Source organism: Gracilinanus agilis, chromosome 6 (assembly GCF_016433145.1).
Source record: "Gracilinanus agilis isolate LMUSP501 chromosome 6, AgileGrace, whole genome shotgun sequence".
In the NCBI taxonomy this organism is placed as follows: Eukaryota; Metazoa; Chordata; class Mammalia; order Didelphimorphia; family Didelphidae; genus Gracilinanus; species Gracilinanus agilis.
The window spans coordinates 227,930,118-227,991,340 of NC_058135.1; the positions used below are offsets into that span (position 1 = coordinate 227,930,118).

Sequence of the window (61,223 nt, forward strand, 5' to 3'; positions counted from 1 at the left end):
AGAGAGAGAGAGAGAGAGAGAGAGAGAGAGAGAGAGAGAGAGAGAGAGAGAGAGCTAATACCAGGTTGAATGCTAGAAGAGCTCAGGAGCTACATAGTAATATAAAATTTTGAACAGGTGGAAGGACACATGGAAGTAATATGCAGGATGGACTGGTGGCATGAAGTCCTGTAAAGAGGTGAGTGGCAAGTAAGATCTGATTTGGAGTGGTGGCAGTGAGAATAGAGAAGAAGAAAGGTAAGAGATGTTGTAGAGATGAAAGACTTGGGAAATCTGAGAAGGTGTGGTTACAGGCCAACTTATGAAAACGGGAGATAGGTTGAATAGTGATGCATGCCATGGGAAAAAGCTGCTGGGTCAAAAGCAAGAGCAGTCTTAGGGTGGAAGCTGAGGTTGATGGATAGTTTGGGAGGTCAGTGGGCTGCCAGATTTGATGCTAAACAACCGTGGAAGGGTGACAGTGGAGAGAGAGGAAGGACTCCAGACACTTTGGACTGTGCCCTAAACCTGAGCAGACTATCACCCGTTATGGGGTCCTCAGTTTCCTGATCCGTAAAACGGGGAGAAGAGGGGAGCGTTTATACGTACTTAACTAGGATTTCTGAATCTGGCCAAGATCATCAGAGACCTCACGTGCACGGAGTATGCCGCGGGGCCAGTGCCATTGATTAGACCAGCTCTCAGCCAATCAGAGCCTATAATGGGCGGGAAGTGCTTAGTCTCTAAGTCTTCCGGCTTGGCCCGCACGTAGCCGGGAGTTGTAGTCTCTGCTTTAGCAGGACAGGAAATTCGTCACAGCTACTGAGCCCGGAAACCTTGGCGGCCCGAGAGAGCCAGCGAGCCTCAGAGAGAGACGAGCTGAGGGGAAATCTCACAGTCCCAATGCTTTGGCGGTGTCTCCTACCTGCCGCCGCCTGTTCCCGGATGCGGGTCACAAAAATGATGAGAGCGACAAGCAGCACCGCCGCCACCACATAGAGGACCGGGTCCATCATCCCGCCTCCTTCCCAGCAGCACCCGCGTTAGAGGCGTGGCCCACTAACCCTGACTAGACCTCCGCCCTGTCTCCCTGATAGGTCTCCTCACACTGAGCCTTACAGACTACAAAACATAACCCACGTGACTGAAGAGGGCCTTTCACAGAGCCCCTGCCTGCTAGTTCACCTGATTAGCCCGCCTACCGATCCCCTGATAGGTTCTATCGCCAGACAATCCTTGTTCATCCTGGGCAAGGGCTCCGCCCCCTGGTGATTGACATTCCATCTCTCACTCCATTCCGTTGAAGGAAGATGGATCCCTGCCCCTGGTTTCAGCCAAGCGAGTTCCAGGATCTTCCTGCATAGGTCTCCACCCCCCAGTGCTATCAGGGACTTCTTGGAGTCTAACCACACTCCTTCCAGCAGCAGGGCTTTTGACCCTCTATGCTGTGGTCAGGTCTCTCCCCAAGTCAAGGCTTCTTCTCTGGGATTTTCTCCTGGAGGCTTTTGTGAAATCTTTTCCCATATGTCTATGTGTCTAGGGTGTCCAAGGGAAGAATTGGGTTTCTACCTGGAGAAATCCCTGGAGGGACTTGATATAGAATCTCAGCACTGGAAAGGTCAGAGATCTAGTCTGGCCTGTATCTCATCAAGTGGTCATTCAGACCTTTCTTGAGGTTCTTCTCATTTGAGATAGCTATTAGAAAGTTCTATGTCAAGTCAGTTCAAATATATATTTCTTGACTTATTATATACAATATTCTCCAAGACAGTGATAACACAAACCATCCCTGTGATCCTGGGCAAAACACAGCCTCTCATGGCTCTAGGCAAGTCTTTTTTAAGTTGTAAAGAAAGTGTCATTCTATATTGGCAGGGTTCCCTCACCTGGAAGTTCTACATACTGATAAAATCATACATCAGGGCTTTCACTCTAAAGCTAGCATTTAAGAATATTAGGCAGGTGGGGTAGCTAGGTGGCTCAGTGGATTGAGAGCCAGGCCCAGAGAAAGGAAGTCAGGCCTCAGACACTTCCTAGCTGGGTGACCCTGGGCAAGTCACTTAACTCCAACTGCCTAGCCCTTACCACTTTTCTGCCTTGGAACCAATACACAATATTGATTCCAAGGTAAGGTTTTTTTTTTTTTTTTTTTAAGTTAAAAAAATACCAGGTGGTGTAAGAGAGAAATGGGTTTAAAAGCATTCCTGTTGCAATCTCAGTTCCTGCCTATCTTTCTAAGCTTTCAAAATGCTTTAAACCTATTTCCCTCTTGCAATAGGGGACAGCTAGGTGACTCCGTGGATTGAGAGCCAGGCTTAGCAACAGGAGGTCCTAGGTTCAAATGTGACCTCAGATACTTCCTAGCTCTGGGACCCTCAGAAAATCATATAATTCCCATTGGGTAGCCCTAACTGCTCTTCTACCTTGGAACCACATACTGATCCTAAAATGGAATGTAAGTGTTTTTAAGAAAGAATAGCTAACATTTATAATAGTACTTTAAGGTTTGCAATGCACTTTATAGATATTATCTCATTTGATCTTCACCACAACCCTGGGAGGTGAGTGCTATCATTATTCTCATTTTACAGATGAGTAAACTGAGGCAAAGAAAAGTTAAATGACTTGCCCAGAGTCACACAGCTGGTGTTTGAAATTTCTTAATGCCAATGTCTTCCTGATGCCTAGGTTAACCCTATACCCCTGTAATAGTTAGCTGGCTAATCTGTTACTTACTCTAGTATAATCCATTCAAATTGGCTTTCTAGTTATTCCTTAAACTGTTCCTTAGACTTGAAATTCCTTTTTCCCTCCTTCATGACTTTGCACTCCCACCTCTGCCTCATAGAACTCCTAGCTTCCTTTAAAGCTTAGTTAAAACATCTCCTACAAGAGGCACCTCAAGAGATTTCTCTGTTTTTGCTTTCTTGGGATGGGAGAGAGAAGGTCTCAACTCCAGAATAGGCTGGAGCAGTGATGACAATCACAAATAGAAATTGAGTCTAGTAAACTAGTAAAATTGAAACTGCTAAACTAGTAAATGTCCCTATGGGCCCCATATTGCCTTAGAAAGCAACACATAATTTTTTATTAATACATCAACACATTAATATCAGATAGGAACTATATTTTAATCTTGTTTTAGCTATAATCAGTATTGTGGGTTTTCTCTGTCTCTGATACCTTTGGTCTAAAGGACTCCATAGCAGTAGTTCACAAAATGTAGTCCATGGTTCCCTAGATGTTCTAAAAACTATTTCTTGAGGTCTGTGAAGTCCAAACTATTTTCATAATATTACTAAACAGTTATTTGCCTATTAAAATACTCCTCTTTTCCAACTACTTATTGGTGTAAGGTCATAATGATATACCCCTGGGAGATTGAATGTAGAAGCAGATATGGTAATCCAGCTGTCAAATATTAGATTTGCAAATATCTGTAAAATGATGCCACTCTTCTCACTAAATGTTTTTGTTCTAGAAGTTATTTTTCACTAAAAATGGTATCTATGTTAAGATGTGATGAATTAATATTTTAAAGTTTAATCTTTTAATTTCTATTAGGATAAATATTGATGGATATGATCTAGAGAAATAAAAGTTCTTTGGGACCCTCAATAATTTTAAGAGCATAAAGGGGTCCTTAGACTAAAAAGTCTGTGACTAATGCTCTATAGGTTGTCTGTGCACCCATCAGAGAGGGAAAGGAAGTTGTTTTGATTTGTAACTGAAATGTAAGTCTTTTTTTTGTTTTGCATTTTTAAATCAAAGTACATAAAATATCAAGACATATCATGTCTTTCATGATGTTAGTCTGGGTCCTAGCAAAGTAGTTGAGGAAAGTCCTTCATCTTTCCCACTGACTTACACATGAGTCAAATTCTGATGTTCCCACAGGAAATCCTCCATGGAGATATGAGCTTGAAGGAAAACAGTTGTCCCTGGAATACTGAAGTCAAAGGTAAATTTAGAGTCTTTGGTTATTGACTACAGGCTATCATTACAAGAGACTAAAATCTGCCTCTTAGTCCAGTCCTCTGGGGCCAAGCAAAACAAGTCTCTTTCCAATGACAACCATTTAAAAATAATATATAATAATAAATAATAAAGACAGTCTATGGCTTCCCCACAAAAACATCTCTTTTTCAGCCTAAACACTCCCAGCTCCTTCAACAATGTCATTGTGGATTGCCTTCCTTTGGTTGCTCATTCCTCCTAAAATACGGTATCTAGAATTGAAACAATATAATATCCTAAACCGACTAGGGCACTACTATGGAACTATCAACTATCAACATTTCATTTTGGACCCCTTGTTTCTCTTGAAGAAATCTAAAACTGGACTTTTTTGGCAACCCAACATTCATACTGATTTGACCATCTAACAAAAGCTCAAAGCACTTTTTCAGAGGAATTTAAGTCACCTCTTTCACTCACACATAGGAAATTGATTTTCAGGATTAGTCATCAACAAGCATTTATTAAGCACCTACACAATTGCAGACACAAAAAATGCCAAGAAAGGCAAAAAACAGTCTCTGTTCTCAAGCTCACAGTCCAAGTTGGGGGAGACAACATGAAAACAAATATACTCAAAGCAAGTTACATACAGGATAAATAGGAGTTAATTAGGAGAAAGCATTAGAATTACGAGGAGTTAGAGAGAACTTCCTGTAAAAGATAGGATTTTCGTTGGGGCTTAAAAGAAGCCCAAAGATGATAACAGAGACACAGCACCAGCATTAATGAAGGTAGGGAAAGGCTTCTTGTAGGTGGGATTTTAGCTGGAAGAAGGAAGGCAAGGAGGTCCAGATGGAGAAAAGGAAGGATTTTGTGTCCAGGGTTCTGTCCCTTCCATGAAAGGAGAGAAGAGACGACCTCTTTCATTTTGGTGAACAGACCAAGTTTTATCAGGTGTGAGAGAAGCTCGGCAGCTTTTCTCCAGAAGCTTCCTGGAAGAAGCGGTAGCTGCATTTAGCCAGGTTAAACGGAGACAGGGGAGGGAGTAGAGGCACCAACTTCTTAATTCACTGCGCCCGACGGTCTACTACCGGAAGGTGGCCACAGGGATAACAGTCCTAAGGTTCCAAAGCCAGCATACTGGAAGTTAGGGAGAGGCCTTCCAGTTGGTCATCACGTGAACGGAAGAAAGGAACATCTCCGTGAACCGCTGCGAACTTTACGCATCGCGGTTATTGGTCCGTCGGTATGTCTTTAATCCCTCGACTTTGAGGGAGAGGTGACTTGTGACAACGGATGGTCGTGATTGGGTCCCGTTAGACCCGTCTCCCCGCCCCTCCCCCGTCCGTCCGTCATCGCCTGCTTCCTCCCCATTGGTCTAATAGTGCTAGTCGCGGATTGGAGGGAGAGAGCCAGGCCGGATTGTAGGGCTGATGGCGGCGTCGCTGGCGGGAAAGAAGATCGTATTCGTTACTGGAAATGCCAAGAAGCTAGAAGAGGTGAAGGTCTCGGGGAATGGGAGAGGGGATAGGGACACCCTGCCTTCTCCATCATTTCGAGTGACTGCAGAGCGGGGCTGGAGGGGATGAATGTCACGTGCACATGCGGGTATAGGGGGAGGGGTCAACTCGCATCCCGCCTCTTTCCCACTTGGCCCCGCCCCCACGCGGAGCCCCTCTCTCTCCGACCAAATCTCCTTCTTTTTCTTATTCTTGTTTCTGGGACCTAGGCACTGGGCAGCCTAGCGACTTGGAATCAGGAACGCCCTCATTCATTTGGCTCCTGTCTCTGACATTTCTCTGGAGTTCTCATCTGGGAAATGGGCGCGTTGAACTAAATAACATCTAAGATTCCCTCCGACTCACAAATCTGCCCCTTTGAGAAAGACCTGAATTCGATTTAACTTTCTTAGATACCAGCTGAGTGACCTTGGCCAAGTCATTTAACCCCAGTCAGCATTTATCAAGTACCTACTATTCTCCAGGCATTATGCTAACGCCGAGGAGTTTACTACATTCAAATGGAGGAAGCAACATGCAAACAAATATATCCAAAACAAGATATATACAGGATAAGTAGGAGATCATTAAAAGAGGGAAAGCATTAGAATTAAGAGGAGTTGGAAGGGAAGCTAAGTGGCCAATAGAGTGCCAGACCTGGGTTCAAATGGGACCTCAGACACTCCTAGCTGTGTGACCCTGGGCCAGTCACCTAACTGTGATTGCCTAGCCCTTGCCCTTCTGTCTTAGAGTTGTTATTAAGACAAAGTAAGGATTTTTAAAAAAAGTTGGAGAAGGCTTCCTGTAGAAGATTGGATTTTAGCTGGGATTTATTTATTTTAAACCCTTATCTTCTGCCTTAGAAGCAAATAGGCAGAAGAGTAATAAGGGTAGGCAATGGGGGTCAAGTGACTTGCCCAGGGTCACACAGCTGGGAAGTGTCTGAGGCCAGATTTGAACCTAGGATCTCCTTTCTCCAGGCCTGGCTCTCAATCCACTGAGCTACCCAGCTGCCCCCTTTAGCTGGGATTTAAAGAAAGCCAGGGAGATCAGTCAGAAGGGAAGAGGAACATTTCAGGGATGACGGACAACCAGAGAAAATACCCGGAACCAGGGGGTGGAGAATCTTGTCTGTGGAATAGCCAGTCACTGTGGACTTGTGTGTTGGGGAGTCAGGTATGAGGAGTAAGTAAAGGCAGGAGGGGACTAGGTTATGGAGGGCTTTGAAAGCCAAACAGCATTTTGTCAGTCTGTTTCCAAACACTTAAAATGGAGGTGATGATAGGACCTTTCTCACAAGGTTTTGCAGACTTAAAGGGTGATATAGATGTCGTCTGTTAGGGTTATGTTCATAATTACATACTATATACACATGATTATTGAGAGCAGCAGGCACTAACAAATAGAAAAATCAAGAAATTACTCTTAAACAGGGGTCGGCAACCTTTTTGGCCGTGAGAGCCATAAACACCACATTTTTTAAAATGTAATTTCGTGAGAGCCGTACAGTGCTCACAGTGCGGTTCCTGTAACAGTGCCTGAAAAAAAATTGACTTTATGGCTCCTGCAGAAAGAGCCATACGTTGCTGACCCCTGCTCTTGAAGGAGGTGGAATTTGTGCTGAGCCAGGAAAGACCTGGAGAGGCAGAGAAGCCCCGGTGAAGGGTCAGCATCTTCCCAGTTCAAAGTCCTCAAGATGGGAGATAGATTGTTATGGGGGGCTGGAGAATGATAGACTAATTAGCCCAGGGGGAGGCAGTTTTGGAGAGGAGTATCATGTAGCCCAGCCTGGAAAGCCAGACCTCTCCATCCCCTGTCTTGTGCTCTTGCTTGACTCCCCCTCTTCCTCCTGGTGCTCCTCCCACCTTCCAGCCTCCACATCTCTGCTCCCAGGAACATTCAGGGCTGCCCAAAGCTCCCTTTTCCTGCAGCCATTTCACAGTTCTGCTGCTGTCCTTGTTCACTGTCTTGATGATCATTCCTGAATGCCACAAACATGCTTCAAGTATCTGTTATTGATCAGTCCCATGAAAGCAAGGTGAAAAAGCAACAGCCTCTCCCCTCAAGCAACTTCTGGAGGGAGCTGCAGCATGCCCAGGAAGCAACAGAATATGAAGTCATTTTGAAAAGGCAGAGAGGCCAACCAGCTGGAAGCAGACCAGGGGCAGAGGCATCATGAGCAATGAAAAGGAGAGAGTTTACAGTTAACAGTTAACAGATTCTGTTTTCTCAGTTAAAAAGGAGGGAAGGGCACTTTATGAGAGCCTATGGGCAGGAGAATTGAGTTTGGGAAGAGAAGGTTTAGAAGAGGAGCAGCAGGCAGCAGGAGAGAAGCAAGCAGGTAAGATTAAGGATATTGCTGGGGCAGCAAGGTGGTTCAGTGGATAGAGTACCAGACCTGGAGATAGGAGATCCTGAGGCCCAATTTGGCCTCAGACATGTCCCAGCTATGTGACCCTAGTCAAGTCATTTAACCCTCATTGCCTAGCCCTTGAGTTGTTACCAAGATAGAAAGTAAGGGTTAAAAAAATATATTGCTTTACCTGAGAAGACTCATGTGAAGAAAGAGGAATTACAACCAGCAAAACAACATGCATAACAACTTGGGATTGCTTTATTCATCTTGATCCCTTTGAGGTCTTCTCCACAAAGATTCTGTAGTCATTTGGCAAGGTAAACAGAGGTTAAATGATTTGCCCAGGATCATACAACTAGTGAGTATCAGAATCTGTGGATTTGAACTCAGGTCTTTGTGACTCCAGGCCACAAAATTGTAAAGCATGAAAACCTGGAGAGAAGAGGGTGATCAATGCCACAGAGAAGCCAAGGACAAGGCTAATGGTGGGTGTCCCCCAGGGCTCTGTCCTGGGTCCTCTTCTCTTCTCCTTCTAGATTCTTTTTTTGGTGCTCTCATCAACTCCTGTGGATTCAGCGATTGTTACCAAGCAGACGATTCTCCCATCTATTTATCCAGCCCAAATGTTTCTACTGACCTCCACACAGCTGTCTACAGCTGCCCAGATATCTCAAAAGCAAGTGTCTCCTACACATCTTAAACTTAATGTGTCTAAAGTGGAACTTGTCATCATTGCCTGAAGTCCTCTCCACTTTCCAACTTCCCTGTGACTCCTGGGGGCACCCCACTCAATGTATGATCTTAGGCAGATCCCTTCCCACCTTTCTCTCCTAACTGCAGTTTGTCTTCTCAGCTTTCAGAGTCAGCTTCTTCAAGTTCAAAGCTGATCTTGCCACTTCCCTCTTCAGTAAACACCAGTGGCTCCCTACTGCCACTAAGATATCAAACATAAAGTCCTCTGAATGGTATTTCAAGGCTGTCCTTCCCCAGCTTTCCATTTCTTCTGTTTATTATTCTACCTCCTGCCCTCTTCACACTCTTCTGTCTGGCAACACTGGCCTTCCTTGCTGTTCCTCAAATATGAATCTTGTCACTGGCTGTTCCCCAGGCCTAGAATGCTCTCCCTCCCTCCCCTTCTCACTTCCTTCAAGTTCCAGCTGAACTCTTGCCTTCTCCAGGGAGCCCTGTCCAGCCCACTTCGTTTTCTGCCGATATCTCTAATGTGGCTTCTCTGGAGCTTCCTTGACTGGAGCTTTTACATGTGTTGTGACTCCCCATAAAACTGTTCTTTTGCTTTCCTTGTTTCCCCCAGTACTTGACACATAGTAGGTGCTTAATGCTTTTTTTTTTTTTTTATATCCTAACCTTCCATCTTAATATTAAGTATTGATTCCAAGGCAGGAGAACAGTAAGGGCTAGTCAGTTGAGGTTAAGTGACTTGCCCAGGTCATACAACTAGGAAGTGTCTGAGGCCAGATTTGAATCCACAGCCTCCTATCTCTAGGCCTAGCTCTCTATCCACTGAGCCACCTGGCTCTTCCATACTTAATGCCTTTTGAAATGACTTAACTGTGAGTCAAGGGATTTCTGGAGCAGATGAGGCTTGGGTCGATTCTCTCCTTGAAAGAGGAAGACTTGGAAGAGTGGTGAGGAGGGTTGTGGTACTGAAGGCAAGGGGAAGCGATGTTAGCAGAGACGGGGGGCAGAATGAGGCTAGGCGTGATACTTAGAGCATTGATGAGAGTCTAGATTGGGCCAGTTATAAAAACTGGGCAGAGGAATTTGAATGAATAAAGCTGCTGGAGATTTGGGCAGGAGATGAGGAACTAGAGAGCAGGGTTTGCGATTGAGGACTCATCCTCGCCTCTCATTTGAGACAGGTGGTCCAGATCCTTGGAGAGAAGTTCCCTTGTGAATTGATCCCACAGAAGATTGACTGTAAGTCCACATTTTATTTTTCAAAGTTGTGGTGTTTCCCAGGGCCCCAGGACCCACCCAGCAGCTAACTCTTTTTGTGGTGTGTGGATGTGTCTGTCTGTTTGTGTGCGTGTGTTTGTTTTTCCTTAAAGTGCCAGAATACCAGGGGGAACCGGACGAGATTTCCATCCAAAAATGCCAGGAAGCAGCCAGACAGGTGGGGTCCTGCCCTGCCAGGGATAAGGGAGGGTGGGGGAAGGGGATGATATCAGGGAGATCTGGGCCTGGCAACAGGGTTTGGGGCTCACTGCTCTATTCAGATAGATTCTTTACTCCCTTCTGCCTCACTGTATTATAACTGGCCTGTCTGTTGATCGTGTTCTTCTATATTCCAAGGAGCCTCTGAAGACAGATTCTTTGCTCTCCCAGGCCTGGCAGAGCTGGGGGTGGGAGGGGATCCATCATAGAACAGGGGAAAGAGCAATGCACAGGAGACCTAGGTTCAAATCTTCCTCTGCCAGTTTTCCTGTCTTTAAAAGGGAAATCACATTTGTATTGCCTGCCTCCCAAGTTTGTTAAGAGGAGAGGACTCTGGAATCCTCTAATCACTTTAAGCAGGGGGATGACAAGACCTCCCAGAGCCATGTTTGTGGAATCCAGAAACCTGGAGGCTAGTCCTGGCTCCTTCACTTAGGAGCAGTCATTTAACCCCAAGAGCCTTAGGTTTCTCATCAATGAAATGGGATAAGGATAAGAAGTTCACCAACTTCTCACCAGGTTGTGGGGAGGATCAGATGAGATTGTGCCTGGCCAATACTTGGGTTACTACCAAGCATGAGCCAGTGATGACTTCTGCCTCCTGGTTTGACTTGGGGTCTGGGTTCCTCCCTTTCTATGGGCATCACTTTCTTTGTCTGAGGAAATCTGGGAGATGGGTTCTGTGGCCATCAAGTTCTCTCCCAGTTCTCAGTGATTAGTTCTGGGGGTTCTTCTCATTAGAGCAAATTCGGCCAGATTCTTCCTGGGGCTCTTTACCCATGGGATACGCTGAACCCATCTGATATGATATCAGTGCAAGGTATGTATGAAGTTGTCTTTGTGCCATAGGTCCAGGGACCCGTCTTGGTGGAGGACACCTGCCTCTGCTTCAATGCCTTGGGGGGCCTCCCTGGCCCTTACATGTGAGTAGGCAAAAAACTGCTGCCTGGCCTGGCCAGGCCAGTAGACATTCCTTTTAGAGCCAAAGGCTGGCTCTGAATCATTCATCTCCAGGCAGCACCTCTCTTGGGGGACCCCAGGTGGTGGTGGGCTGTCATTTTCTCATGGCTACCCAGGGGTGGCAAGCCCTAGTGTTCATAGCCAAGAGGGATCCTTTAGTCTGACCTCTCAAAGTCCAGAATAGACAAGTGACTTGCCCAAGGTCACAGATAGGAAGAGGCAGGCTAGCCTTTCCATACTGTCTCTTCCTGGATCTTTTGCCCCATCCCTGGGCGTGGGGTTTCCTGACTTACATTTCTGGGGCACTGCCGACATCCTTCTCAAAAAGCAGTTCTACATTTTATGTCCTGGCCTTTCCTCCTTCCCCATTCTTTCTAGTACATGGAAGCATTAGCCCCATTTTGCCACTAGTGAAGCAGAGACTCTGGACTCTGGACAGCAGAAGCAGCAGGAGGATTCCAGCCCAGTTCTCTCTCCTGTGCTCTTTCCCCTTAGGGCAAACGTACCCTCATGGAGGCTTCTTGACACTTGTTTCTTTCATTACCTGCCCAGCTCAGCTGACTTTTCTGTTATAGCCACAAAAAAAAACCTTCACTTGGGACTTTAAACTGTGCAGGGCTGCTTTTCCTTTACACCTTCCTTAGAGCTATGCCTGACAATGTGCATCTCCCCACCCTGCTCAGCTCCATTCAGGAGATGATGTCCAAGAGGCCCTCCCAGAGCCACCCTGCCAGGCCTCTCAAGTCACCACTGGGCTTCAGCACAAATGAACGAGGATCTGGAATTGAACCTGTGGGTCTGCCATTCACGCCTCTGAGACTTTGCATGAGCCACAGACCTCCTCATTTGGGGCCTCAGTTTTCCCATCTGTAAAATGACAAACTTAGACCAAATGGTCTTTAAACTCCTTTTTAGTTTTAAGATCTGTGACTCTAGGATCTTCTGCCCTGGGATCCCAGCGCCCCCTACTTGGAAGGGAATGTCTGAGGCAGCTAGGTAGAGCAATGCACAGCCTACTGGGTCTGGAGTTAAGAAGCCCTGAGTTCAATTCCAACTTCATACACTACTTTCTAGCTCTGTGATCCTGGACTAGTTACTTTAACCTCTATTTACCTCAGGTTCCTCAACTGTAAATTGAGGATAAGAATGGTACCTAAGACCAAATGAGATAATATTTGTAAAAGGGATCCTTGGCATGGGAAAGCCCTCCCTACGTCTAGACTTCCACCCATCTTGCAAATAGCTCATCGAGAGCTGCCCCTATGTGATGGGGCTCGGAGGCAGTGGCTGCCAGCTGTGAGGTGGAGCCCCTAGTTTTGGATGTCATGACACCTGGGCTCTCAGCTCTTCCCCTGGCTCACTCTGTGACCTTAGACAGATCCCTTCCCATGCCTTCTCTGTGACACAGGGAGAGGAACCCTGCCTCAGTGGGCTCCTGGGCTGACAGGACAATCGCCTGAAGCTCTCCATGTGGGCAGGAGGCTTTGGAGCATCGAGCCAGGGAGACAGATCCATACTTAGAGACAGCACAGCTCAGCAATACTTGTGAAATGCCTGCTATGAAAGGCAATGCATCCTGGGGTTACAAAGATGAAATAAGACAAACCTCTGTTTTTAAGGAACTTCCCAGTGAAGTAATCCACGCCTTAAGAAGGATTCCTCCAAAGAGTGATGTCAGGAACCAAAACCCATATTATCTCAGTATCTGCCCATCACAGTGGTGGGACAGAGCCTTCCTCTGGTTTAGAGGAGTCCATGTGCCCCCTGGCCTTCAATATGGCTGCAGGAATCTCCTGAGAGTCACTGGACTCCTTCCCCTTCTGATTTTTCTCTTTGTCTTGCAGAAAATGGTTTCTGGAAAAGTTAAAACCTGAAGGTAGGTGGTTGTTGGAGAGGTGGGAGCCATTCAAAGAGAGAAGAAGGGAAGGTCCCTGTGGGAGCCTTAGGGAAGAACCCAGACCTGGGAGGCAGGGGTTCTGGATTCTAGTCCCTGGTTCTAATGTCCCCCTCACCCCACCAGCTTGCTGTGCGACCCTTGACAAGTCCCTATTCCTCTTTGGGCCTGAGTTTCCTCCTCTGTACAGTGCTGGGTTTGGTAGATGGTCCCTTGGAGCTCTGAGATGGCCTGGCACATTGCTCTGCTGCAGGCCCAGATGGGCTTCCCTACCCTTAGGACAGTGTTCCTGGCCCACCCTGTCTGTAGGCACTCTTCCTGCAAGCTTATGCTGACCTAGAACTCACTTGCTTTCCCATCATTTTGTGTTCCTCGTCTCAGGTCTCTACCGGCTCCTTGCAGGCTTTGAAGACAAGTCAGCTTATGCGCTCTGCACATTTGCACTCAGCACTGGCGGGCCAGAAGATCCCGTACAGCTTTTCAGGGGCCAGACCTTTGTACGTGGCCATACTGCACCCACACTGCCTCAGGCAGCAGTTTCCAAAGGGACCACGAGGTGGAGATGTTCCCCTTAGGCTGGAAACCCAGGAGAGATGGCTTGCCAGCAAGAGTAGATGGCAGAAATAGAGAGAAGGCAGCTGGACTTGGATAGAGGATTGCCAGCAAGGTCGATGGTGATAGACAGAGACAGAGACGGAGGCAGCCTAGGGTGGAGATAATGGGGGAGAGAAGAGGCAGGCAAAGAGAGAGAGAGAGAGAACAGGAAACTGGGACAGACACGGAAGATGAGAACCTGCTTCAGGACTATCTGGGGCACAGCAGAAGCCAAGGCAGAGGAAAAGGGGTCTGAGGAGCAAGGGGCCAAGTCTGGGGAGCTGAAGACCAAAGTGTAGGAGCAGAATTAAGGGAGCTGGGGCCAAGGTAGACGTGTGGGAAGGCTGCATCTCACTTGATTCCTTCCCATTTTCCTGTCTCAGGGCCAGATTGTGGAACCTCGAGGTTGTCGGGACTTTGGATGGGATCCTTGTTTCCAGCCTGATGGCTATGAGCAGACGTGAGGATGAGTGCTCTTGGTTTGGGGGTAGGGTTGGGTGTCGGTGGCCAGTATGGTCTTTGGTGGTCAGGATGACTCCTGGCTTTTCTGTTGGCTCAAAAGGGGGGAGCAGATGGGGAGAGGAGGTGTCCAGATGCAGCCCGGAACATCGAATAATTGCAGTGGGAGTTACAGTCTCCGAATATCCGAATTCAGGAGGGAGCTTGCAGAGTGATCATTTCGTCATTTTTAAATGAGGAAACAGGCTTATTGGAGGTGAAAAACAAAAGCCATCCAAAAGTGATTTTTAAAAAATTATTTTTTCTTTTTCTTCTAAAACTCTTACCTTCTGTCTTAGAATCAATACCGTGTATTGGTTCCAAGGCAGAGGCACAATAAGGGCTAGGCAACAGGGGTTAAGTGACTTGCCCAGGATCACACAGCTAGAAAGTGTATGAGGCCAGATTTGAATCCAGGACCTCCCATTTCTAGGCCTGGCTCTCAATCCATTGGGCCACCCAGCTGCTCCCAAATTATGTTGTTTTTTCCTAGGAGAGGTCACAGAAATCAGGGGTGTATTTTTCCTAAAAGTTGTTCATGACTTTAGTGGGCTTGTCCATTGATTTTGGCCATGATGCTTCTTGAGAGCTAGTGCTGGCGGGGCTGTAAAAGGGAGAAACTAGGGATTGGGCCAGGCCAGGGCAGGCACTGAAGTGGCATGGCAGCTCTGGAGACATCTGAGACTTTGAAAAGCCTTAGGATGGCTGACATCCCTGCTTCACAAAGCAGTTTGGCAGTTTGAATGCTTGTCACTCGTGGTTTCTTCTACTGAAGTCTTGTTTGTAAAGAAGGTCCCTACACGTCTCCTGCCTCCCAGAGATAGCATGAAAAAGTGAGACTAAGGGACTAAGCAGTGTTTACAGGGGACAGAGCTAACGAACCCAAATTTCCATTGAGTCCCAGTGAACCTTGGTGCTAGTGGATTATATTTAGCAAGCTTTGGGTCCCTCCAAATTTACTAAAATGGGGAAAGGAATTTAAAATTGGGTTGTAGAAAATAAAATGAAATTTTTCCTGCTCTAGCTGCACTCCCATGCTAAAAGTATGGTATGGTGAAAAGAGTCTTGGACTTGAAGTCAGGGGATATGAGTTCAAATCCTTCCTCCAATACCAGCTTCATGATCCCAGGCAAGTCACAGTTTCTCTGAGCCTGAGTTTCCTCATTTGTAAAATGAGAAAAAATGATCCTTGCCTTGCCAAACTCATAGGATCATTACAAGGAAGACACTTTGCTAGCCTTAAAGTACTATAGTTAGTAGTGGTAATAAAAGGGAGCCTCCGGGAAGTAGCAGGATCTTTGCATTTCACTGCACCGCCCCCATCTCTGTGCCATAGTGCTGCTCCCTATTCAGGACCTTTTACTCGTCTTTGCTGTCTCCTTTGCCCCCTCTGCAGTTATGCCGAGATGCCCAAAGCTGTAAAGAATACCATCTCTCACCGATTCCGAGCCCTTCATGAGCTCCAGGAGTACTTTGTGCAGCGATGCCCCCAGAGGCTCCAGGAGGGTGTACCGCAGCGAGGAGAAGGAGAGGGGGCAGCATGAAGGCCCCCCTGGATCAGGATGGAGGGACAAGTTGGCATTCCCAGATTAAAGCATTTAATTGGCCTCAGGCTTGTAGTTTCGTATGTCAGACAAATCTCTTCTGAGTCAGATCACATCTATGAATACGGTGTTCAGTTTGGGGATGACATTTGAGATAGGGCACTGACAAACTGTCAGGTGTCCAAAGGAGGCTGTGACACCCTATGAGGATGGAAGGAACTGGGGACATTTGGCCCAGAGAAGGTATATGAAGGATCCAAATATGATTATCTTAAAACGTCCAAAAAGTACAAGAAAAGGGATCATTAGCCCATTTCTGCCTGCTCCCCATAGGCAGGGCTACAGTAAAAGAATCAGAGCCAACTCCAAGGTGGAGGTTTGTCAGGGAAGGTTGGAGAACAGCTGGTCAGGGTTTGGGAGGAGATTCTGGGAGGAGTTGGTGGTGTAGCTGAGACAAGCCCTAGGAATTTCAGTGAAGGAGTGAGGCGTCTTGTTGGGATCATGTACTGTTCCTAGTGTGATAGGTTAGCCAGCCCTTTGCTCATGAACCGGGGAGCGTAATGTTGAGGGCAGCCCCATCCAGTTCTACAGTGGGAAATGCTGAGGTGCCCTTCCTTGGAACTGTGTGAACAGCCCCCCAGTCTGGCTAAGCCTCCAGGAAGCTGTCCTACACCCCCATTTCCCAGAAGTGAAAGGAACAAGGGAGACACCACAGTTAGAAGCATAGAAACAGAAACTTTATTCTCTTCAATGCTCATAGCGAGTTCCTTACACAATCAAGGAAATGATTTCTCTTCCCAAGCAGTGGCTCTCATCAAAAGAAAAGCCACGGTGCTCAGCTCAAGTTCCCCACTCCAGCCCCAGACTCCTGACCGCTGGTTCCTGGAGCCTGCCTGACCTCTTCTCCCTATGTTCCACCTTCCCAGTGCTGTAGGCCAGGGGGTGTGTGAGTGTGTGTCGTGCAATCCTGCTCAGGCTGGAATCGGCATCCCCCTAACCAAGGGGGAGGCTAGGAATGCCCCAGCATCCATCCAGGAGCCTCGAGGGATGGGAGGGTGCCCCCATGCTCCATAACCTGGAGGTGCCAGAGCTGGGGCTGTGGATGGGCCTGCTCTCACCACTGGTGCCACTGGTCTCTGCCACATTTCAACTCTCACCTCCAGGACCTGCTCCAGCACCTCCAAAGGCAGGTGCCTCCCTCCCTGGGGGTGGGGTGGAGCAGAGGCAGAGGAAGGTCATTTCCTTCCCAACAGCCCCCCAGAACAGCCCCGAGTCAGGGAACTGCCAGAGGGCAAAGCCCTTAGATGCAAAGAAAGAAAATCAAAACTGTGAAGAAAGAACCAGAGACATGGAGGTAGAGCCTGGGAGGGCTCGGTGTTGGCTGGGGATGTGGGGGAAGGGGAAGGCAGAAGCAAAGCAGTGTGGATGGCCTCAGCAGATAGCCCAAGGGCAGCAGGAGGCTCGGCTCAGGGATTCCTCAGTCATGGGCATCCAAGATGTCTAAATATTTGGTTTCAATAATTCGGGGCATAAACAGGTACCTGGTGGGGAGGAAGCGAGTTAGTTCGGAGGGCTCAGGCCCGGCCCCTCCTCCCCCCTCCGACACCCCCGCCCCAGACCCAGGCGCACCGGATGGGGATCATGGCAAACATGATGAGGGGGAAGATCATCTTCATGTAGGGCAGGGGCGACATGCCGAAGGCGCACAGCAGCAGCAGCTGGAGGACCTGCAGCCCCGTGAAGTAGTGGATCTTCCTCTGTGGCACCCGGCGAATGTAGTGGGTGGGGGGATACGCCGTCTGTGCGGGAGGGAGGGAGGCACCGGGGCTGACGCTGCCGCCCGGCCCCGCCTGCCTCCCTCCTCGGGCTCCCTGAACCTCAAAGGTAGGGGACCCCATGGGGGCCGGGCCCTACCTGCTCCTTGAGAAGAAGGACGATCCGCTCGCAGAGCTGGCTGCCGTCCAGGGAGGTGAACGCGACGTACAGGAACAGTCCATAAAGAACTGGCTTGGGGATGCTCTGCAACGGGATAGGGAAGAGCAGCAGCGAGAGCCCCACCAAGACGTTGGCTCCCAGGGCCGTCAGGCGCGTCTCCCTCACGCTCACTATCCTGCATGGGCAGCCACAGGGCCAAACGTGGATCTCCTGAGACCCAGCCCCGTCTCCCCTCCCCCCTCCCAGTCTCCGACGCCGCCCGGGGCACTCACGTCTCATAAATGTGGCCGAACTCCACGCGCTCCTCCACGTAGGCGAGGGCCCGCACGTGCAGGGGGGAGTGGGGGTAGGTCGCGTAGATCCAGGGGAGGCCAAACAGAGAGAGGCCCATATTGATGATGGCGATGAGCAGCAGGTCCCAGTGGTACGCCGTGCCCTTCACCAGTCTAGGCACATGCACACACGGGTAACAGCCGTTAGCACAGGGGCAGCCCGAACGCCCCTTTCCCAAAAAGGCAGAGTGGCTCTAGGGACACGGAGGGCTGCTGGGCAGGGGGTAAGGGGGGAGAGGGCTCCCCAGGGGCCAACGAGGGGGAAGCGGGGCGGGGCCGGGGCGCCCGGGGAGCGGAGGAGACACCTGTTCTGTGGATTATTGACCAAGAGAGCCACCAAGTTCTGTTCAATGAAGAAGAGCAAGGACAGGAGGAAGCCCAGGCCCATGGCGCTGCCCACAGCTGCCCAGGACAGGGTCTGGATTTGTGCCAGCTCAAACAGGGTCTCATCGGGGTTATAGTTGAACTGCGACACTAGGATGGGATGGGTGGAGAAAGGGAGGGAGTGAGCGGCGAGGCCCGAAGCCCCCGGGAGAGCCGAGCCCCGCCCCGCCCCGGCCCGCGCGCGCCCGCCCCGAGCGCACTCACTGTGAATATCGGAGAAGAGGTAGTGGTGAATGAGGGAGAAGGTGAGCACCGCGATGGGCAGGGCACAATCGGACAGGACCTCCCGCACGCAGTAGTGAAGGTAGGGGCTGGGAGAGCGGCGGAAGGGGGACACGAAGTTAGCCCCGGCCCGGGTGCCCCCCCCCCCCCCCCCCCCCCCCCCCCCCCCTCGGGCCCCACACCGGCTCACCTCTTCTTGAACTGGTAGAGCGTGTGGCCCAGCCAAACAGTGCCCAGCATGAGCAGCAGGCTCAGGAACGCGGCTTCGGGCTCGGGCTTGGCGTGCTTGGACTCCAAGCGTTGGAATATGGAGCTGGAGGTGTTGAGCAGGACGCTGGCATTGAGGCCCAAGTCTGTCAGCGAGTTACTATGCCCACCCAAGGCGTTTTCCTGATAGAAATAGTTTTTCTTGAAGACTGCAGGGGGCAGACACACACGAACATACGGATGTGAAGTGTCCCTCCGCCACAGCCGCAGACCCCTCAGGCCCAGAGAGGGCTGGCCTGGCCCGGCCACTCAGCCGCCCCAGGAGCCCTTCTAGGCCGGCCTAGGCTCAAAGAGGCCACCTTTCTCTGCGGGCGCCCCTCCGTCCTTTCACCTCCTGACCCCCGGGGAGAACCCCCGCCCTTCCCCCACACGGCAGCCACCAAGTAGAAAAAAGGCCCCCTGAGAATGGGACTCTTCTGATGGCTGTGCACCAGGGAAGGCCTCTCCCACTCTCTTCCCCTGGCCTTCAGCCCCTGCCCTCTGCTCCCCACCTTTCCCATTTCCACTCAGTAATCTTGGCTACACGTGTGTGGCGCCCCCAGGCTAGCTCAGCAGACACACACAGACACCAGATGCTTGGGGAGGGCTTCCTGCAGAACGCAAACAACAGGAAACTCCAGGGGCATCATCGCAGGTGTACATGGCAGGAGGAAGAGCTGATCTGTAGGCTACTGGCGGGGCTAGACCCCTGGATCCACTTCCCTTCTGGACCCTCGTAGGGAGGGAGGGAGGGCTGGAAGTGCTGGTCAGGGTGCCCCATTCCAGTCATCGCCACCAGACCTACCCTCCAGAGCCTCTTCTGTCAGGTCTTGTCCCCACCTCCAACTGCACCCTAAAAATGGGACTTCTCTTTCTCCCCACCCTTCCCCTAAGTTAGCACATAGGGCAGCTCAAACATCCCTTTCTCAAGAAAGGGAAAGTGGCTTCCTTGGGACATGGAGGGCAAAGGTGAGAGAGGAAGCTGGACAGTCAGGGAGGGAGCTCCCCAGGGGAAGGCAGAGGGCTATTAGAAGGCAACGGAAAGAACTGGGACAAGAGCAGGTGGGTTGGGGACTGCCAGATCCTGGGAGTTACAGGTTTATCGCCTTTGAGTAGGAATTGCTTCTAGCACACATTCAAGCTGCCCATGAAGAGCTCACTTTAATCATGGGGAACTTGACCACCTCCTGAGGCAGTCCATTCTGCTTTTAGATCCTTCTGCCAGTAGGAAGTTTCTTTTCCATATACTGAAGCAAAATCAACTTCCTTTCAGCTCCCCACCACTGCTACTTCTGCCCTCTGGGGTCAAGCAGAACAAGTCTAATTTTTCTTTCATATTACAATCCTTTGAATATTTGAAGACATCTTTTTTTCCCCCCTTCAGACTAAGGACCCTCAATTCTTTCAACTGAGCCTCATTATGCAGTCTCCAGGCCCCTCACTGGTGCTAGGCACCTTTTTCTGGACCTATTCAAACCTGCCATGACTTTCCTAAAGTGTGGAATCTAGAACTAATGGCAACAATCCAAATGTGGCCAAAAAGAACCAAGTACAGTGGGACCACCAGCTTCCTTGTTGTGGTCCCTTTTCATGTAAACTTTTCTATCCATCTTGTCACACTATTATCCCATATGAAACTTATGGTCCACTAAAGACCCCAGGCCTCTTTCTCATAATCCTTTGTCAAGGTACAAGTCATCACCCCATACTTGTACGACTGATTTTTTAAAATCCAAAACTGAACTTTCCATTCTTCCTCAATTTGAGCCTTCAAGATCACTGAATTAAACACATCATTCCAGCCTATTGAGGTGATTTTAGATCCTTATTCCATTACACAAGACATAAACCAGCCCTGTTTCCTATGATTTACAACTTTGCTAAGTCTGACATCTCTGCTATTATCTAGGTCACTGATAAAAATATTGAGCAAAAACAGCTCTGGGGATGGAGGTGGGCAACTCGGGATACCCGAGTGGACCTTTATCCGTTCATCACTCAGATCCCTCCATCTTGTCCACAAAGACATCATCAGAGATTTTGTTATTTTTTTTGCTGAGATCCAGAAAATACCCTATTATTGCCGATAGCCCTATACTGGTTTACTTTAATAATCTTGTTCCTGAAAGTCTCTTACAAGTGACCATGCTTAGGCCCTTTTGTTCCCAGCTTCCCTGCATGCTTACAAATCATCCTTTTAATAATCCATTTTGAAACGTGGCCAACATGCCCCTCAAGCTGTCTTCTTGGATGGCCATCAAGTTCACTAGCCTGTAGTCTGAAGAATGAATCTTCTCCTTTTTCAAAATCAGGACATTTACCTAGCTCTCAAGTTTTCTTCTCAGAGATCATCAACAGTGGCTCAAAAGTCATAACTATCATTTCTTTCAGTATTTCAAAAGTGGTTTGCAGAGGAGTCTAATAAGTTGAATTCAATGAAGGCAGAAAGAGACTCTCTTCCCATCCCATTCACTAATATTAGATTTCAACTGCCAGTTATTCATTTTTGTCCTATTCTTTCCAGTCTACAGACTAGAAGAAACAGAAGAAATCTGTCAAGTAGTTTTGCTTTTTCTCTTTTCCATCTCATTGTTTCCCTGTTCTATTTGTCTCTAACATAGGTTAAAAAAAAACAACTCTTTTGTAGGGAGGGTGGGAAGGCCTTAACACTCATTACTCACCCGTTTGTTTTGTTTTGTTTTTCCAACTTTTAGCATTACTAATGTTATTCTCATTGGTTCCCATCCCTTTTTGTATCGAGCCTGGGTTACTTGTTCCAGTTCCATTAGATGTACTTCTTTTTTTAAAACCTGAGCTCATCAGAGAGCTATCTGTTACAGCCATATCAGTCTTTTTAGATCACTCAGCTTAGTTTCCCTTAGCTGTATCCTTTGTGTTTGCATCTTTAGAATTTTGATCTTAAGAATCTCAACTTCCTTTTTTGATACTCAAACAAATGGATTCTAGCCAGGAGTGGGCCGGTAAATATTTAAAAACTGGCTCCCTGAAGAAAAAATTTGTACTTACAACACTTTAAACTTAGTTTGTCTTATTAGCATTTTCCCCCTCACTTTCTTAAGTTTAGAGACAATCAACAAAATAATAAACCAAGCCCTGAATTGTGGCATTTGTTGACTTCCAAGGCTCACACTGAACATTTCACAAGCAGCTCTAGAGGGCCAATTTGAGATGGCTTCAGGATGCTCTTGATTCTACCTATCTTTTTCCTTAACCTCTTAAAATCTATTCTCCAGAAGTGATGGTACAGCATGGGTGCTTGGCATTTATCCTCTTATCTATCATAATCATAGCTCAAATTTCTACAGTTGTTAAAAGGTTTTAAATTCTTTTTCTTCAGGATGGCCCCAAGAATTAGATGGTGAAGGCAATATTGGGCTTATTTTTAAAAAACTGTTACCTTCCATCTTAGAATCAATACTGTGTATTGGTTCTGAGGCAAAAGAGTGGTAAGGGTAGGCAATGGGGGTCAAGCGACTTGCTCAGAGCCACACAGTGAAGAAGTGTCTGAGGCCCAGATATGATTCTAGGACCTCCTGTCTCTAGGCCTGGCTCTCAATCCACTGAGCCACCAAGTAGGCTGCCCCCAATTAGGCCCATTTTTACTGGAAAAAATACTGAAGATGTGACTTTGCCAGGGTCATACAATAAAGGTTGAAGTGAAGAGTCAAATCCACATGTCTTAATCTAAATCCATAGGTCTCATCACTAAAGCATGCTGCCTTTCACTTCTTATCTTCTCTGAGGTGGTGGGATTGCTGCCTCCTAAAGTCTGTCACCTTTACTTCTCTTTCTAATCCTCCTCATTGGTCAGAACCAAGTCTAAAAAAGCAGATCCTTCTCACTGCTTTTTTAAGAAATTAAACTGTGAACAGGGAATGTCAAAAGCTTATCCATTGCTTTATTCTTAGCAGACACAAATGATACAGATAAAGGAAACAAAACTGAGGGATCTAATGAGACTGATATGGCTGCAGTAATCTGATGAGCTCAGATTTTAAAAAGAAAAGTCTGTTCAGCTCAGTGGAGAGAGAGCCAGGCCTGGAGATGGGAAGTCCTGGGTTCCAATCTGGCCTCAGAATCTTCCTAGATGTGTGTCCCTGTGCAAGTCACTTAACATTCATTGTTTAGCCCTTGTCACTCTTCTGCTTTGAAACCAATACACAGTATTGATTCTAAGATGGAAGGTGAGGGTTTAAAAAAAAGTATAGCCAAAAGTAACCCAGGATCAATACAAAGAGGAATGGAGACCTAGGAGAATAATATTAGTGATACTAAATGTTTTTAGTATAGATGGATATAGAAACACACACAAAACATATATAAGCACATATGAATCTTTTTTACCCAGCCTGGTCTTACTATTTATAATGCCTTCCCTAGTGCCATCTTTGCCTGGCTTCCAGACCCAGTTCACGTCCTGGCCCCTTGTGAAACCTTCCCTGCCCACTTGAGTGTGCCCTTCTCCCACTCCTCTAAATGGCAGGCACTCCAGGTGAATGCTCAGCTCTTCTCTGGCTGCTTTCTGTCCGTGGGGCTTGCCCTCTACAGACAGTGAAGGTCTGTGTCTGCTGCTTCTCCAGCTGCCTAGCAGGATGCCCCAAATGGTAGAGGTCAGGGAGAAAGAAAAGTGAGGCTGGGAGGATGGGGAGAAGGAGCATGACCTCAGGACTTACTTTTGACCATGCTCTTGATAGCATCCAGCACAAATGTGATGGAAATGAAGAGGGCGATGGTTTCCTCTATCGATCTAGGAGCAAGAACATCCATCCTGAGCACCAGACCGCTTTTCCCATCATTTCCATGTCACAAACAAGCCTGCCTCTGCCAGGAGTTTTCTAGGACTGACCAAAATCATGAGAGCTGACACTGAGATGATGCCGGATGTCTGGCAAAATGTCTCCCACATCTTGTCTCCCCTGGGGCTCACAGCATCCCTATGGCATCAGTGCTCTGGGCATGCTAACTACATTTGACAGATGAGGAAACTGAGGTTGGGGACCTTTTAAGTGACTTGACCATGTTCACTTGGTGGAGGAGAAAGGATCTGAAGCCAGGCTCTGCCACCTTCTCTCTCCTCCACAGAAGAATAATGCTCTTTATTCTCACTTCTACTGATGCCAGGGTGGAAGGGGGAAAGGGAGGGCACAGAAGTCAGCTCCTTTGGAACAGGAGGCAGAACATGCTTGCCACACTGGCCCCTGAGCTTCAGTGAGGTTATAGACATAGGCTATCACTGCTGCCCTTCACTGGCTTAGTCTGGGGTCCCTTAATGCTGGGCCCCTCTGAGACTCCTTAGAAGTGCTAGGGCCAGAAGAGACACTAATCCCAGAGGGGTTTTCTCCCCCAGTGACCCTGACCACCCCACTGATCCTCCTCCAGACCAGAGGCCTGGATTCTAAGCCTGATTCCGCCTTTCCTAGAAGGGTAGGAACTCCCTTGTGAAGAGGGAGGGGATGGTCACCTCTTGGGGGGTCAGTTGAGGACAGTAGAAGATGGGGAAGGGTCTGGGGGATGGGGACAGCACTACCTCTTGAAAAGCTTCATAATAAGGCTCAAGTTGAAGATGGCATAGATCACCAGGAAGAAACTGTTCCATAGCCCAGTCCAGGCATAGAAGGCACTGAAGTCCAGCTTGTAATCTTCACAAATGCGACTGATCACTGAGGAAGGAATGACCAAAAGGGCAGAGATGGGATGCCATGGCAAGTCAGGCCTGCAGGAGATGGAGAAAGGGACCGCCTGCCCAGTGGGAACTCCTGTCACTGAGAAGAGCTTTCCCCCAACTCCCTGCCCAACCTAGCCATGAGACTCTTTGCAAAGGAGGAAGCTTGAGACTAGCTCTGGGGAAAGGGATGGAAAAACCCACATTCAGGGTCTTTTGTTCGTGTCCTACAGCCAAAGGACCTCCTCTCCAATCCATAGGCCCCGGGAGGAGAGCATGATCTAGCCTGGGAGGAGGCTGGGTAGGGCTCACTGACCATGTATGTAGAGGGCCAACGGCGCTGTGGTAAGCACCACCACCAAAGGCTGTCCCGAGAACAGTGCATACACCAGGCTGCCAATGCTCTGACCAGCAATTGTTTTCTGCACATCTGGAAGGACAGACAACAAGCAAGCCTTAGACAGCCAGGGGCCCTCTGGAAGGGTAGGGAAGAGGGTGAGCTGGGGCCTCGGGATATCTCACAGTGATGCCATCAGATTTTTGGGAGGGATTATTTCCCACTTATTCGAGTTCTGGCTGTGGCCGAGGCACGAAGGCCGTAGGAGAAGCCTGGATATTCTCTAGGTAAGGACCCGAGCCCATGTACTCCACAGAAAGAGGTCTGTGGAGTCCTTCCTTCTGAATTCCAACTCACCAATAGCTCCCTTTGTGTTCTCGTCATTGAGGGAACCAAAGGCAATGCTCGGCAGGAGGCAGGCAAAGTATAAAAAGATCATGGTGGTGAGGTACTTCCCCAAAGCCTTGTTGCTTCCTATCACACCTGGTGGGGGGAAGAGGTCAAAGGTCAGATCCTCTCCAGCCTGGGAAGACTGTAGCTAAAGGGGGCACCCCTGTCCTCGACCACAGATGTCGTGCCCAAGCAATAACATAATAAAGAAGACGATAATGGTGACGTCTGACATTTATACAGAAATTTAAGAGTTACAAAGTGAGTTACATATGCTCTTCCATTTGCTCCTTACAATCACCCTGTGAGGTCGATTGTACCCTATTTTACAAGTGAGGAGAATGAGGTTCAAAGAGCCTTGGTTCTTTTGCCCACAGTCGCATCCTTGGGGTCAGAGGCAGGATTTGAACCCGAGGCTCCCTGGACTAAATTTTATCACCAAAGTCTCCCTGGGACAGGTGAGAGCAGCTCCGCTCCCAGGACACTCCTACCCCTACCCGGCGCACACTTACCATCTGTGAAGTCCAGCGTATATACAGGAAACCTCCTGGCGATGTCCTCCATGATTCCCTTCCCCAGTTTGAGGAACTGATGACACTGACGGGAGGTTAGAGGGGTACAAGTGGGTTCAGAGGGGGCCCCGGCACCAAGCGCCCCCTCTCAGGCTAAGGCCCCCTCCCTGCTCACATGTAAAATAATGTGGTCGTGGTCCCCGCGGGCATCGCTCTGTTGGATGTGCAAGGACTGCAGCTTGAGAACGCTGAGCTTGTGCCTCTGCTGCACCAGGGCCTCCTTGAACTCCTCCTTGGTGCGCGTCTCCAGCAGCCGAAGACGGAACGTCATGTCCGAGAATATGGTCGCAAACGTCCGTCCCACCTCGATGGCCGTCTTCGTGCTTTTCTGGGGTGCCAGGACAGGTCAGGGGGGCACGGACAGCCGCCCCCCCGCCCCCCCCCCCCCCCGGCAGAGCAAGCTCGGCCAAGGTCACTCACCATCTTGAGCGGAGCCATTATGAGGATCACGAAGCGCACCTCGCAGGAGTTCTCGCCCCAGTTCTGGGGACGCACCAGGCGGCTGATACACACGTGGCGCCGCTGCAGCGACTTGATGGTACATCTGGGTCAGGGGAAAGACAGGAGAACCATGACCCACTGGGCCCCCACGGCGGGCCTGGAGAGGAGGCTGGGGTCGCGGGTGGTACTCACATGACGCAAAGCCAGGACTGCTGGTACCGTATCCCGGTGACGGTGGCTGTCACTCCCTGGATTATATCTGTGAGGAGGTGAACTACAGAGAGCAGGCCAGCGTCAAGGGGACAGAAGCAGGCCCCAGGCCCCATTCCCTCCCTCCCTGTCCTTCCCAGCCCCAAGGGGGGCCCTGAAACCTCTGGGGAAGGGGAGCCAAGGGGGTAATCACCGGTTCCCTGTCGAGGAGCTCCCGAATCAGTGAAAAGGGTTGCTGTGACTTGGTCGAAATCAAAGCTAGGTTCGGCATTGTTTGGGTCTCGGGAAAGATGCAGAAGCATCTCGTGCAGCACGTCATCCAGGGTGGTTGCCGTCTCGTTCAGAATGATGGTGGACCGTGCCAGGAAGCCATCCACGTCACGGCGTGCCCGGACCTCCTCCTCAAAGTTCTTTAATTGCAGATACTGGGGATCGGTTCAACCCAGCAGGCAATGGGACACGTGGAAAGAAAGAAAAGGAGACAATCAGATAGACACGCACACCTGGGGTCCCAGGCACTTGTGCAAATTTACCTGTGGAAACCCAAAGGTGATGAGAAAAAACACAACTTTTCCTCCCTTTGCCAAAATCCAACTCAAAACATCCCTCTTCTCTGAGACATCTCAACTTAATGGTGCCTGTCGTGCTCAACTCCAGACCCCCAAACACAAGAACTCTGTCTCTTCTTTTCTCTACTTGGCCTAATACCCACTCGCCTCAAACAGACCAGGGGAATTATGGAAGTGGGGATGGCCCTCCTGAGGTGGGGATAACTTAGTGGGGGGCTGTGACACCCCCACATGTCCCACTCCCCTGAGGTGGGTGGACACTGGTACAGCTCACCTTTCTGGAGGTATGAAGGAGAACACAGCCAGATGTAGCATTTTCTGGGAGAGACGAGGAGGAAGTTTGTCTAGGTCCCAAGCTGAGCTCATCCCCCAGCCTGGACCTGCCATCCCCACCCAGAACCCCTCTGTTCATACCAGTCAAATGAGCCTGCATGTCAAGATTGAAGTTGACAAAAAAACGGATACTCTCCCCAGACACAATGGAAGAATTGACCATGTCAAAAGCTTCTTCCGTCGTTCCCTCGGCACCATCTTCCGTGTCACAATTGAGGTAGTCTGGGTGGATGGAAGCAGTAACAGATATGTGACATACCAAAATGGGCAGGTGGCCCCTGAGGATGGGCCATGGAGACAGGTAACCCCCTCACCCCCACCCCTGGCCCAGAAGAGTAGAGACAGACAAGCACAGTCAGGTGGCTAGAGCTTTGGTGGGTGTATGCACTAGGAAGTCTGGGCATGAGGATTAGCCCCTAGAGCCAAGGTGGCCTCTGTGTGTGTGTGTGTGTGTGTGTGTGTGTGTGTGTACTCTCCATTCTAGACCCCCCCCCCCAAAGAGCAAAGATTTCAGTGACTGAGGGAGACAGGACCTTGGGCACAGAGACAAGGATGGAGCCAGGGAGTCAGAGATGGAGAAATAAATGAAAGATGAAATGAATTGGGGAGAACCCCCAAGGAGGGGGAGAGAAGGCATCCAGAGCAGCAGGAAGGACCATGAAGAGGAGATGTGTGTTCTATTCACCCTGCCAGTGAAACAAGAGGCTATCCTGACTCAGACTCTCTCCTTGGCAAAGAGGGGTAGGGGAGGGAGAGGGAGAGAAAGGTGCTCATCTCCTCTTTTGTGAAGTGAGGGGCTTTACCTAGAAGGGGTTGAAAGGTGCTCCCAATAGTCAGTTAGGGAGAGAGAACCTGTCCCAACCTCTGACACAGAGGGATCAAGGGACATTGAAGAGACTGGAGGGTCAGGAGTATGACCCATCCTGGGGGACTGACCAAGGGCCTCCCACCAGTTCCCATTCTGACATTGCTATCAAGGACTCCTTCCACCCTATATAAGAGCCTGGAATTAAGGAAATGTTCCTGGGGTGCTCCTCTTGTCCTCCCCTAATCTGGCCCATTTGGAGAAAGATTATTTTCCCAGAATCTTCACCTCCCACACACCGCTTCTTCCTCCTTGGTTCTTACTTTTTTTTCCTCCTCTACTGAAGAGGTGAGTGTGGGGAAAACTGATGAAAAGTGAGAGAGGGGGAACCACTCCTGAGGAGAGACTGGTGGGCTCTGGCAGTTCCTTAAGGGTCATGAATTAACCTCCCTAATATATTGTTAGGATCATATCAGCCCCTCTTTATGGCCTCTCCATACTTACCCTTTGCCTAACCAATCTCCCATTCAGTCTCCCTGACCTGATATTTGAGGACTCTCCAACTGGTCTCCAACTCGGCCTACAGATGATTTCCCTTAGCTGTCCTGCCTTTACTCACATTGCCCTTCCCTGGTACCATACCCTACTGTACCCATTCTTCAGGGCCAGTTCAAGGTCCCCTTCCTCTGGGAAGCATTTCCTGATCCTTCCAGAACTGAGTGATCTCTGTCTTAGAGTAGGTGTTTCCAATGCACTCAACCTCCCTTATGTTCTTATATTCTACCAGGGATATTGGCATCATATATTCTAGCACTAGGCTATAAGTATTCTGTTCTCTCTTCCTCCTAATTCTGAGTCCTGCCCCTAGTGAGATAGCGAGTCCTCCTCCAATGGTGGGTCCATCTCCTTTCTCCTTCCAGATTACAAATTCCCCCCTCTCTCTTCCCAAGTACAACATGAACTGCAGGAAGACTTGGGAGAATGTGGAATTGCCCTAAACTGAAGGAGAAACTACAATAAATGTATTTTTCCCTCCCGTATTGGCCCTCCCTCACTGCTCCCCCCTCCATTCATTCACTGATGTGGTGGGGGAATGATTCACACTGACTCATTTCCCCACTCACCCAACTATAATTCCTCTCCACATTCTGACTACCATGGATGCTTCTCTCCCTAGGCTCAGGTTCTACAAGGGAATTACCATTTGGAGCCTATCCTTGGGATCTGAGGGATCTATGAATCTATCTCCTCACCAGGGCACTTGCCCCAGTGACCTCTGGGGTCTCTGATTTGCTATCCCCAATCATATAAATCTCACTCCTTCCTCAAACTGTTTTTCCCGTTTTCTTTGCTTTCATGGAAAATTTTCTCCACGGGATTTTTCTTTTGCCCTCAGTCTTCTCCTAGGAAGTCCTCAACTCTCCCTGTCCCTAGATCCCAGGACCCAGAGAAAAGGTGGGTCTTTACATTGTTCTCAAAATACCATGCTTTTTTCCCCCTTAAGCTGACATCTATAATTAGAAGAGACCTCAGAAGTAATCTTTGTTTAATCATAACTTCTCCTGCCTTCTCCCATGAGTCTAGCCCTAACTCAGTTTCCCTAGACACTCCAACCCATACCCTTATTCCCATCATCAGTACTACTGAAAACCCAGATACCCCTTTGACATCAATTCTTTACCCTTCTTGGCTCTAAGCCTTCATCTCTCCCCAGGTCAGTCACATGTGACATGATCAAACCCTGGAAGATACTATGACCTGGCTTAGTTTAATACTAGACAATGGAAAGACTCCCAGACCGCCAGACTCACTGCCTGATTAGGTATCCAATGAAGTGGCTGATGAGTGGGCTGCCTGAATGCTGGGCCTCCTGCCTGATGGGCTGGCTTGTGGACTCTCAGACTGAAAGACCACATAACTGGTAGAGTCCTTCACTGATGAACTGTATGACAGATGAGCTGGTTCACTAAAGGACCAGGCAGGGCCAGCTGACTGATGATGGCTTATCAGACTGACAGGCCAACCCACAGGCAGATTCAATGGCTCGAAGACCCCTAACTGATAGACTTCTTGACAGGTTGACCCATCTGATTAATGAAATTCCTGGAAGATTGTCTATCTCCCCTTCTAAGGGCATGGAGTCCCTTTGAAAAGGATCACGAATTGCAGAGGCCTCTTCCGTGTCTAGGAGGGAACTAGAGATACCAGTAGAGGAGAGTTAAGTCTGGGTAACTGGGTTTCTAGTCTTTGTCCGTTTCTCTCTAGTCTTTGTCAGTCTAGTCTTTGTCTAGTCTTTGTCCTGGGAGGTCTGTCTAGAAGAAGACCAAGATCTAGAGGATAAGTGGATAATGGCAGACTAGATTTCCTGAACAACACTGAGCCCAGCTTAGTGTGCTGCTAAGTAAAATGGTACATAGAAATGCTGGACCTGGAGGCAGCAAGATGAGTTCAAATCCAGCCTCAGATACTTCCTAGCTGTGGGACCCTGGGTGAATCACCTAACCTCAGTTTGTTCGTCTCCTCAACTATAAAATGGAGATAATATTAGCACCTACCTTGCAGGCTTGTAGAGAGGATCAAATGAGGTAATATTTTATAAAGCACTTGGCACATAGTAGGTGGCATAGAAATGCTTATTCCCTTTCCTTCTACAACTATTTAAGGAGAAGAAAAAGACCCATGTGTCCAAGGAAGATGCATAGTTCTGGCCATCAGGAAAGCTAGTGAAGATCAGGGGAAAGTAGAACCAGAGGACTGCCTCATCTCCTCAGGGGCTAGTGAGACTCATTTCTGATGACAATCAGTTAGGGGGAGCAGCTGGGTAGCTCAGTGGATTGAGAGCCAGGCCTAGAGAAGGGAGGTCCTGGGTTCAAATCTGGCCTCAGACACTTCCCAGATGTGTGTCCCTGGGTAAGTCCCTTAACCCCCATTGCCTAGCCCTTACCACTCTTCTGCCTTGGAGCCAATACACAGTATTCCAAGATGGAAGGTAAAGGTTTTATGAGAGAGAGAGAGAGAGAGAGAGAGAGAGAGAGAGAGAGAGAGAGACACTCAGGGTCCCCTTTGCCACTTAGTTGGTATCTCCTCTCCCATGTGCTTACCTTTTGTGGAGGTACAGAATCTATAGATACTATCTGCATACCCAGGACAGCACAGCAAAGACAGTAACACAAAGATGCTGGGAATGGCACAAGCCCATCTCTTCCACCCCAACCCCCAGGCCAGAGCAAGGACCAGCAAAACCTAGAGTCTCAAAAAAGGAAACAGCAACAGTGCCTAATGACAGAGAGACAGCAAGGCAGGCAGAGAAAGACAGAGAGACAGAAGGGCACAAATGGACAAAGAAAGACAGGCAGCCAAGCATAGGCAGATACCAAAAGACAGAGGTGGAGAGAGGAGACAGACAGGCAGGCCAGATGAGAGACAGGAAGACAGGCTGAAAGACAGCAAGAGAAGTAGAGGCAGGGAAATAGGCACAGAAAGACAGAGAAGCAGAGAGGTTGAGACAGAAAGGCCAGCAGAGCCTCAGCCTATCAGATAGGTAGGAAAGAGTGGTGAGGCAAACAGGCAAAAAGACCATGGCAGGTGGGCAGACAGATAGGCAGCCAGACAAGCAGACAAGCAGGCTCTCAGGTAAAGCAGAAGAGTTGAGACAGATTGATAAGCAGGCAGGCAGGCAAAGTGTTCCTTGGTCTTACCAGATTCTTCACGGAAGAATCCTTTCTGAGACATAGTTGCAAGTAGGCTTTCTACAAAGAAAAGAGAAAGAAGATGAACCAGAAATCTGAGATACAGTCTGGTCCCAGCTGATCCCAGTTGGGAGATGCCATGCAAGGCCTCCAGGCGGCTCTTTTCTCAGCCCTGTTTCCCAGCCTGTGGGACCTTAGAGACACCTCAGTCAGGAAGAGCACTCACTCCATCCTTGGGTGAGACCAGGATTAAGGGACATGTCCTGCTTCTCCCAGAGAGAATGGGGTATGCTCACCTAGCTGAAGGGCACCTCTAGTTTTATTCTCGAAGGGTTCAAAAACCAAGGGCTTTACTCCAGAGACAGGGCAGTATAACTGTGACCAGATGAGGTGCTAACCACGAGTCCTGGAGGCCTGGAAGAGAAAGAATTCGAAGTCATTCAGACCAGGTTAGGTATGAGCAAAGGCTGTCCCCGGGATACAATGGCGAGGAGGAGGCCCTTTCTTGGGCAGTATTCTCCTCCAGATGGGGGCGTGTCTCTTCCTTGGCTTTTGGATAAGTCTTCTCCCTCCACCACTCCCTTCTCTCCTCCCTCTCCCTCCTCCCTCCCCCCCCCCAACTCCACCCCTTAAAATTGGGCTCTCTGAGGCACAGAGATGGAGAAGGAAAATTTCTCCTTCCCTTTTTCTCTGGGTTGGGGTGGAAGTGGGACTGGGCAAACATATTCAAGTCTTCGGGGCTCTGCTGTCTCTGGGAGTATGCGAGGTCACATTCTCTGGATGTCTCTTTCCCAGAGTTAATGGCAATTCTCAGAAGAAGAAGGGGGGGGCGTACATTCTCCTGAATAAGCAAAGGCCATAGGGGGAGGGTGCTACAGCCCCCATTTCTACCCTTCCTTCTACCAGAATTCAGTGAACTTGATGGGAGGGGGAGGGTGAAAACATCAGAGAGCAATAATCAGTGTCTTGCACCTTTGCTCGAACACACATACCATTACTCCAAAAAGCAAGCATTTGTACACTCACAGTGTTGTCTTTTTACAGAGCCAGGCACACACTTTCCCTCAAGAATGGGCTTGCGTCTTTATGGATTTTCCAAGGATTTCAACATGTTTTTGAGGCATTGAAGACTTGTCTGTATGTAGTAGTATTTCTGGGATTATCATCTTCCTTTTGTTCTCCTCATTTAGGGGAAGGGGGAGGGGATGACTTAGGAAATTAGTGATTGGGAAAAATCTGATTTCAAAGGCTCTTTTTCCACCTGGGAGTGTCCAAGACCTTTCACAGTGAGCTGGGGGTCTGAGAAGCCCTGAGAAAAACCCAACAAGCATGCTGAAGGGAAGAGGAAAGAGTAGCACCTAAATGATCCATTGTTTGAAGGGTGAAAATAAGGCTTGGCCTAGGAAAATGGGAGTGGGAAAGGTAAAGTTGAGTTTGGGTGGGTGGGAGGCAGGACAAACTACCCACCAAATAGAGGTGGGGACCAAGCGGAAAAGAAAGGACTGAATGGCCTCTTCTAGTGTGCCTGAGTTTTTTCGGTATTGTTGGGCATAGCAGACAAGAACTGGGCACTGAAGATGTGACAGAGCAGCAGGTTGGTCTGACCCTGAGCAACCTAGGCAGACTGGGAGGGAAGGGACAGCATTGAGGCAGAAAGTATGTCCTTCCCTTTACTCAATCACCCAACATGAGGCAAAAACCCTAAGCAAACAAAAATGAGGTAATGGGGAAACGAAAAGCAAGCCCTACCTCAGAATTAGTTCTCAGTACTAATTCCCCACACAAATTTATAGACCTTCTTATTCCCTATATTTCTGTGCCCAACATATTTCTGCCAAACATAAACACTCCCAGAATTAACTGCCCCAGCCGCTGCCAGTTCTAGCCCCATCTCCATGTCTGTTCTGGTCCTAGCCCTTAACCCTGTCTTCACTACCATATGATCATAGGCTACAGGGAAAGAAAAGTCCCTGGAGGTGATCTTGTTCATTTTACAGAGAAGGAAACTAAGCCCCCAAGAGGTCCCACAACTTACTCAGTCACTCAGATGATAAGTTATAGAGAAGAGATTGGGATTCCACTCCTCTCTTCTTCTGCCCTGCCACATTATCTCCTGTTTTCCTTTACCCCAGTTCTCCAGATCTCTGCTGCCTTGTTCCTCCCTTCATGGTTCTCCAGACCTCTGCCTGCTTATCCATCTGCTCCCTTTGCATTTGCTCTCCAGACTTCTGCTCCTAAATACCTGGCCCCTCACAACCTAGCATCTAGCATCACTGTGGCCAGGATCCATAGCAATCTCTGACTAGGGCTCAGGCCTGCTTCTGGGATGTGTGTGGGGAGTGGGACGCTAACGGTAAGTTTCTGTGCTGCTGTGTGTGTGGGGGGGGGCGCAGAGCCAGGCTGTCTGTGCGCAGGCATGTCGCTGGTGTGTGCGGTAGGTGCACACTGGGACTGGGTAGTTAGGAGGAGGGAAGGCTAGGAATATCGTGAGAACGAGCCGGCGGGTGGGCGGGCGGGGTTCTTGTGCCCATTCCCCTGGGCTCTCTGTGCTGAGGAATCTTCAGGGAGGAGAAGCCAGCATCATCTCCTGCACTCCAATGAAAGTGCCCGGGGCTGAGGTGCCTGGGGCTCCTGGGAAACTGTTCTCTGGGGGAGCGGATGGGGCGATGGGCCAGGAAGGCAACTATGTACTAACACTGCCCAAGGAGGCCACGCTCAGGCCCGCTGGAATATTGCCGCCCAACTTCCTGTGGCCACCTGCCTGCCCCCTCGCCTCCTACTGAAGGCTCAAGTTATTTCAGGTGGGTCATTGGAAGCGGAGGAAAACCACTCGCGGCCACGCTACTTCCCAGCTAGGTGACCAAAGACAACGTCTCCAAACCTCAGTTACCTTCTTGGGAAAACGAGGCGGCTGGATTCGCAAGTTCCCCCCTCCCCCCCCCCCGCCCCGAGCATTTCCAACCCTTCCATCCTTGGTACCCCGGCTGAAAGATGACCACAGGATTCCCTGAAGGCAGTGGCTCGGCTTCTGTCCAAAGAGGACTGTCGAATAACCCCCAAAGGCACCAGGAGTCCCCGGGCCCCGGGCTTGCCATAGGGGAGGGGATGCAAGCGTCCCCTTCGGACTAGGGCTGGGGGGCCGGAAAGCCTCCGAGAATGGCGCTCTGTGTGACGGTGAAGCGGAGAATGCAAGCACGGGTTTCGAGGTGGATGAGAGAAGTGTCCTGGCCGCCTTACCTCGGAATTCTCTTCTCAGTGGGTGGCCTCCCTCTAGCTCAGCAGCAGCAGCACCCCGAGTTCTAGCGTCCTCCGGGCGAGCCCTAAAGGACCTCGATTTCGGTGTCGCCAGTATACCTGGGCTCAGGGTGTGCTGCGGTGTGGGGTGCTGGCACTCCCCGAAGGCGGCAGAGCCAAGACCACACAATGAGGGTGAGGAGCAGCTGGTGGTCGCTTCCTCAACTATCCCCCCGAGATCAGAGCAGGTGGGGCCCGGCCTCCGAATCGGGTGAAGTCGGCCGCTCCTCCCTCGTAGCTGACAGGGACCGCAAGCCGACCCCAGACCCCGGCGACGGGCCGGACACCCTTAGAGCCCGTCCCTCGCCTCGGGAGTCCACTTTTGCCCCAAGCCCTCGTCTGGGAATGAGCATCCCCGGCTCCTAGGGTTCGGGGTGCTTCGCCCCAACTCCCTTCAACCCCCCTCTCCGCCCCTCCCTGCAGCGCTCACCTCACTGTCAGAGATGGAACACTAGCCTAGCAACCGCGGGCCTCCGGCGGCCGAACCAGTCAGCCCATAGCCGGGGCGGCCTGGGGAGCTGGGCAGCGGCGTGCTTTCCTGGGGCGGACCGCTCGGCGGCTCTCCTTCGGCGCCCCGATATCCCACCAGTCTGTCCCGAGCTCCCGGCCGGCCGGCAGAGAAATGGGAGGCGGAGGCGGGAGAGCAACCAGCCCCGCGACACACCCCCAGTCCGCCCGGCCCGCCTGGGGGGGGGGGAGGGGGGAGGCGGGCGTGAGTGCGTGACTGCGTGTGTGTGTCTATGTGTACCTGGGTGTGTACCTGGGTGTGTGTGTGTGTGTGTGCCTGTGTGTCAAACTGCATGTGAGTCTGGGGCTGTGTGTATTGGGAAGGGGAGCGGACACTGCCACAGCCCGGGGTGTCTCTGGGTTGAGCCACAGTGGACGAGGAGGGGGCCCACTCGTGTGTGCGTGAAGAGTGCAGCCCCGCTGCGGCGTGTGTGTTGGGGGCGGGGTGCCCACCCTGCAGTGTGTGTGGTCGCCCTTCGCTCTGAATATACTTGGGGGGGGGGGCAGTTCTCAGTCACATCCACTCTCGGCTGAGTTTGGGTAGGGAAGACAATGACGACACCTAGCCTCCGGGTTTGGGGCTGTTTGTGATGGGCACGCTGGGCTGTGGGGGTTGAGGAGATTTGGACTCAGTGAACAGGGGAAGAACTGGGATTACAAGCATCTCCCCTTTCATCTCAGCAGCTAGCAAATGAGTGCTGGGAAGGGTCTGGTCCCCTTCGGAGAAGGCGCTGGGGCGCTGGCAGGGATCTTGAGGTTTCACTCTTCCTCCTCTTGAGACCAGCGCCCAGGAGGGCAAGCTCCACCTCCCTTTCCCCAGGGATCTCAAGTTTCCTGAAGGCCCATCCCTTCTTCCCATTAAGTGTCTTCCCTTCTAAACTTGGTTCAGAATTGCACTCTTTCTGGGAGTCCCCAGAATTGTTTTTGCATATGCTAAGTAACTGGGTTTAGGGGTACATTGGGGGGAGCTCTGGACATACTTGTACTCACTTTTCTGATGGAAACACAAAACTTAGGACCAGACTTCACTTAAAGAGGAGCTCTGGGTTGGGGCTCTGAGAGGTCCTAGATATGTAGCAGGCACTCCCAATCTTTGGAAGGGCGAGGAGGGAGGGAGAGAGGTCTCTGTCCAACACTCTTACCTTTCTAATGCTCAGTCTCCTCCTTCCTCTTTTCCCTCCTGCCTCTCCTGGGCCACAAACGACCACTACCAAATTCTCTCCCTTCCTTCATTCCACTTCTTCATGAAATTCTATCTCCTCCAAGAAGATTTCCCAGATTAACAGGAAAAGCAGGCACAAGTTCCCAAGAATCCCTCCCTAGTTCAGTAAGTGAATCCCTCTCCCTAAACACCCCCTCTGACACAACGGACCTTTGTGGTCTATGTGTGTGTGAGGACAAGGGTCACCTCTTGTTTTATCTAGCCCCCTTAGCGTTCTGCAAAGGGCCTTGAACACAGCCTATGATAAATAAATGGGTATCTGTGTTTGGGTCCGAGCCTTTGGCTGCGGGCTACAGACTCAGAATTTTAGATCTGAAAGGAAGGCCATAATAAGCTCACTATATATGCTATCTCTATAGCATATATTCTGCCTCTATATCTAATGTAGTAGAAAAGGCACTGGATTAAGAAGCCAAAACACCTCAGTTGTGTTCTGACTCCTACAGTAAGCTTAACTGTATGACCCTAGGAGACACTTAACCTCTCCCAAGTTGCTGCTGATAAGAAAACACTTCTTATGTAGCAATGTAGGTGAATATGACTTAACTGTGTCTATGTCTAAGTCTGCATATATATTTCTGTTTCTCTATCTCAGTTTTTTTTCGGGTGGGTCTAGCTCTCTGAATGTGTCCATGAGTAAGAATCTCCCCAGTTGGTCTCAGTACATCTTTCCTTTGCCTTGTGCCTGAACCAAACAAGCTGTCTTGAAGGTCAGGATGTGATTTGGGGTTGTATTCTGTCCCTCCCCACCCCAAACCCTCCCATGTCAGATCTTCCTTCCCCTACTTTCTCTGGCTCTTAGGGGCAGAGTTAGGTTGGCTCTTGAGACAGAATGAAGTGGAAATTGCTCTCTCTTGGATGCAAGGTGGATGGGAGCTTCCTAGGTGATCCCAGAGGAAAAGCTGGCCAGTTTCCCTCCAGTTCTGAAGAAGGGATGGCTTGACATATACTCAAATGCTCACCAAAATCATATAGTCCTTTTATCCCTGTTTAACTATCTGTCAATCTCTTCTTTCTGTCCATCCATGCAGCCACCAAACTCCAATGATTCCGATTTATCTTATAAATCCACTTTGCCCATATATCTCATTTAACCATCGATTTCCCTTTCCCTCCATTACCAATTCATCTCACCATTGACTCTCTCCATTCATTCATCCCTCTTTTTCTCCATCACCATCCATTCCTACATTTCTCAATCTGCCTATATTTCCCTACCTCCCTCTCTGCATCACCAGATTATCTAAACATTTCTATCTGTAACACTCTCAATCAGCTTTATCATCTCAGTCCATCCATCTCTCCTTACATTCCCAGGGATTTATCCATCTATGTATTTCTCTATACATACATTACTAGTGAATCCATGGCTTCTTTTTCTTCCTCATTTCCATCTTACTGTCCATTCTAATCCATTTGCTGACCCATCTATCCATTCATCTGCAAATCTCTTTTCTCACCACTGACTGCTGAACAAGGTTTTCACTTAAAAACAGAAGAGCTAATGAAGAGGACAGAGAACTAGGAGGAAGCTTTAAAAGAGCTTTGTTATTCTCCCAAAACAAATGTTCCACTTGAGCCAAACCAGTCTTTTAAATGTTTCCATAATGCACCTCCTCATCTATCTATCCATTTGTTTATCTCTCCTCTTCTGTCCCTAGCTATATGACTCTACCCATCCTTTCATCCATATATATTGGCAAGGGGTGGTTTCTCCTTGGCAAGGCTAGTCCCTCTACCTCTCTTTTACTGTCTCCAAGATCCTAATTCCTTAATGTGCCTTCTATAGAGAAGCTTCAGTTTCTTTCTCTACCACTTCCTTTCTTTTTGCTTGCAAACACATTCAGGCAGTTCCTATTTGATCAAACCTTCCCTGGAGCCAGCTTCCTCAAGCTGACTCCTCATTTCTTCCCTTTCCATTGCCAAGCTGAACAAGTCTGATGAAGCTTCTACTTGACAGTCCTTTCTTCTTCAGATCAAACATCCTCAGTTCCTTTCATGGATTCTCATGTGGTATATCTCCATTCTCATACTGGTCATCATCCTCTGGACACATTCCCTCCTAAAATATAGAGACAGATGATCTACACTAGCTGCTCTGCTTCAATTCAGATTAATAGATGGCAATGCCATTACCAAAACAGGAACAAATATCAGGATTAGAGATGTAGGTTTAGGAAAGATCTGATCAGCTGATAGCGTTAACAGAAATGGCTGAGATCGCCAAGAATGTATTTAAAGAAGACAAGGGAATATTTCTTAGGAATGTTCACATTTAGTAGTAGGGTGCCAGAAAAAGAGCCAGTTAAGGAAACAGAAAAAGAAGGATAGCAGGAGAATCCAAAAGCTCTTCAAAAAAACTGGTCATTGTATTGGCCCTTGGGTATGCCATACCTCTTTTCAAATCCTTGCCTTTACCATTCCTTCCACTTGGAATCTCTCTTACTCCATTATTTTCACTGTTCTAAATACTACCACTAATCAAGGTCAAGTTCAAGACCTCCATGAAGTCTATGATTCCTCTAGCCCATCTTGATTTCTGTCTCCCTGTACTCCTCTAATATTTAGTTGGAATCACTAAACTGGCCCTTAAGATATTTTGACTGTCATTTATCCTCTCATGTTCATGAGAGTATCAAAGAATATGAGAGGCAGGACAGTGGAGTGGAAAGAGCATTGGGCTTAAGAATCTTAGTTCTACTACTTGATATATGACTAGATTATATCACAGAATTCAAGAATCTCAGAGTTAGCAGGTCTTCAGAGGTCATCCTATCCTTCCTGTTCTTGCAGAAGAATTCCTTCAGAAGCGTCTCCAATAATTTCTAATCATTTGTTAAGGTCCTCTAGTGTTAGATGGGATCAAGTCTAATCCCCCTTCCAAAGGAACACCTTTTAAATATTTGAAGAGAACAGTCAAACCCCTCCAAAGTCTTCTCCCACATAGACATTACCAGTTATTTCTATTAGTCCACTTTGTATGGCATAGTCTCCAGGCTTCTAACCTGGCTGCCCTCTTCTGAATATATTCTAGATGATCAATATTAAGTTCTAGAATCTAGCATATAGAATCATACCCAATATTCTACCACTCTCCCTCTCTGGGCCTTTTTTGTCATCTGTAAAATGGAGACAATCATCCTGACCTTGCCTCTTTTGAGAGGATAATATGAGATAATAGTTTAGATAGAGCTTTGAAAATCAAGTGCTGATTCCTTGAGGGGCAGAGTCAAGATGGCAGCTTAGAAGCAGTAGAAGCCGAAACTTCTCTGAATATCCTACCATACCAAACTTTAAAAAACTTTAAAAAAGACAGAAATTCAAACCCAATAACAAGATGGAGTCATGGGACTCTCCTGCTGAATACAGCTTGAAAGGTAGACAGAGACAGTCAATTTCCATGGTATAAGGAAGAGACTTGACACTCCTCCCCCACCTACTATTGCTGAGACCTGTGAAAAGACTTGGACTGACTGTGGGATTCTAGGATGAAGGCTACAGTCACAGGTACAGGAAGCTCAGGGCTCTGACAGGCTGGCAGGGAGGAAGGGGATAGAGGGCCAGCTGGTGAAGATTTGGCCTCAGGGCAGATTAGCTCAGCAGATCAGCTCCACTGATCTAATCCAGTATACCAGCAGAGCAGAGAGAAAACCTAAGATTTGCTTCAGGGCAGAATAGCTTAAACATCCAGGTCCAGTAAACAAACAGAGGAGGGAGTGTACAGTGGAGGGGGGGGGGGGATGAGTAAACAGAAGGAAAAGAAGGAAGTTACAATTTAAAGCTTCTACAGGGATAAAGAATAATGAATAGAACCAACATAGAAGGATAGGAATATCAAGAAAAACCTCAAAAAAATCCAGGGAATTGGATTCAGGCTCTGAAAGAGCTCAAGATGATTCAAAAATCAAATAAGACAGATTGAAGAAAATTGGGGAAAGGAGAAAAAGCAAAATAGGTCATCAGGAAATGGAGGCACATAAACTAAAAAAAAAAAAAAAAAAGAAAATGTCTTAAAAGCCAGAATTGATTGGAAAATGAGACAAAGAAGTTAAAAGATGAAAAGAATGACTTGAAAAGAATAGAACAAATGGAAAAGGAGGATCAAAAGGTCATGGAGGAAATTAAGTCTTTAAAAATTAGAATTGATCACTTCCCAGCTGTTCGAACCTGGGCAAGTCACTTAACCCCCAATGCCTAGTCCTTACTGCTTTTCTGGTTTTAGAACCAATACACTGTATTGTTTCTCTCTTTTTTTAAACCCTTAACTTCTGTGTTTCTCTCTTTTTTAAAACCCTTAACTTCTGTGTATTGGCTCCTAAGTGGAAGAGTAGTAAGGGTGGGCAATGGGGGTCAAGTGACTTGCCCAGGGTCACACAGCTGGGAAGTGTTTGAGGCTGGATTTGAACCTAAGACCTCCCATCTCTAGGCCTGACTCTCAATCCACTGAACTACCCAGCTGCCCCCCACTGTATTGTTTTTAAGACAGAAGGTAAGGGTTTAAAATTTAAAAATAAAATAAAAATTAGAATTGGTTAATTAGAAGCTAATGACTTCATGAGACTTCAAGAAACTAAAACAAAATAAAAAGAATGAAAAAATAGAAGAAAATATGAACTACCTTATTAAAAAAAAGCAACTGACCTAGAAAATAGATCCAGGAGAGACAATTTAAGAATTATTAGACTACCCAAAAGTCATGACAAAAAAAAAAGCCTAGATATCATACTACAGGAAATTATCCAAGAAAACTGCCCTGAAATCCTTAAACAAGATGGTAAAAATAGAGACTGAAAGAATCCACAGATTCTGCATTAAATCCCTAAATGACAATTCCCAGGAATGTTATAGCCAAGTTAAAGAGCTCCCAGGTCAAACAGAAAATACTACATGCAGCTAGAAACAATCCAGATATCATAGAGCCCCAGTCAAGATTACACAGGACCTGGCAGTCTCCACATTGAAGGACCAGAAGGCATGGAATATGATATTCTGGAAGGCAAGGGAACTAGATCTACAAACAAGAATAAATTCCTCAGCAAAACTGACTATATTCTTTCAGGGGAAAGTATGGTCATTTAAATAAAATAGATTTCCAAGCATTCTTGAAGAAAAGACGAGACTTAAACAGAAAATTTGAGGCCCAAATACAAAATCCAAGAGAAACATAAAAAGGTAAATAAGAAAGAAAAAATTTAAGGGCTTCAATAAAGTCAAATGGCTTATATTCCTATTTGGAAAGATGGTATCTATAATTCTTAAAATTTGTTATCATTATCATAGTAGTTAGAAGTATACAAGGAGGATGTGGTAGTAAGCTGTTTAAGATATGTCAAAAAATATAAAACTAGGGGTGAAAAAGAGGATAATACTAAAAGAAATGGGAAAATAGAAGTAAAATGGGGTAAAAGATATCACATAAAGGAGAGCAAGAGAGGGTAGGGGTAGGGGAAGACCAAAGAGGAAGAGGCTGATGATAGGTGTAATACTTAAACTGTACTTTCATCGGGATTTGCTCAGAGAGAAAAGAATAGCTAGACTCATTGGGGTATAGAATTGTATCTTACCCTATAAAGAAGAAGGGGAATAAGAAAAAGGGTGGTGGCAAGGGAGGGAGAGGTTGATGGGGGTGAGATAACCAAAATGTCCTATAGTAAGAGGAGAATAAGAAAGAAGGTTGTGGTAAGAGGAATAATATAGGAGAGGGGAAAGGGGGAAAGATTGACTAAAAGCAAAACACTGGAGGGAAGGGAAGGAATAAGAGAAGAAAAGGTCATGATTAAAGAAGGAAGTCAAAATGGAGGGGAATACACAGGCAGTAATCATAATTGTGAATGGGAATGGGATGAACTCACCCATAAAATGGAAGTGGATAGCAGAATGGATTAAAAACCAGAATCCTACTATATGTTGTACAAGAAACACGTCTGAGGTAGGTAGATGCACACAGGGTAAAGGTAAGAGGCTAGAGTAGAATCTATTGGGCTACAACTGAGACAAAGAAGGCAGGACTAGCAATTATGATCTCAGACAAAGCTAAAGTAAAAATATACTTGATTAAAAGAGACAAGGAAGGAAATTATATCTTGATAAAAGATAGTATAAATAATAAAGAAATATCAGTACTCGACACCAAATGGTACCGTTTCCAGATTTTTAAAAGAGTTTAAGGAGGAAATAGAATGACCACACTAGTGGGAAATCTCAACCTTCCCCTATCAGAACTAGACAAACTGAACCAAAAAATAAATAAAGAAGAAGTAAGGAAAGTAAATGAAATGTTAGAAAAATTAGAGTTAATAGATATCTGGAGAAAATTGAATAGGGATAAAAAGGAATATATCTTCTTTTCAGCAGCACATGATACATATACAAAATCTGACCATGTACTAAGGCATAAAAATATAATAGAAAAAAACAGAAATAAATGCAACTTTTTCAGATCATACTGTGATAAAAATTTTAAAAAAAGGTTCATGGAGAAGCAAATTTAAAATTAATTTGAAATTAAATAATCTAATTCTTCAAAACTGTTGGGCTAAAGAACAAATCAAAAACAATAACTGATTTCACTGAAGAGAATGACAATGAGGAGAAAACATATCAAAATCTATGGTATACAGCTAAGGCAGTTCTCAGGGGAAAATTTAGATCCCTAAGTGCCTATACCAACAAAATAGAGAGGGAGGAGATTAATAAATTAGGCATGCAACTTAAAAAAAAAACTAGAAAAAAATTTAAAAACTCTAGATAAAAACTAAATTGGAAATCTTAAAAATCAAAGGAGAAATTAATAAAATTGAAAGCAAAAGAACTATTGAACTAATAAATAAGACTAGGAGCTGGTTCTTTGAGAACACAAATAAAATGATAAAGTATTGGCTAATCTAATTTAAAAAAGAAAGAAGAGAATCAAATTAATAGTATCAAAAATTAAAAGGGTCATTTCACCTTTAATGAAGAGGAAATTAAAGTAATTGTTAAGAGCTGTTTTGCTCAGTTGTATGACAGCATGACAATTTGAGTGAAATGTATGAATATTTACAAAAATATAAATTGCCCAGATTAACAAAAGAGGAAACAGAATAATTAAATAATCCTATATCAGAAAAAGAAATTGAACAAGCCATTGAGGAACTCCCTAAGAAAAAATCCCCAGGGCCAGATGGATTCACAAATGAATTCTATCAAACATTTAAAGAACAACTAATCCTAATATACGAACTATTTGACAAAATAAACAAAGAGTCTTACCTAATTCTTTTTGACACAAATATGGTGCTGATTCCTAAACCAGGAAGAGCAAAAACAGAGAAAGAAAACTATAGACCAACTTCTTAATGAACATAGATGCAAAAATCTTAAAAATACTAGCAGAGAGTCTATATCAAATTATCCCAAAGATTATTCACTACGACCTGGTGGGATTTATACCAGGAATTCAAGGCTGGTTTAATATTAGGAAAACCATTCACATAATTGACCATATCAACAACCAAACTAACATAAATCATATGATTATCTCAATAGATGAAGAAAAAGGATTTGACAAAATCCAACACCTATTCCTTTTGAAAACACTAGAAAGTAGAGGAATAAAAGGTCCTTTCCTCAAAACAATAAGCAATATTTATTTAAAACCATCAGCAAATATCATCTGCAATGGGGATAAATTAGAAGCCTTCCCAATAACATCAGGAGTGAAACAAGGATGCCAATTATCACCACTATTATTTAATATTGTACTAGAAATGTTAATGATAACAATTAGAGAAGAAAAAGAAATTGAAGGGATTAAGTAGGTAATGAGGAAACTAAACTATCACTCTTTGCAGATGATGTAGTTATACTTGGAGAATCCTAAAAAATCAACTAAAAAGCTAATGGAAAGAATAACTTTAGCAAAACTGCAGGACACAAAATAAACTCATACAAATCATAGCATTTCTATATATTTCCAACAAAAATCAGCAGCAAGAGTTAAAAAGAGAAACTCCATTTAAAATCACTCTACACAACATAAAATATTTGGGAATCTATTTGCCAAGACAAACTCAGGAATTATATGAACACAACTACAAAATACTTTTCACACAAATAAGATTAGATCTAAACAATTGGAAAACAGTAATTACTCATGGGTAGGACGAGTATGATAAAAATGGCAATTCTACCTAAATTACTTATTCAATGCTATATCTATAACACTACCAAAAAACCTTTTTTTAAAATTAGAAAAAATTATAATAAAGTTCATTTGGAAGAACAAAAGATCAAGAATAAATGTGAATGAAAAAAATGTGAAAGATAGTGGCCTAGCAGTACCAGATCTTAAACTGTACTATAAAGCAGCCATGTTCAAAACAATATGGCCAAGAGACAGAAGGTAGAGTAATGGCATAGACTTAGGATAAACTGACCTCAGCAAGATAGTATATGATAAATCCAAAGATCCCAGCTTTTGGGACAAGAACCTACTATTTGACAAAAACTGCTGGGAAAATTAGAAAACAGTTTGGGGAAAAATTAGGTTTAGATCAATAGCTCACATTCTACACCAATGATGGCGAACCTATGGTACGGGTGCCAAAGATGGCATGCTGAGCACTCTCTGTGGGCTCCCAGGATACTCTCCCCTATAACTCTCCCACCCTGAGTTTGTTACTGGAAAGATAGACTTGGACTGAGCTGCTCCCCTCTCCCTCTCCACCTTGTCTGATGGCATTTTTTCATATCATTCACCCCTCTGCTCAGCAGCCCAATGGGAACCCTTCCTCCCTCCCATATCTGGGGTAAGGTGAGGGGATGCAGCATGGCACTCAGTCTTTGGTAGGGGGCTGGCATGGCACTTGGCCTAGGGGTGGGGCCTGGCACTTTATCCCTAAAAGGTTTGCCATCACTGCCTTATATCAAGATAAATTTAAAATGGATAAGTAGCTTAAATATAAAGAAGGAAATTATAAGTAAATTAGGGGAACATATGACAAAGTATACCTCTCAGATCTATGGGAAAGGAAAGTATTTAAGACCAACCAAAAGAGAGAGAACATTATAAGCTGTAAAATGAATAATTTTGATTAAATTAAAAAGGTGTTGTACAAACAAAACCAATTCAACCAAAAAGAGAAGGGAAGCAACAAACTGGGAAAAAATTTTATAGCAAAATTATCTGACAAAGGTCTAATTTCTCAAATAAACAAAGAAGTTAAATTTACAAGAATCAAATCACCCTCCAACAATTGACAAATGGTCAAGGGATATGAATAGGCAGTTTTCAGATAAAGAAATCAAAACTATCAATAATCCTATGAAAAAAATGTTCTAAATCCTTCCTCATTAGAGAAATGCAGATAAAAACAATTCTGAGGTGCCACCTTATACCCAGAAGAGTGGCCAATATGATAGGAAAGGGAAATGATAAGTATTGAAGGGATTGTGGCAAAGTTGGGATACTAATGCATTGCTGGTAGAGTTGCTAACTGATCCGACCATTTTGGAGGGCAATTTGGAATCATGTTGAAAGGGCTTTAAAAGAATGACCTTTGATCCAGCAATACCACTACTGGGTTTATATCTCAAAGAGATTTTTAAAAACTGGCCAAGGACCTGTTTGTACAAAAATATTTATAGCTACATTCTTTGTAGTAGCAAAAAATTGGAAAATGAGGGAATATGCCTCAATTGGGGAATGGCTCAACAAATTGTGGTATATGATGGTGATAGAATACTATTGTGTTATAAAGAATGATGAACTGATGGAATTCTATAAGAATTGGAAAGACCTCCATGAACTGATGTGCAGTGAAATAAGCAGAACCAGGAAAACATTATACACAGAGACTGTAACATTGTGGGACAATCAAATGTGATTGACTTTGGTACTAAAAGCAATGCAATAACCTAGGACAATTCTGTGGGACTTATGAGAAAGAATGCTATCCATGCTAGAGAAAGAACTGTGAGAGTAGAAATCCAGAAGAAAACATATGATTTATCTCTTGTTTATATGGGTATGTTGATTTGGGATTTTGGTTTTTTTATTTATTAATATTTATTTTTTAGAAAAGTTAACATGGTTACATGATTTATGCTCTTACTTTCCCCTTCTCCCTCCAACCTCCCCACCTCCCATGGTCGATATGCATTTCTACTGGTTTTAACATGTGTCAATGATCAAGACTTATTTACACATATTATTGATAGTTGCTTTGGTGTGATCATTTTGAGTCCACATCCCCAAACATGTCCGCATCAACCCATGTGTTCAAGTAGTTGCTTTTCTTCTGTGTTTCCTCTCCTGCAATTCTTCCTCTGAATGTGGGTAGTGTTCTTTACCATAAGTCCCTCAGAATTATCCTGGGTCATTATTCGATTTTACCACAGTGTATTGGTCTCTGTGTACAATGTTCTTCTGGCTCTGCTCCTTTCACTCTGCATCAGTTCCTGGAGGTCATTCCAGTTCACATGAAATTCCTCCAGTTTATTATTCCTTCGAGCGCAATAGTATTCCATCACCAGCATATACCACAATTTGTTCAGCCATTCCCCAATTGAAGGGCATACCCTCATTTTCCAGTTTTTTGCCACCACAAACAGTACGGCTATAAATATTTTCATGCAAGTCTGTTTATCTATGATCTCTTTGGGGTACAAACCCAACAGTGGTATGGCTGGATCAAAGGACAGGCATTTTTTTTATAGCCCTTGGAGCATAGTTCCAAATTGCCATCCAGAATGGTTGGATCAGTTCACAACTACACCAGCAGTGCATTNTATAGCTATAATTTGATTCTTTTAATTATGAATCCTAATTGAAAATAATTTATAGAATACCTTAACGTGTCCTTACCTTGATCCTTTGGGAAGAGCAGAGCAGATATGATTATACTTGTTACTCTAAAGATAAGGAAACTAAAGATTTTCCCAAAGTCCCATAGCTTAAGAATGCTATCATCAATATTCAAACTGTGACTTTTTACTTTGCAAGCAATACTTGCTCTATTATGCCACAAATGTAAGTTTAGACTATAATTGGGGATTTCTGATAGACAAAGTATTAAAGTACAGCTTTATTTTTGCATTGCTTTTACCTTTTTTTATAGGTCATTTATAGAAAAAGAGATCTCTGGCCAAAAGATTGTTTTTTTATGAAATACAGCACTTCCTCTGAGACAAGCTCAAATTTTTCTTGATGTGAATTTTGAGTAAACACTGAAAGTCCGCTCCTTTCTGACTTTCCTTACAAAGTGTCACCAGAGTATTTTCCACCATAATATATGCAAAGACATATTCTTTCCCTCCTAGGCACATCATTTAAGTTCCATCCATGATACAATTCAAATATGAAATATACTATGTAAGAAAAAAGTCAATATTTCAAAAAGTCTCTTGGTTTTATATTGATAATGTTCTTTTTAATTCTTAAAAAAATTAATTGATCTTGTAAAACATTGTCTTGAAAGAAGTACATTTTCAGGCACTTTTTGAAAGAAGAGAGGGCAGTCTTAGTAACTGTTATAATGAATTCCTGGGACAAAATGGACATCACTTTGAGTGACAAGACCGTCAGTTGGAGACCTCAGAATGTACCCATGTGCTGTGAGCCAGGGCCAAAAGTCCATTGGAGCCAACCCTATAAATACCTATCATGCACAGCACAAGATGGCTCAGTTTGGAGCAATCTTGGGAGGTGTAAGGTCAAGAGGGAGGGTAGGCCCTATACCTGCAATCCATCTACCTTGCTTGAGAGAGCTAGAGAGCTATTACAGCCATCATCAATAGAGCTGTGAGTGAACACTACTGTCATTCGAGAAGATCATCAATAGCCTTCCCTAATCTTTGGCTTGGCTCTGGCCAAGTCAAGCCAGAGTTTGCGAGAGGGTGAAGAATCTCCAGTCTCTACCTGATCTAGCAATCTCTATAGCTTGATCATTACAGACTATTAGCAATAAGGTTCCCAAATCTTTCATCTTTTCCCTTGTTCCTAACCCTATTAAGCTAGAACCAAATATAGTTATTTGTTACAAAATACCTTTCCTGAGTGGTGAATATATCTAAAGCCCTTGGAAAGGGGAGATAATCATACAGTTAGATCCACATCGTTATTCAATCAGTGCACCAATAGCCCTTATCAATATTCATTCCAACCCCAGTTTGAGGAGCTAGAGAAGTTTATTACACCTACAACTTCTCAGTGGTTCCCTGCCTGGGCAACTGTTAAAAGGAGACAACTGACAGGCTTAGTTCAGCAAAGCCTGTCAAGTGAGGGGAGGCATAACCCTTGTGTCAGCAGCTTCCACACAGTGGCCTATGGGTGAGAGTGTGTCTCTCTCTCTCCCCAGTCAATTCATCCTCTCTCATCCCCATTCTTTTAATAGCCATTATCATCATCACCACCACTACCATCATAGCTGGTCTAAGCTGTACCACAATGAGGAAATGGAGGACTAGTTCAGAGCAGGGATGGCACCTCTTCTTTTCAAACTTCCCTGTTTGAAAGACAAATATACATATATATGTATAAATGTATATGTAACATATAGTTGTTTCTGCCCATGTCTTACTATTGCTTTTAGACTACAAGATCTTGGAGGACAGGGACTGCCTTCTTTTTAGTTCTTATACCTAGCATCCATATGGATGTGTTCACTCTACTTGCATGCATCCACCAGTCCCCAAGCCATTCTCTCTCCTTTCTTAAGGAATTTGCTTCCTAGTTTTCATCAATTCCATGACTTTATACTTGATGACTTTAGTATACACGATAATGTTATCTCAAATACCTTGGTTTCCTAGTTTTCTAAACTCAGTTCCCATAAGTTGCTTCTCCACCTCAACCACACATAAAAATAGCCATATCTAGGATCTCATCATCACTCATGAAGATTCTACTTCTACAATCTAGAACTCAGAAATTCTTTGGTCACACCATAACCTCCTAATCTTATCTCTCACACCCACTTTTTCCTCACTGAAATCTCTACCTCCCCCCTTTCCCCCCAGTTTGTCACCTTCATCTTGGCCTCACTTTTCTCCATTTGAATTCTTGATACAATAATTAGCCAGTCAACTTGACACAGTCTTCTAACCTCAAATCCCTTGCCCTCATGCTATTGTTGCTTATTCTTCTCCAAAAGCCCAACCTGGCTTACCCCCACCATCCATCATTATCACTCCTACTCCCATGTTGCTGAATACTAATGAAGAAAATAATAGAATTGTATTGATTGCATCCTGTCATCTTCTACAAATATATATCACCTAATCCTTGCACCCTCAGTATTGCATGGAAATCCTTTTATTCTTCTCAGACTTCTTATATTCCTCAGAGCATTGTTCCAAACTTCTCTCCTCATGCCACTTATACTGTCTGCTCTCTTAGAAAAGGACCTGATTTTATACTTTACTGAAAAAAAAATTGAGGCTTTCTGTTGTGACCTCTCCAATTCTACATTTTAAATGGCCTCTGCTTTGTCTCTTATTCTATCTTCCTTTGTTTTTGCCCCTGATGAAGAGGTAGCCCTTCTCCTTGTCAAGGCCAAAGCCTCTAATTTTTTACTTCAATCTCATATTTTCTTATCTGAGGAAGTAGGATCTGGAGTCAAGAAGACCCGAGTTTAAACATTGCCTCAGATACATATTCATTGTGTGACCCTGGGTCACATTTAACCTTTCTCAGTCTCAGTTTCCTCTTTTGCAAAATGGGAATAATAGCACCTAAGCCCACAGAATTGTTGTGAGGATTAAATGAGGTAACATTTGAAAAGCACTTTTAAAACCCTAAAGTTTAAAAATATATACATATATATGTGTGTATGTATGCATATACATACACACATATATATATTAACCATTATCATCATCATCATCACCACCACTACCATCATCCTCATCATCTACTATAGGAACTTGTTTCTTTGATACCTCTCTTCTCTTCCTAATCTTCAATCCATTGGCTCCTTCTTTGCTGCCAATATAAGCATGCTCAGATCCTCTTCCATCTTAAAAAAAATACAATCTTCTTGATCACTCAAGCCATGGTCCTATATTTGTCCACTCTTTCACAACCAAATTCCTAGGGGAGACACATTTATCTTCACTTGTGACTTCTACTTATCTCCCACTCACTTCTGAATTTATAATCTGGTTTCTGATCCCACTACTTAATTCTCTCCAAGAATTTTCTCCCTCCAAAGTTACCAGTTGTCTCTAAAGACCTCTTCTAAATTTTCACTCTTCCCAACAGCGTTTGATATTGCTGATCACCCCTCACACCTAGATAATCTCTCCTTGGGTTTTTGTGACATTGAACTCTCTTGGTCCTCCTACTTGCCTGACTGCTCTTTTTTGATCTCCTTTGATAGATCATCACCCATATCCTATCCCTAATGCATAAACATGCCTTAGTGCCCTGGCCTGGGCTGTCTTCTCTTTCTTTCCCTACACTCTGTCTTGGTGATTTCATCAGCAACTAGATGACTAGATGACTACACATCCAGCTCTCATCTTCCTCCTAAAACTCCAGTCCTACATTACCAAAAGCCTGCTAGATATATCCATCTCAATGTCCTATAAATGTCTCAAACTTAACGTATCCAAAATGGAACTCATCTTTTCCCTAAAACCTACTCCTTTCCCTAACTTCCTTTTTTCTGTAACAGATACCATCAATCTTCTAGTCTTACAGGTTTTGTCATTTTTGCTCTTCCTTACCTCCCTTATCCAATCAGTTGCCAAGATTTATTGAGACTATTTTCACATTTCTTGTATTTATCTTCCCTTTTCCATCCACAAGGTAACCAACCATCTTACCTAATTCAGGCCTTTAACACTTATTATCTGGAGAACTGAAATAACCTAACTGGTTTCCCTGCTTCTATTTCACTTTTTCATATTCTTCCATCCTTTACATAACTGCCATATTGATATTACTACAGAGAAGGTGTGACCATGTCATCCTCCCTGTTTAAGATATCTAGTTCCTTATTGTGTCTAGAATAAAATATAAATTCCTTTAGCATGTAAAGATCTTTGCAACATGATTCCATTTCTAAATGGATGTCATGTTATATTCTTACATATTCTATGTTCCAGACAAACTGGTCTATTTTTTGCTCCCTACAGGACATCATTCCATTTGTCTATAGCCATGCTTGAAATTCTTTCCTTCTTCTGTCTCTTGGAATCTCTAGCTCCCCTACTTCCTACCTGAGTTATGTTTAATTATCACCTCTATGCAGATGATTCCTAAATCTACATTTTCAGTCCTAGAATCTATTCTGTGTTCCACTTGTGAACTTCCAATTGCATACTAGATATTTCATATTAGATGTCGTGTAGGTATCTCAAACAGCCTGTCCCAAACTCTATCCCTCCTTTCAAACTCCCCTATTTCAGTTAAAGGTGCCACCATCTCCCCCCCTTTTCAATCTTAATGTTATCCTTTATTCTCTTTAATCTGATATGTCTAATCAGTGCTAAGATAGTAATTTCTACCTCCAAAGAATATTTTACATCCATCCTTTTCTCTCTACTGGTATGGCCGCCATAGCTCAGATGCTTATCACTTCTCACATGGACTACTGCAAAATTCTCCTGTTGGCCTTCCTGTTTCATCTCTTCCCATGCAAATCTAGCCTTCACAGCTGCCAAATGATTTTCCTACAACACAGGTCTGGCAATATTAGTCCTCCATGCAAGAACTCCAGGAGCTCAGCACCTTTGCTCTAATTGTCCCCCATGCATGGAAGGCACTCCTACTTTATCTCTGCTTCATAGAATCCCTGGTTTCCATCAAACAAACCCTTCTACAGAAAGCCTTTCTTGACCTTCCCTCCAAATAGCTACCTTGTATTCATTTTTGTTTACATTCTGTATATGTTTATTTATCCAGATGTTGTCCCTTAAAAGGATACAAACTCCTTGAGGGCAGGCACTCTGGTTTTGGTTTTGTATCCTGGCACCCAACACAGTGCCTGACACATTGCTGATTGACTGATTCTTTGGACTCCTCTAATTATATTTACTTTTGATATAGTCTGGATCTTCTTGTGTACATGTTTCCTTACCAGCAGAATAGTCTCTTTGAGGGTAAGAATTACTTTGGTTTTGGTTTTGTATGCCCAGTGCCTAGGACAATATGTACTTAAATCCTAATTTAGTTGAATTAATAAATACTTTTAGAACTGACTTGAGAACTCCAGCTCCAGGCCAATTCAGGAGCTGTCCAGGGTTGCTTAGTGTATCCCAAACACTCTCTCTGCATCTTCGTTAAGGTCCAGTCCTTCCCTAGTCCCTGACCTTAAGGTCCTCTGAATTCTCCTTCACCCTTACCACCCATATCTATTCAGTAAACAACTACTTCCTTAACGTCTCTCACATCTGTTCCCTTTTCTGTATTCACGGAAACACCTTAGTCTAAGTCTTCATTATCTTTCACCTAGATTATGGCTGGAGCCACTGAAGCTTTTTGAGCAGGTGAGAGATTTGGTTAGAAATGTGCATTGGGAAGCCAATGAGTTAGAAGAAAGAAGATGGGTTAAGAGGCAATTTGAATTAGTGAGGAAGAGCTGAAACAAGAGTGGGAGCAATGAGCAGAGACAGGGACTATGGTTTCACTGGGATAGGGAACTCCTGGATGTGGGAACTCCCATTATAGATGCTGCCTGGCACTTTCTTTGCTATTTTTAGCCTGGGAGATATGTCTTTCAGAAAATCAGAGGGGGACTTGTTCAGGGTCACACAGCCAGTATGTGTTAGTACTTAAGCAGTACTTGAACTCGGGTTGTACTGAATCCAAAGCTCTCTATCTACTATGCCAAGGTTGGTTTTTCTTACATGAAACGAAACAGATGGATATAATAGATATTGTGGAGGTAGAATCTATAGGAACTGACATTGAAGTTTTGAGCCTGAATGACAACAGCATTATCAGAAAGATTAGGGGGAAGCTAGGTAGGATAGTAGACAGAGAAGGTAAGAGTTTAAATTTTTTTAAGTCTAGAGAAATTTGGAGGAGGAACAGAGTTGGGGGAAAGAGGGGTATCTTAGAACTGTGCTCCCCAAGAGTTAGGTCAAGGTCTGTTTTTTCTTTGTCTCTTTTAGAGTGATTGATTTGAAGACCTGTGAATGATGGGAAGGAGATGGGGCAATGTTGGTATGACCTGAGGAAGATGTCTGTCACTCTCTAGCATCTGCTAGGTATCACCCCTTTAAGGGGTTCAAGTTATAAACTCTCAAAACATTAGTCCTGACTTTCTTCAGAAAGTCATCATCCTAACCAGAGACAACAGGCAGGATGAAAAACTCCTCCCACCCCGACAAAACTAAGGGATGTGACTCAGACCCCACTTAAGCCCTTCCATTTAGAGATCTCCAAGCTTACCAGGAGATGTCCCTGAACATACCCTCCCAGGAAGCTCTGCAGAGAGCCCTCTAAAATTTCTTAGAAATCCTCCAGCTACTCTGTCACCCTCTGAAGACTCCTAGACTTCTAGGTACACCCAAGAGTTGTATACTTACTGACCCAACATGGGGAAACTTAACGGTTCTAGTCCCAGTCATTCTATAGAAAAAACTGTTGAAAGGGAAGGTTCCGGGGGCTTCTCCTGACTCATCTACATCTTTCCTCATTTCCCTGCCCCTGATTTCCCCACCGTAGCCTCAGCAGCACCATCCAGAAAGCCTGGGTGCTTCAGTAGTACCTGAGGATCAGTACCAAAAAATATTGCCAGCCCATAACTCAGGTGCAACCCTTCTCCCAGGCTACCAAGTAAGGATGAAGCCTTCTACAACCGGGGAAAAGCACAGAGACTCTGAACAAATGATTCTGTCACAAACTCATAGCATAACAGTAATAGTAACTCCTTAAATTTGTACAACCCTTCACATTTTACTAATTGTTTTCATTTAAATAATTTAATTGCTTTCCCTCAACATCTCTGGAAGATTGGTAATATCTATTTTTCAGATGAGGTATACATAATGATAGTCAGATGGGGACTTCAGTGTAGGTTTCTGATGACCATTTCTGTGATATTTCCTCTACCACAGAATCATTTTACTCATCTTTCTTACAGAGACCTATTGTATTCGACATTGAAGTTTCCCCCAACTCTTTCCTTCCTCAAACCTCCAAGGCAGAAGCCCTCCTTAATATACCTCTAATACTTAATAAATGCTTGTTGACTTGGCTCAATTTGACTCTCAGTCTTCTGTCTTCTCTAGAGCTCTCAGAAGCCTCTCCTCAACTGCATTATCCTTTAAAGATAATTGTCTCATCTTTTTCGTCCTTTTCACTGCCAAATCTTTCTACCCACTCTCCTTGCAGTCTGGTTTTTGCCCTCTCTTCTCTGAGGTTATCAGTGACTCTTTTCTCTAGCTTTATCCTCCTTGACTTTTCTCCAGTATTTACCCGGTTAACCATCTCTTCCTTCATCCTACCTTGTCTGCAGTGACAGTTCTTTCCTGAATTTCCTCTAATGCTGTGAATGCGTTTTTTTTTCTTTCAGCTTCCTTTCCACTCCCTTAATGTGGTCAGTTGACCCCCAATTAAGATGGCTGACCCCCAAATCTTAATTTTTAACCCTACCCAATTTCCTGAGCTCCAGTTCTCTCCTGGACAATTCAATTTGGACATCCCATCCAGAAAGCCTGGATCCAAATCATATCTCTCAAGCTTTCTATCTTGTAGGACCTTAAACAAAGTTACTTAATTTCTCTGAGCCTCACTTTCATCTTATATTAAATGGGAGGGTTAGACTAGATGGCCTTTGAGGAACTTCCAGATGTAGATCTAGGATTCTATGATTCTTCATCTCAAATTTAATGTTAGAGGCAGCACTGTAGTGGGAAGTGCCTTTGTTTGAAAGCCAGGACCCTTGGACCATGCTCTATTACTAACTATATCTATAACCCTGGGTATAATATAGGGCTGTAGTAGCCCTTAGTAGATTTAAAGTCATTTTGTTCATTTCTAGGGCACAAAATGTACTGTGGAAAACTTAAGTTGGTCATAAATATAATCATATTTGATATAAATTTTTTTTAACTAGACCTGTTGATTTCATTGGTGCTGGGAGGAAATGGTTCTTTAGGAAATTTCCTCTTCCAGTGCAAATAGGCAACTTACAGTCTTAAAGCACTTGGGATATTGATGTTAAATAACCTGTCCTTACTCACATAGCCAAGAGGCAGAACTTGAACTCAGGATTTCCAGAAAAGTGGGCTGATTTTTGTTGTCACTACTAAAAAGTGTGGAAGGTGAGGAAAATAGGAAAATTTTGAGAGGAACAATTAAGTTTGCCATTATTTTCCCTCCTGTTGTTGGGAAGAGAATGAGGAAGAGATCTGAAAAAGATTTGCAATGAAACATTTTTCAAAATTATTTTTTATCTGAGAATTTAACATTTAAGATTATCTCTAATCAGTCTGAGGACAGAGTCAGTCTCAGACACCTTCAAACCCTCCGCATCTAGGGGGGGCTTCAACTCTCTTGATACTACTTCCCTATCCACCATCCATTGTGTGTGGAGTAAAAATTAGTAATTAGGAGTGCATTACTTATAACTATGATTAGCATCAGGAGTAATAGTAGTAGTGATAATTTCTCATCAAATATTCCTGTAATTCTTCTATATAGATTAGCTGAACTAGGCCCTGGGGGGGGGGGGGGGAAGAGAGAGAGAGAGAGAGAGAGAGAGAGAGAGAGAGAGAGAGAGAGAGAGAAGAAGCCTATCTCTACATAACAAACAGTAGAGATATCTTCTCCCAGAAGTGAATAGAACCTTCCCCCATCTAAGCCCCTTCTGATAATTAGTACCTCTTTAAAAGCAACCAAACACTTTTCCTTTTCTTTATTATTCATTCTCAATTGACTTGCAATCAGCATTTTAAGGGTTAAGAAAATGAAGTGGGGGGGGGGGAGCTGGGTGGCTCAGTGGATTGAGAGTCAGGCCCAGAGATGGGAGGTCCTGGGTTCAAATCTGGCCTCAGACACTTCCTAGCTGTGTGACCCTGGGCAAGTCACTTAACCCCCATTGCCTAGACCTCACCACTCTTCTGCCTTAGAATCAATACCCAGTATTGGTTATCTAAAATTATTAAATTTTATTTATATATTATTTAATTATTTAAATAATTATTTAAAATTATTAAAAAAGGTAAGGGTTTATTTAAAAAAAAAATGAAGTCCCTTTGGAAATTACAGTACAAAGGGTCCAGTGAGGAGGCCATGGAGCCTAGAAGATCCACTATGAGAGTCTCCCCTGGGAATTAGTCCCCCTGTCTAGAAAGACTGTGGCTATAGCCTTGCACATTCCTGAATTAGGACCAAAACTGAGAAAGTGTTAATTTGAGAAATACTCCCATGATTCAAAGAGAGCTGAGAACCAAAAAAGGGGGTGGGGGGTAAGGAGCATGTCAGATAAGAAACCAATGACTCAAACCTAGGTGGTGGCAAACTCAAGGCACCAATGTATACATTTCCTATAAAATCAGGATTCTTTTTTTTTTTTTTTTTAAATCCTTACCTTCCAAGGCAGAAGAGTGTTAAGGGCTAGACAATGGAGTTAAATGACTTACCCAGGTTCACCCAGCTAGGAAGTGTCTGAAACCAGATATGAACCTAGGACCTTCCATCTCCTAGGCCTGGCTCTCAAACCACTTAGTTACCCTGCTGTCCCCCATCCTCTCACCTTTTTTTTTTTTTTTAAAGGATCCTTTTATTAAGCTGATGGACGTGACTGAGGTAAGATCCAGCAATGTTCCCGCTGTCTGCTTTTTTTCTAATAAAGGCAATTCCCTGTCAGCATCTTATCTAAATCTCCTATCTGCTCATTAGAGTGATTTCTGGGAGTGCTCCATCCCCCAAAATCCCACTCCACACAGTAGGATTGAGTCAGAATCGGTTAATCCAATTGATCGTCTCTTAATCCAACCCTCATTTTACAATCTGAGGAAACTGCGGTTTAAAGAGTAACTGAGGCAAGATTGAAGTCAATGAACATTTATTAAGTGTCTCCTGCTAGGCCCAGAGGATTCAAATAAGAAAAAGGGCAACTCCCTGCTCTCAAGGCACTTCCAGTCTAACGTGATAAGAATTTACAAAAGTATATACGAAATCGACTTGAACGGGTCTTCTTGATATCACATTCGCTAGGCCAAGCGACTTCACTAGGGTCTTTGGAGGCCTGGCCCGCCTCCGCCCTGAGTTACCTTTGCCGTTTTTTAGGTCATAAACGCGGAGGAATCCCCCTCCTCCTACACCCAGGGTCCTCCAGAGCCCCTCCCCCCGCAGCCTAAGAGCATTCCCAGGACCCCAGGAGCTGGTCCTGCCCTCCCTTTACCTGGGAGGAGGCGGGGCCAGGCCTGAGAGTATGTCCAAGGGCATCTCTGGGGAAGCCGGTTACGTGACCTGAGGAGCCCCTCCACCTGGCGAATTCCTCCCCACTCCATTCCAGGGGCTGAGGGGAGTGGCCTGGGAGCATCTTCCACCAGAGAAGGGGCGGAGCCGGAAGGAACTACTCCCCATACCAAAGGCTAAGGGGCAGGGCCTGACAGAGGTTTCCCGCCCTCAGCCAGAGGAGGGGCGGAGTCTGAGGGAACTCCCATGCTAGAGAAGAGTTAGGGCCTGGTAGTGCTCCCCCTCCACGGTGGACCAGAGGGGCGGGGCCTAAGCGAGCTCCTCCCTAGAGCCAGAGGGGCGAGGATTAGGCCCCTCCTACCAGAGAAGGGACGGGTTGCCTCTCTCTCCTAAAATCAGTTCTGGTTTGCTGCCCTTAGGCACATTCTTTCAGTTTCCATTTCCAGCCCTGAGGTCTTTTCTGAGCTCTAGACTACTGGCATTTTTGAAGCCCTTACCATGTGCCGGGCACTGTGCTAAATACGCCTTTTTTTTTTACCCGTTACCTTTCTTCTTAGAATCCATACTTAGTATCGGTTCCAAGGCAGAAGAATGGCAGGGGTTAAGGGACTTGCCCATAGTCACACAGGTAGGACATGGCTGAGGTCAGGTTTGAACCCAGATTCTTCCGACTCCAGGCCTAGGGCTCTATCCTCTGGGCTACCTAGCTGCCCCTTAAGTGCACTTTTTTTCAAAGCTGAGCTTTCCTTCCTTCCCAGCTCATTCTTGTTGCCTCCATTATTTTTAATGTGGGACCTCTCAGGTTAGAAATCTTGGTTTCTCTTTGACTCTTTCCTCCTTTCATATTCCAGTGTAACCAGATTTCCCACCTCAGACCTTCATAATCTCTCTCATCTGTCTCCTATACATAGTTCTATTGTCACCACCCTAGTACAGAGGCCCTTATTACCAGCTAATTTTGTACCAGGGGCAAGAATGTAAAATTATATTGTTTGAATTAGATGCACATTTTATATATATTTTTTTTGCCTCACCTTTGGCCTGAGGCTTGCCTTCCCTCATATTACATCTCATTACCAATTACTGGGACAGCCTTATAATAGGTCTTCCCACCTCCACTCTCTTCCCTCTCTAAATTGTCTTTTATCCACTGCCAGAATAATTTTATGCAGAGATCTGGTGGTGTCATTCCTCTGCTCAAAAATCTTCAGAGGTACTGCTAAGCCACCTTCCTTCACGTTTTTTTTTTTATTTTTTCCCTTGATATTCTTGATCTTTTGTTCTTCCAAATAAACTTTATTATATGTTTTTCTAATGCAGTAAAAAAGTTTTTGGTAGTTTGATAGGTATGGCGCTAAATAGGTAAATTAATTTGGGTAGGATGGTCATTTTTATTATGTTAGCTCATCCTACCCATGAGCACTCAATGTTTTTCCAATTGTTTGGAAAGTGTTTTATAGTTATGTTCGTATAATTCCTGTGTTTGTTTTGGTAGATAGATTCCCAAGTATTTTATATTATCTAGGGTGATTTTAAATGGTGTTTCTATTTCTACCTCTTGCTGCTGTGATGTGTTGGAAATATATAGAAATGCTGATGATTTATGTGCATTTATTTTGTATCCTGCAATGTTGCTAAAGTTGATTATTTCTATTAGCTTTTTAGTTGGTTCTCTATGATTTTTTAAGTAGACCATCATATCATCTGCAAAGAGTGATACCTTAGTCTCCTCATTGCCTATTTTAATACCTTCAATTTCTTTTTCTTCTCTTATTGCTACTGCTAGTGTTTCAAGTACAATGTTAAATAATAGAGGTGATAATGGGCATCCTTGTTTCACACCTAATGTTATTGGAAAGGCTTCTCATTTATCCCCATTGCATATGATGCTTGTTGATGGTTTAAGATATATACTGTTTATTATTTTTAGGAAAGGTCCTTCTATTCCTATACTTTCTAGTGTTTTCAGTAGGAAAGGGTGTTGTATTTTGTCAAAGGCTTTTTCAGCATCTATTGAGATAATCATGTGTTTTTTATTGGTTTGCTTGTTGATATGGTCAATTATATGGATGATTTTCCTAATGTTGAACCATCCTTGCATATAAAGCAGCAGTCATCAAAACAACATGGTACTGCCTAAGAGATGGAAGGGAGGATCAGTGGAATAGACTTGGGGTAAGTGACATCAGCAAAACAGTGTATGATAAACCCAAAGAGCCCAACTCTTGGGACAAAAATCCACTATTTGACAAAAACTGCTGGGAAAATTGGAAAACAATATGGGAGAGATTACGTTTAGATCAACATCTCACACACCTCACCAAGATAAATTCGGAATGGGTGAAAGACTTGAATATAAAGAAGGAAACTGTAAGTAAATTAGGTGAACACAGAATAGTATACCTGTCAGATCTCTAGGAAAGGAAAGATTTTAAAACCAAGCAAGAGTTAGAAAAAATTACAAAATATAAAATAAATAATTTTGATTATATTAAATTAAAAAGGTTTTGTACAAACAAAAACAATGCAACCAAAGTCAGAAGGGAAACAACAAACTGGGAAAAAATCTTTATAACAAAAAATTCTGACAGGGGTCTAATTACTCAAATATACAAGGAGCTAAATCAATTGTATAAAAAATCAAGCCATTCCCCAATTGATAAATGGGCAAGGGACATGAATAGGCAATTTTCAGATAAAGAAATCCAAAGTATCAATTAGCACATGAAAAAGTGTTCTAAATCTCTAATAATTAGAGAAATGCAAATGAAAACAACTCTGAGGTACCACCTCACATCTAGCAGATTGGCTAAAATGATAGCGGGAGAGTAATGAATGTTGGAGGGGATGTGGAAAAATTGGGACGTAAATGCACTGCTGGTGTAGTTGTGAACTGATCCAACCATTCTGGATGGCAATTTGGAACTATGCCCAAAGAGCGATAAAAGAATGCCTGCCCTTTGATCCAGCCATAACATTGCTGGGATTGTACCCCAAAGAGATCATAGATAAACAGACTTGCACAAAAATATTTATAGCTGTGCTCTTTGTGGTGGCAAAAAACTGGAAAAGGAGGGTATGCCCTTCGATTGGGGAATGGCTGAACAAATTGTGGTATATGTTGGTGATGGAATACTATTGTGCTCAAAGGAATAATAAACTGGAGGAATTCCATGTGAACTGGAAAGACCTCCAGGAATTGATGCAGAGTGAAAGGAGCAGAGCCAGAAGAACA

At 45.3% G+C, this 61,223-nt stretch overlaps 3 protein-coding genes across 6 annotated transcripts in view; 1 reads left to right on the plus strand and 2 right to left on the minus strand.

Moving 5' to 3' along the window:
* DDRGK1 (DDRGK domain containing 1) overlaps positions 1 to 1,017 on the minus strand; it is a 25,275-nt gene extending 24,258 nt beyond the window's left edge. For both annotated transcript variants that reach the window (XM_044682373.1, XM_044682372.1), the window contains exon 1: positions 905 to 1,017. In XM_044682373.1, coding sequence (XP_044538308.1) covers positions 905 to 995 — 91 coding nt within the window. In that variant the 5' untranslated portion in view covers positions 996 to 1,017. The remainder of the gene's footprint in view (positions 1 to 904) is intronic.
* Positions 1,018 to 5,321: 4,304 nt separating this feature from the next.
* ITPA (inosine triphosphatase) lies at positions 5,322 to 15,522 on the plus strand. 3 transcript variants are annotated; one of them, XM_044680414.1, is made up of 8 exons: positions 5,322 to 5,438; positions 9,675 to 9,732; positions 9,864 to 9,928; positions 10,819 to 10,892; positions 12,774 to 12,805; positions 13,205 to 13,320; positions 13,801 to 13,877; positions 15,312 to 15,522. In XM_044680414.1, exons 1-8 carry the CDS (start codon positions 5,373 to 5,375, stop codon positions 15,457 to 15,459), a joined length of 636 nt encoding a protein of 211 aa, XP_044536349.1. In that variant the 5' UTR covers positions 5,322 to 5,372; the 3' UTR covers positions 15,460 to 15,522. The 3 variants fall into 3 exon arrangements, with proteins under 3 accessions (XP_044536349.1, XP_044536351.1, XP_044536350.1); XM_044680415.1 differs by having other exon boundaries at positions 5,373 to 5,387; XM_044680416.1 differs by lacking the exons at positions 9,675 to 9,732; positions 9,864 to 9,928 and having other exon boundaries at positions 5,323 to 5,438.
* A 652-nt stretch (positions 15,523 to 16,174) lies between these two features.
* Positions 16,175 to 31,650, minus strand: SLC4A11 (solute carrier family 4 member 11). The gene is made up of 19 exons (XM_044681797.1): positions 31,617 to 31,650; positions 27,195 to 27,335; positions 27,055 to 27,098; positions 26,405 to 26,636; positions 26,194 to 26,275; positions 25,981 to 26,104; positions 25,676 to 25,888; positions 25,501 to 25,585; positions 24,956 to 25,081; positions 24,578 to 24,691; positions 24,127 to 24,259; positions 23,273 to 23,346; positions 18,523 to 18,748; positions 18,315 to 18,421; positions 18,032 to 18,200; positions 17,667 to 17,840; positions 17,374 to 17,569; positions 17,089 to 17,258; positions 16,175 to 17,000 (listed from the first exon to the last, which is right to left on the minus strand). The coding sequence occupies exons 1-19, from the start codon at positions 31,648 to 31,650 to the stop codon at positions 16,937 to 16,939; spliced, it is 2,508 nt and encodes an 835-aa protein (XP_044537732.1). The 3' UTR covers positions 16,175 to 16,936.
* Between the last annotated feature and the right edge of the window lie 29,573 nt (positions 31,651 to 61,223).

Bases quoted from the DNA above. Each gene is read 5' to 3' on its own strand.
- ITPA (XM_044680414.1), top strand. From the start codon at position 5,373: ATGGCGGCGTCGCTGGCGGGAAAGAAGATCGTATTCGTTACTGGAAAT. The intron at 10,893-12,773 runs GTGAGTAGGCAA...TTTGTCTTGCAG, and splicing joins GGCCTCCCTGGCCCTTACAT to AAAATGGTTTCTGGAAAAGT. The intron at 13,321-13,800 runs GTACGTGGCCAT...TTCCTGTCTCAG, and splicing joins TTTTCAGGGGCCAGACCTTT to GGCCAGATTGTGGAACCTCG.
- SLC4A11 (XM_044681797.1), bottom strand. From the start codon at position 31,650: ATGTCTCAGAAAGGATTCTTCCGTGAAGAATCTG. The intron at 17,259-17,373 runs GTAGGGCCCGGC...CCTCCCGCACAG, and splicing joins TCCTTCTTCTCAAGGAGCAG to ACGGCGTATCCCCCCACCCA. The intron at 17,001-17,088 runs GTGCGCCTGGGT...CCTCCCCACCAG, and splicing joins TTTGCCATGATCCCCATCCG to GTACCTGTTTATGCCCCGAA.